Source organism: Halichoeres trimaculatus, unplaced genomic scaffold (genome assembly GCF_033239565.1).
Source record: "Halichoeres trimaculatus isolate MK-OKI-2021-1 unplaced genomic scaffold, fHalTri1.1 fHalTri1_scaffold_16, whole genome shotgun sequence".
In the NCBI taxonomy this organism is placed as follows: Eukaryota; Metazoa; Chordata; class Actinopteri; order Labriformes; family Labridae; genus Halichoeres; species Halichoeres trimaculatus.
Window position 1 is genome coordinate 4,862,894 of NW_027437194.1, and position 72,089 is coordinate 4,934,982.

Sequence of the window (72,089 nt, forward strand, 5' to 3'; positions counted from 1 at the left end):
CGCCCCTGATTAGACCACTTTAGTCCAGTTTTGATTAGCTTGGGCCCAGACAAGTTGCTGGTGTTGCCTTTTTGGATCATGCTTATACATGATTTCCTTTTTCTATGGACGGACAGCCTGTGCCAGCCCTGTGGTGACCAGTCCAAGGTGTACCCTGCCTCTCACCCAAAGACGCCGCTGGTTGAGGCTCCAGCCCCCGTGAACCTGAACACTGAAGCAGTATGAATGTCTAACTGATGCAAATTTCTGCCTTGTTAGGGTTTTGGGGTTATAGGTCAAAGTGGAGTGTGAGACAAATGGCCTCTCGAGGTCTTTTGGGGCATTTTATAAACCACTGGACTTTATCGGTTGGCTGTCTCTGAACTGAACGCTTCACTTCTCAAACTGATCAGTTAACTTTTTTAAAAGCGCATCAACATTTCAGCAGAGTGTGCCTGTCACTCTAAAACTCAACCGCTGCCTGTTTCATTGCCGCCTTGATGAGTGTTTTGACTGCAGATGGATCGAGCTCAGTTTTAATTATTGCCATCTGAATAAAACCATGAGTCTGACAACATGAAAAGTCAGCGTGTGTACCAGATGCAGACGCTCTGCCTCGAGATTCATGAAAAGGAACTGGACAAGGATTCAGGGAAACCGATGCCAAGCCAAGACAGCTGTTCTGGATGAAATACACAGGGCTTAATGGCGTGCCGAGGCAGAAAGGAGTTATAGAGCTTGTCAGAAAGCAGAAAGAGTTGCCGAACAAAAGTCTGAGGCTAGACACAATCTGATGCAAATGGAAAATGCAAATCTACCAGATCACTGAAGGCTGATAGAAGCAGTATTGTTGCGTAATATCTGAGGCCATAAAAGCTGTAAAATAATGAAAAAGGGAAGAAGAGACAGAAAGATCCTTCTGCGTGAGTCCTGTGTGGAATTCCTGATTTAACTGTCCTTTAGATTACATAATTGGAGTGCTTTTACAGCACTTTTTAACCACTCTAATAAGCTATTCACTTACACTAAATCCTAAAAATGGATGTCCTTTAAAGGGCAACAGGTCACCTTATTAGCTGCGTGGGGATTGTACGGCTGAATTAGAATGAGGGAAACCATGACTAGCCTGTCACAAAGGCCACCAGAGTACGAAGAGAGGCGGAGGAGGAGGAGTGTGAGGGGCACATCAAGGCAGGGAGATGTAGACGAGAGGAAGAGACAATGAGATGAAAGGTAGAAGGCGTGTGGCGGTAATATGTGTGGGAAAAAGGGAACAGGTGAGAGGTGGTGGAGACGCGAGAGACGGTGTGGGATGGAGAGAGGAAAAAGAGAGATGCCATCCTGAAGTAAGAGATTGGTGCTGTGCTCCCCTGTTGTATGCACCAGATGGTGTTCATTGATTATTCATTGCGTGCGATGGATGTCACTGTCACCGCACATAGCTCTGCTCCATTCGGCTCCCTGCCTGGGTGCACCTGGGGGCAGAGGAGGCTGTTCAGGGCTGATGTTGTGGTGGTTTAAAAACTGCACGGCATCTTTAAATGCAGCACATAAATCCATGGCTGCAACTAACGATCATTTTAGTAATCGATTACTCTGACAATTATATTTACCGATGACATTAATGTAACGTCACTTAAAGAATCAACAGTTTGGGCAAAATAGTAGAAAATATATTTATAAATAAAAATGTGTCCTCAGTCTTTTCACCTGCAGGTCCAACAGTTCACCCCCTCTGCCCTTCCACTATTTGTAGCAGCTAATGCTAATGCTAACGGTTTAATAAAAAGTCAAAATGAGTCCTTAAGACATACTATGCATTTCACAACATACACTTACTGGCCACTTTGTTAAGTAGACCTTGCTAGTACCGGGTTGGACCCGTAGTCCAGAGTCTGCGCAGTAGAGACTGTGAGGGATTATGGGAGAATCTGAGTCGAGCCGGTTGACAAAAATAATTTTTTTTTTTTTTTCTTTCAAGAGTCCAATCACTTCTTGACTCTACCTCCGGACATATTTTACAGTCCCCGAAAAGAATACACAAGAACGGCAGGTGTCAATCATTGTCAAACATGACGTAAAACCTCGTTTTTAACCTCTTATAGCTAATGAAAATGTAACTCTTCAGAAAAAAGAGGACTTTAGTACAGGGCAGCTAAATGATATCTTCAAATCACCACAACAATCGCATGTGAGAAACATTTCTACCAGGTGAATTTATTTTTTAAAGTTTGACCACAGCCCATTTGGAATGACTGGGGAGCTGGATTTTTTGGACCTCACTTCGAGCTGAGCAAGATGACGTCCATTTTTTTTCACAGTCTTTGGTTGGCCCCCCTTCTGCCTTCAGAACTGCCTTAATCCTTGGTGGCATAGATTCAACAAGTTACTGGAAACATTCCTCAGAGAGTTTGGTCCATATTGACATGATAGCATCACACAGTTGCTGCAGATTTGTCGTCTGAACATCCATGATTAGAATCTCCCGTTCCACCACATCCTAAAGGTGCTCTATTGGATTGAGATCTGGGGACTGTGGAGGACATTTGAGTACAGGGAACTCATTCTCATGTTGAAGAAATCAGTCTGAGATGATTCCAGCTTTATGACATGGAGCGTTATCCTGCTGGAAGTCGCCATCAGAAGATGGGTACACTGTGCTCATAAAGGGATGGACATGGTCAGCAACAATACTCAGGTAGGCTGTGGACTTTAAACCATGCTCAGTTGGTACTAAGGGGCCCAAAGTGAGCCAAGAAAAAATCCCCCACACCATCACACCACCAGCAGCAGCAGCCTGAACCGTTGATACAAGGCAGGATGGATCCATGCTTTCATGTTGTTGACGCCAAATTCTGACCCTACCATCTGAATGTGGAGCAGAAATCCAGACTCATCAGACCAGGCAACGTTTTTCCAATCTTCTTTTGTCCAGTTTTGGTATTGCTGTGTGAATTGTAGCCTCAGTTTCCTGTTCTTAGCTGACAGGAGGGTCACCCGGTGTGGTCTTCTGCTGCTGTAGCCCATCTGCCTCAAGGTTGGACGTGTTGTGGGTTCAGAGATGCTCTTCTGCAGACCTCGGTTGTAACCAGTGGTTATTTGAGTTACTGTTGCCTTTCTATCAGCTCCAACCAGTCTGTCCATTCTCCTCTGACCTCTGGCATCAACAAGGCATTTTGGCCCACAGAACTGCTGCTCACTGGATATTTTCTCTTTTTGGGACCATTCTCTGTAAACCCTAGAGATGGTTGTGGGTTAAAATCCCAGTAGATCAGCAGTTTCTGAAACACTCAGACCACCATGTTCAAAGTCCCTTAAATCACTTTTCTTCCTCATTCTGATGCTCTCTTTGAACTGCAGCAGATCCTCTTGCAATGCGTTGGGATCCTCATACATACATGTGCATCTGCACAGATGTCCATACAAGGATCAGTGGGACTTAAAGGATTAGTCTACAGGTCAATGCTCACAGTCGTTCAAGCATCAATACATAACCTGCACTGTTCTGTTTATCATTAAGTTGATGCACTTAGTGTTTTATACCATGATGACGACACACGCATCAATGCATGTCATGATATGAAACAGAATCTGTGACATTTGGGGAATTTAAAGATGCCATACTTCGAAACTCACAGTCGCAGACAGCAAAGAGTTCAATCACCAACACTCTGCCTCCCACAGATCTTGGCCGAGCTTCACTCCGTCTCCCCGTGATGGAATTTACGATTGCTCTGTCACTCCCAATTTGCATTCTTGATGACTGAGGCGGCGACGGTGAGAAATGAAAACGAGGTGAGGGAGTCTGCGACGGAGACAAGCGCCGCGGTTGCGGTGCTCGGAATGATGAGGAACAGCAGCGTGAGGTGTGTGTGTGTGTCAGTGTGTGTGTGGGATGTAACCTTTGGAGTGCAGGTCAGAGACTGTACATGTGATTGAGGTGGAGAGGTTGAGTGCATAATTATGTGTTGATGGTGCAAAAACAGAGGCAGGATGCCTGTCAGTATTGATCTGGTGGTGGTTAGTGCAGCTCTGGAGGCTTGATTTGAGGTATGAGGTGATACAGAGTAATCAGGGGGAGCTGACAGGACTCCTGCTGCTGAGTTAAATGGAGAGGCGCGAGGCTTAATGGCTTTTTAAAGGGACGGTACTTGACAATACCTTAGCTGTCTATAGAAATACAGGCTTACATAGTAACCATTATATCAACATCTGGTAAAAAGGTATTATTTCAATCAACTGGCGGGAAAATCTTCTCAGGCTTGGATGGTCAAACTTGCAAAAAGGAGTAGTCTGCTTTCTTCCGGGTTTACAAATCAAAGTTAGGAAACATGATTAACAGCTTTGAGATTGATCAGCATCCAATCAGCCATGCACTGCAAAAATGTGAAATCTTATCAAGTGTTTTTGTCTTATTTTAAGTAAAAATTGTCTTATGGTACATTATTTGAGCCACATTCAATTGGTCAAAAACTGGGGAAAAATGCTCAAGAATTTGCTTGAAACTAGAGTAATGTCCTAAGACAAGTAACTTTTCTCTTGTTCCATTGGTAGAGTTTTCTTTAACTTGTTACAAGCAATTCAGACCTCATTTTGTCTTGAAATAACTTGAAACAAGACTTTCTTCTGGACTAGTCCAGTGACTATGGCTCATGTTAAGTCTAAAAAGACATTTTCTACAGAAAGTAAGACAAACACACTGGATAAGATTTCAGGTTTTCGAAGGAAATGGCTGTGATGGTGTCCTACAGTCAGTACGTTTACATGCAGCTTCAGAAATCGGATTGTAAGCTTATTCAGCATGAGATCTGGCTCTTGAAGTGCATGTAAACCGCTTATTTGGGCCAAAATCAGACTTGACAATGAGTTCACTGTACTCAAATGTTCTCCACAGTCCCCAGATCTCAATCCAATAGAGCACCTTTGGGATGTGGTGGAACGGGAGATTCTCATCATGGATGTTCAGACGACAAATCTGCAGCAACTGTGTGATGCTATCATGTCAATATGGACCAAACTCTCTGAGGAAGGTTTCCAGGACCTTGTTGAATCTATGCCATGAAAGATTAAGAAAGTTCTGAAGTACTGATGTCTGGTACTAGCAACGCATACCAGACATTGCACACCTAGATATTGCTATTGCTTTCATTCTGTGGTTGGATTCGGCAGGTCTCAGCGCCAACATCTAATTCAGTTCATAAGCATATAAATATGTAATTGATCACTGGAGCTGGATATCTCTGGGCGTAAATATACAGGAATAAGTAAAAATTGCACACCATCTGATGTTGATTTACTGTTTTGTTAACTGTTATTGACTCAAGTAGGCCATCTGGTGTCTCGAAGTGGTTACAGCATTATTCTAAGTTGTTTGGAACCTTGCCATAGTTATGTTGCTAGCCATGAGCCTGCAGTAACTTTTCTTTCATTTTCCTGTGAGTATTTTAGCATTTGGAGTTTTCAGTATTTTTTTTTAGAGTAGTTGTGATGTGTTTCTGTAATGAAACACATCACAAAAATCTTGCCAGTTGCTGCTGTTTCGTCTGCGTGCTAGTCTGTGCACTTATGATGCTTTTGAGTATCACAACACAATGTTCCAAAACACCCATTTTAGCAGCTGTATTAAAGTGGCAGTCATGTTAACTTTGAGCACCCACTAGTGCTAACATAAATCGGCGCCTGTGGCTGCACTCTGGCACAACAAACACCATGGCTCATACTTACAGAGAGCTACAGCTGCATCCATCTCGGCCACCATCGTTAGAATGTTGCAGATTCGCTTTCAAAAGACGACACAGAGTCCAAGTGGAGTGAGACGTTCTCAGCCAGAAGTCTGATTCTTTTTTCTGCATGTATACACAGACAGGACCCCCTGCTGTGGCTTTACGATTGAGCAAAGACCTTAGTCTGATTACTGTGTGCATGTAAACATTCTGAGTGTGACTATCAAACTGTTATGGTAGCTGTAAATTAGATGGAAACTAATGTGTGTAATCTAATGTTTTGTGATGGTTTTAAATATGGACTGGTGCACCAGTTGATTTTTACTACTGCGCTGTTTGCTCATTGGCTTACAGTCCAAATCAGGAAGAGATGAAAGAGGAACTGGCCAGGCTTCCTTCAGAACAGCAGACGGCAGGTTCGCATCATTTTAACCTCCCACATCAAAGGAAAGGGGCTGCCGTGTGAATACAGTGAATTAGTCTCTCCACAGGTGAGGCATCTGTGTGGCTCAGTTTGAAGAGCTTTATTAGAAGCAGGTGGTGTGGATGTATGCGTGCCTCTGTGATAGGCTCAGAGCGAGGAAGGGGGATTGTTCTTTGTTAACGCCGCTCTTTGATTTTATTCAGCCACATCATTCTGATTTTCCGTCCCTTGGTTTTATTCCAGGTGAGCAGCTGAGGCTGAATTATTCATGATGCTGTCGCAGCCTTCCGTCAAATCATCTGAAAGGAGGGATTAGGAATCAGAACCCGTGAGTCACAACACACAAGGGCGACACTCATCAATTACATCTCACTTCAGGTTACTGAAGATACTGATCTCAGACTCTGAGGCTGCACACTGTGCACTGATTTTGATTCAAAGATTAGCAGAGATTTGTGATTGTGTGATTGGAGGAGCTCTGGTGCAGACCATGAATTTTCATAACTATTGTGTTACACTCTCCTTGGTGTAGTGCACCACAATCAGCTCATTAGTCTCAATGCTGTACAACTTTTTTATTCCATGAACCTTTGGTTGGGATTTCTAAAATAAACATTAAGGGGGGAATGCTGAGGTTTGTCCCCCCCTTTTCTAAATCCCTGTATTAGCTTTACATAATTTACATGGTGGATTGTAAAAGAAGTGTTTTAGATTATTTCAGTCCCTGTCTGGAACGCGAGAGGCCCCTTCACTGTCATCTTTTAAAAAGTCTCTTAAAACCACTTTTCATTCTTTGCCTTTAACCTTGACAAGACTTAGTTTCCTTACCTGATCTTATTCCCTTTTATTTTCTTTAATTTGCTTTCAATTGTTTTCCTATGGTTTTTTTTTTATGTGTCTATTTTTCTTATCTGTTTTTATCTTTTTATTTTCATCTACCTGTACAGCACTTTGTTTACAGCTGTGGTTGTTTTTAAAAGGGCTTTATAAATACAGTTGATATGGTATGGCATCTTGCTCGGCCCCAAGTGTGGTCCCCACAAAAATACAAAAACTGCTCCCCCTGGTGGCTGGCTGCAGTATAGGTCAAAAAAATCCATCTCTCCAGTCATTCCAGATGGGCCATGGTCAAACTTTAGAAAATTAATACACCTCGTAGAAATGTTTCTCACGTCTGATTGTTGTGGTGATTTGGAGATATTATTTGGCTGCTTTGTATTCAGGTCCTTTTTTTTCTTAAGTTTTGTTTCCATTAGTTGTAAGATGTAAAAAAACTAGGCTTTACATCACATTTATAGATGTGATATCAAAAGGGATATATATATATATGTGTATATATATATATATATATATATATATATATATATATATATATATATATATATATATATATATATATATATATATATATATATATATATATATATATATATATATATATATGTATGTATATATATATATATATATATATATATATATATATATATATATATATATATGTATATATATATATATATATATATATATATATATATATATATATATATATATATATATATATATATATATATATATATATATATATACCTGGCTAAACTCAGATCCTTTTTGAGTCCCTCATAACCTCTGACAGGGCTCAGGGTTGAAAACCGTACAATTGTAAAATGTGGAACCACACTGTCCCTATTATATACAGTCTATGGTATGTACATCCAGCATTTGTACTTTATATTCATGTTAAAGATATGAGAAAGCACAATACTCCCCAGTATAAACCTTCTAGGACCATCTTTATGTGAGTGGTCCTCCAGGTTTTTGAAATAGTTGAACATTTTGAAGCCATCTGAAACCCACTGGGGATGACCCTAGGAACCTGACGGACGCACCCTAGAAGTTTCGGAGCCCTCGGGCTTCGTTTTGTGGAGTTACGGCCCCTTTAATGAGAGGCTAAATAAAGGCTTAATTTCTCCGGTAAAACAGCCCGCACAAAAGTGCGATTTTTACAAAAATTTGACCCCAAACCCGGTTCTGAGAAAACTCACTGGGGACGACCCTAGGGACCTGACGGATGCACCCTAGAAGTTTCGGTGCCCTTTTCTTAGAGTTACGGCCCCTTTAATGAGAGGCTAAATACAGGCCTAATTTCCCTGGGAAAACAGCCCCCCCCCCCCCCAGTTATAACTAAGGATGCATCGATCTGAGGCTTAACTATGATTTAGTCTACAAGGTATAAAACTTGACAATCAAAAAGTCATTTCTGTAAATTCTGAAGCATTTTTTTTGACCAATCAGTGGATCGGTGCTTCTGTAGTTACAACCAATCAAACCAAGATGAACCGACCAATCAAATCACAGAACAATCCATAAAGGGCAACAGTCAGCTTCTGAAAAGTTTAAAATTTGAGGCTGTTTTTCAAACAGAAATATTGAAGTGTTGTATCATAAATGTTCAGCCTCTATCAGAAACCATGTTAGCCTCTCCTTCCTGCTGCTGTTTCTAAAGAAGTAACTGAAAAACAAACTGTCTCCTAACAGAACTCACTTCTACACTTTGCCGTACTTGTTTGCCAAAAAAACATGAATGACACTAACTTTCCTAAAAGAAAAAAAAAGCCTTTTGTTAAACTGATGGAACATTTTCAGCCTGGAAAAAAAAATCAATAACAGACTCACACAAAGAAGCAAAAACAACACTTTCTCCCCTTGCGGAGACCATATATTATTGAAAATGACTGTGCAAACATGTGACTCTCTAACAGGCTGGAGCTTGTTGCTTTTCCCTTCCTGTGATGACGGCCAGCGTCCCTGATGAGAAAACTGGCACATCTCAAACATGAACAAGAGTGTGAAATCTCCCGTGTGCACAGATGGCACGCATTTTGTCACCACAGCTTGTTAGCAATACACACCCCCACACAGGCACACACACATGTGCAAGGACACATGAACACACACATGTACGGGTAAAAGCTCGACCCTTGGCAAAAAAACACACCACCCGTATTGTCCGGGTAAAATGCTGCACGCAGCATAACTGACATCGCTATATGTGGCCACTTAAGTGTGAAAGCAAGTGTACTGCATGCTTGGTGGAGCATAGTTACGCTTAGTCACACACCATTCACATATAAACACAAATTATGCTCCCTTAAACACACAAAAACCACATCGCCCAGAGGGTCTTCACTGAAGGTGAAGGAATGGTTGGAAATATGAAATGTTGTGCTCATTAGTCCTTTGCCCATGAACTCACAGGCAGTCAGGGGTTATAAGGTTCAAAGCCGAGTTATTTCCTACATCTTAAAGAATTAGACTGAGGAAAAGCAATGTGTTATAAAGCAGGCTGCCTGGGGATAGTAGCAAGTCATTTTAAAAGGTCACATCTTGTAGACTTTACTGGAGATCCTTTTTTGATTAAAAACTCCCACAAAACTACATTATTTAACAATTTTACCTTAAATTGACTACCATCAAATCATGTGTAAGAGTTTTTACAGCTTAACGGACCATTTTTCTGGCAGAAAGCCCTCATGACAAACGCCTCCTCCTTACAGTTTTAGTTTTATATGTTATCTGAGGTTAATCGAGGAAGATAGAGGAGAAAAAGAAGAAAACTGATGGAGTGGAAATGAATCTTTGATTGGTTTTAAGTAAGCTGAAACCTCTGGTCTCCTAATACGAATCCTGTGTTAAAAAGTTCACAGAGCATCCACTTGAGGCTGGTTGAAGGAGCTCCAGAAACCACACACACACAAAGTGTCAACAATCAGCAGGAGCAGGAAACAAATGGTGGGGGACCCAGTTGCAACAAATAAAAGGATTTATTAACCAATACTCAAAAGAAATTAAATAAAAACAAAACAATGAATTGACAAAGAACACAAGAAACACAAACTATAGAATCGGAATCTGGGCATGTTTGATACCGCTATTTTCCAGATTGTTACCAGTACGAGTAGTCCCTCTTAAATACTCATGGAAACTGAGTATCGGTACCACTAGCGCATTTTAATACATTCATTCATTCATTTCCTGGTGTCTGGAGACTATCCCAGCTGTCATTGGACAAGAGGTGGGGTACACCCTGGACTGGTCGCCAGTCAATCACAGGGCTGACACAGAGACCGACAACCATTTACACACACACTCACACCTATGGGCAATTTAGAGTGGTCAATTAACCTGATGAGCATGTTTTTGGACTGTGGGAGGAGGCCAGGGCACCTGGAGAGAACCCAAGCATGTATGGGGAGAACATGCAAACTCCACACAGAAAGGCCCTGGGCCCTGGGAAGTCGAACCAGTGACCTTCTTGCTGTGAGGCTGCAGCACTAACTGGTGTGCCACCATGCAGCCCCATTTGATACATTGAATTTTAACTAACAGTAACAGATTGTTTTAACAAAAAAATCACAGTCAGTCTGCCATTACATCCAAAATAAAACACAAACAACTCTCCCTGAATTTACGTGTTTTTTTTATACTAACAAAAGCTCAAAATAAAATTAACTTTCAGAGTTTTTGTATTTTTGTTTTTAAAAAACCAGAAGTGCAATATTAATCAGTGTAAGTTTTAATCCATGCACATTTTAAAAAACGGCTGTAGTGCCAAACTGCAGCAATGTAGCGCCAACTAATGGTAAGGAGGACTTATTCAACGTAAGATTTTTTGTCTTGAGCATCAGCAGCCTTCATATGTACCAATACCTTGAAATAAGGCTGGTATCAGCCTGATACCAGACACCAATACTGGTACTTGCCCATCCCTACTGGAAACACAAGGGAAAACACAAAACAAGAAGAACTACGATTAAAACACGAGACACAGAGAAACACAAGACAAGAATCACAAAGAATAATAAGCAAGAAACTCAAAAAACACAAGAACACAAGTGAAACACAAGAAAATCCAAAGTCCAGAAATAAAGAAAAACAAAAACACAAAACCAAATCAATATATTAACAGCATTAATAAACAAGTTTACAGTCTTTTCCAAAGACTTTTGTTACTTTTGAGGTAATCAGAGTTTTACCTATTTAAAAGCATGGCTGACTTAATTTACAGGGAGCATCCTGTAGCTGCCTGCAAAAAAAGCTAAAACCCCCCTCTTTGCCTCATACAAACTAAAAAGCTTTTCAAATCCAGCACCTATAATGACGGGCTTCAAAACTCTGCATCCGAAACAAATTGGTGATGTCACTGAAGCTACATCCATACATTATACCATCTATGGTTTTACAGCAAGTATTGGTGATGTTATGTTATGAATCTCAATAAATGCCAATAAACAACCCTTTGCTGACAATGTTTCATCATTAAAAGGTTGAAAAATTATGATCTTTTTGTTTCTACTTCCATGTAAAAAATATATATAAATAAGCCTCAAACACTGTTAATTTTGTCAATAAAAGGGAAATATGGCTATTAACAATATGGGCTGATATTCCCAGAGGTTGCAGTAGAGTAAAGATTCGAGATCCATGTGCCCATCCATCCTGTCAGAATAAAATACGCATCAATCTGAATAAGTGTCCCTCTTGAGTCTGATCCAGGCAGCATAAATGAATCCTCCAATAATTTGCTTTGCCAAACCATCTTGTTGTTTTATTTGTATCAAGCGAGATAATTGAGCACTGTTTTCTTTATGAGGTACGCATACTCTGTGTTTGTTTGCATCCATGAACCCTTATGAGAGCCGTGCATTACAAAGAATGCTAATTAAAGAGACATTTTGCTACAGAGCAGGTGTTTGAAATGCTGACAAGGACACATTTGTAAACAAAAGCAGAGCAGTGAGAATCACAAAAGTGGGACATCTAGTTTTAACTTTGCCTTTTTATTGGTCTATAATTAAAATGAACGGCCTTTACTGCTGTTGTTTTTCTCTCTCAGTCACATTCTTTATGGTTCTATTGATTTATTATTGGCTGTTATTCCAGCCCACACCGGGCTTGTAATAGTTTTAACACAGAGATCGCTCCTGGCTACTATGAAAACGTGAAACCCAGGTTTTATTTACGTTGTGTTCCCCTGCCTGTGTGATTAATCTGAATGGAAAAAACGCAATTGAATGGGAAAAAGACGGGTGTGCTTGAGAGATGTCAGTATGAGTCTTCTTGCATTAGATATGAAAGGGCTCACAGTAATTGCTTGAGTGTGGGACAGGTCCTAGGCCATGGAAATGTTATTACTGCTGTGTTCTCCTGACATTTAGGGATTAATCAGGGTTTTTATATCTCAAATAAAACTTTAACCATTCAGTGCATTGTGGAGCTCAAAGCGGGAAACCAAACCGAGTGTGACTGGAACAAATTGTATTTCATATTAGAATAATGAGGACAAAAACCTTGGGATTGTTTTAACTTTGCGGCAGTGTCATTGAAACTTTGTAATTTATGGATTGGTCTGACCTTTTCATGTCATGTACTTGGCGCCATCATCAAAATGAAGGTCGCTGAATAGACAGACACCTGGTCCAGAGTCTGAATTTTGATGAATTCAATCCAAACTGGAACTGATGCGATAAAAAGCAGGGAGTATTAGCATGCATGTGTGTCCCAATGTTCATGCATAAACCAAGAGACTCTGCAAGTCTGGTAGAGCTCATCATGGCCACTGTGCTTAGTGACAGTCAAAGCTATCGTTGACTTAATCCTCCAAGTTCAAAAGAAGCGAACAAGTTTTACATCAAGAAATGATCCCTCCTTTGAGCATCTAAGCTTGGTTCTACTTCAACAGATGAACAAATGAACAGCTTCTTTATGATCCCACTTTTCTTTTTCAAACGAGTCTTGACACACAACAACAAGGCAGTAGCTTTATTAAAAGCTGTAACATAGATGGTAAAAATTTTATAGGTATATTTAGCTTAACGACTGCTGATTCATAAAGAAAAGTAGAGCTATGGGTAGTTGAAGCGAATGCTGCAAATTTTCATCACTATCACTATTTTAGCACAGATCGTTTTAACTAGTCGACAGATTCAGGGATTTCAACAAAATATGAATAAGTATTGAACCTCGAATTTAACAGAAACAATCTGGTTTTCGCCCTGGCCGCGGAACTTTGGACCATCTCTATACCCTTGCAAGGATGCTAGAGCGGGCATGGGAGTTTCCCAACCAGTCAGCATGTGCTTTGTGGACCTGGAAAGGCTTTAGACCATGGCCCTCAAGGTATCTTGTAGGGGATAATCAGGGAATATGGAGTCGATGGCCCGTTGTTACAGGCTGTTCTGTCTTTGTATTTCCGGAGTGAGAGCTTGGTCGGTATGTTAAACAGTAAGTCAAACTCGTTCCCAGTTAGGGTTGGACTCCACCCTTGGTCACCACTTCTGCTCATTACTTTTATGGACAGGATTTCTAGGTGCAGTCAAGTGGCTGAGGGAGTCATGTTTGGTGGTGTCAGGATCACATTTCTGCTTTTTGCAGATGATGTAGTCTTATTAGCCTCATCAAACACTGACCTTCACCTCACACTAGGGTGGTTCAGAGCTGAGTGGGATGAAGATCAGAACCTCTTAAGTCTGAGGACATGGTACTCAGTTGGAAAAGGGTGGACCGCCCACTCCGGGTTAGGAGTGAGTCTTTGCCCCAAGTGGGGGAGTTCAAGTATTTCAAGGTCTTGTTCACAACTGAGGGGAAAATGGAGTGAGAGTTTGACAGAAGTCAGGGTGGATACCAGTCCATTGTGTTGAAAAGACAGTTGAGCCGGAAGGCCAGGGTCTTAATTTACCAGTCAATTTATGTTCCGACCTTCACCTGTGGCCACGAGCTGTGGGTAGAGACCGAAAGAACAAGATCGCGCATACAAGCGACTGAAATTAGCTTTCTCTACAGGGTGTCTGGGCTTCCATTGTAATCTATCAGGCAAATTCCACTACCTGCGCCAGGGTGCGCTGGCGCCGAGACATACACTTCAGGTCTATTTTCTGCGCGGCCGCTTCCAAACCTCGTATATTCACGGTCGATACGAAAGCACTATACGGTCACTGTCACTGTTTGAAGTATCAGGAAGATTCCAAATAAAACACAATGCACGAACTCTCAAACCTAACTTTCCCCCATATGATATAACATATGCCACATCTGAAGGCATGTGCATCAGGTAAACAGTCGGTCGGAGGGTCCTAGATGCAACACGAAGGCATGGATGAAGAGAAGTTGATCTTGGAAGTGGATAAGTTCAACATTCTGTATGATCCCAAACATCCTTTTTATAAGGATACAGGCAAAAAGGACAAGGTGTGGACTGACATATCAAAAGTTATGGGAGTGGATGGTGATCGTGTGATATCGCTATTCATACGAGAGCCTGTGACTCTCCGAGGACCAGCCCTCCCCCTCCAGATTGAGTGGAGCAGCGCTGCGCAGCGTGCTGCTTCGTGTGAGGTTTGACAATCGGAGCAAGACCACGGCGCTCCGCTGCACTGCAGGGTGCATGCGGTGGAATTTAGGGGTTAGAGATGGGGTTCGGAGCTTGGACTTCCGGGAGCCGATGCTCTTCCACATCGAGAGGAGCCAGATGTGGTGGTTTGGGCATCTGGTGAAGATGCTTCCTGGAAGCCTCCCTGGTAGACCCAGGACACTGTGGAGAGAGTATATCTCTTAACTGACCTGGGAATGTCTTGGTATCCCCTCAGAGGAGCTGGTGGAAGTGGCCAGGGACAGGAGCCACTGGTTTTCACTGATGGTACTGCATCATATTTCCTTTGATGCACATCATACACCTGGATGGATATGATAATACGTAAACTGATTGTTAAACAGGCGATGAACAGGCCGCTGATGGTGAAGCATGAATGAAACAGCTGGTGCTGATCAGTCAGTGCAGGTAGAGCTTCAGCGCTGTGGATGTTTCGCACACTGTCAGTCAAATATGCAGTCAGCTGTGTTTGAGATCACTCTTCCTCTTGCCATTTCTTTTTTGTTTCTTCTCTCGTGCTATTCGGAGACATTTCCCCTGGCAATATTGCATAATTTCAAATAGACTTGTAGCACGTCTTAAGTGAAAACGCGGTTCAACAAATGAGTCAAATTAAGCGGAATAGCAACTAGCTGTCTGTGTCAGATGCAATCAGGGTTTGACAGTGAGCTTTGCGGGGTTACATAACTTAACCTTGAAATGAACAAAGAGGCCGTAGAGACGCCGCCTCAGAGTCACTTGTGAAGGTGTGTTATGTAACATGGCAAAAGGAGACTTTCCAAATCGTTGCAACTTGCCTCCAGATTCCAAGCAATATGAAGTTTTCAGTGCAACATTAATGCACACTTCTTGTCGGCACACACAATTTTTTCTTTCAGTGATAAGTGGTTTTGTCCTTTGGGATATGTTGCACCTTACAGCTGGCCTGAGCAAGGTTAAAACTCTCTCTGCGTCTGTCCTTTAATCCCAGAAGTGCTGCTGCAGTAGCCGTGGCATTTGGAGGGCAAGGTATACACAAGGCAAATTAGCCCGTAGCACCTATTTAAGTCTGCAGTAAACAAAACAGCAGTGCAGAAATGAAAAGACAGTGCCTGACAGGCAAAAATGATGAAATAAAATGCAACTGTCAGGTTTGCGTGTGTTGGGAATTGGGGAAGTAGAACGGGAGGGAGTGCTGCGATGTCTCTTGATGAGCCAATCACCGCTTAAAGATGTAAATATATTCATCTCCTGACTGACAGCTCATCCTGTCATACGCTGCGAGACCTTCCGACAAACATGTTTCTCACTTCTTGTCCTTTTTTTCCCATCTCCTAAAAACTCAAACTGTTTCTCAGGAGCAAAAAGGCATGTGTTGGCCAACACCAGGAGTGAAAATAGAAGCAATCATTTATTCATTGATTGAAACATCAGAGGACTAAGAGGCAGCGAGGGAGTAGGAGCAACAGAGAGCGGGAAAGAAAGACTGGCTGGAGGATAAAGGAGAGAAAAAACAGAGGGTGGTGGTGGTTTGGGTAAGTGGATTGGACGAAGAACAAAGAAGGAGAGAAAATGTTGAGCGAACAAAAGGGGATCGTTTTTTCTTGATGAGAAGACATCAAAACAAAAATATATGAAATGTCAAGTGAATGGACAGGTTATTCCACTCAGAACTATTTTTACAGGGTGAAAGATGAAAAATGGTGACTTAAAATAAAAAGAGGCAATCTACAGATGCTGCCAGAGTTATTGTCAAGGTACAATTGAGAAACCGTCCCAGCTTTCATGTTTTTTTGTGTTGTTGCGATGCGTCTGTGGCACAACTAGCCATCAAGCTAACAAGCATTTTCAACTCAACATTACAAAAGGAAACCAAAGTGTATTTGCTTCTTTCCCTGACAATGGCGGACATTTGTGTTATCACTAATACCTCACAGATAATATGGGACCATAAAAGAATGAAGCTTACAAGGTTGTCTAACAAATCTATTTTATGATTCTACCCAACCAAGACCATCTCTGGCAGTATAACTCCTGGGAGTTGTTGTCCAACTAGCAGTGCATTTTGAAAAAAGCAAGTCTGCATTTGCTGTGGAAATAAAACAGTGGCCAAAATTGTTAGAACACCTGACGGATCTGAAAGACTTGACCTTTTTGTTGCCTCCAAGACATGCTCATGAAACAAACAAGATGGTGTCAGGTTTACTGTATTTTTCTACTTTTAGCTCTAATCTTTTGTAGGTCCCTCTTGGTGTCACTTTATTTCAGTCATTTTCCATCTCGACCAAATTTATTCGATGGGTTTTAGGTCTGGTCTTGAGGCGGCCAGTCCAACATTTTCACTGTTGCATTTTATAAGAAAAAAAACCTTAATCTCCTTATAATCGCCTATATTCTACAGAATATAAATCAAAAACAATGACTTTGTGGTTATTCCCTTTGTATTCTGGGTATGTTAAAGGCCAATTTAACAAAACAGCCAAAACCTCTTCGATATGCCAAGCGTTCCAATAATTTTGGCCGCCACTTTTTTTCCCAAAAATAATTAAATGTTGGTTCAGGACTTGTAAAAATAAGTCAATAGTGAAACTAAAAGCTGTAGTGCACCCTGAATAACAATACCAAATTATCCATTAATGTTCTTTAAAGCTTAAAAGTTCCAGAGAGGTCAAACTGTTCCAGCTCATGAGGTTGTTTACGTTAGCTAATGGCTGGCTAACTGTATAGAAATACAGTGACATTTCTTTGCCTGCAAATTTATCTTTTCACCCCTGAGGTAAAACATCTGGGCAAAAATAAAAAAGGAAACAAATAATATATATGACTTAGTACAATGTTGGATGAGTTCTTCTTATTAGCTAAAGCTAACATTTTTCTTTTCTTACAAAAAATATAAAGCTGAGTCCGTGGTTTGTGCAGTAATAAACCTCAAAGTTATAGCCATTTGCTGAAGGAAGAAACAAGCTTATTTGTTTCAAGCTAACATGGGTTCAAGACTCTTTGCTGCCATGTGCTAGCAGAAAAAAAAAGAGCTTTAGCATCAAAACTTTGGGTTTTAAACAAAAAATAAAAAATAAAACTGTTACGCAAACTAATCTGCTATGGGACATCGTTTGAGCGTTTTCTGAAATTCTTAAGTTTTAGGAAGATTGAAAAGTTTCAGCTTAAAATGTTATGTTAGCAAACTTTAAGCTACTGCTCAACAGATGAAACAAGACAGTGGTGGCTCAAGTCTTGAGTGAGGTAACACTTCTTTTTGAATTGTGAATGTAACTTTTGTTTTATGAGGTAAAATACTTCGGCATCCAAAAGAAACAGAGCATAGCTTTAAGACTCAAACAAACAAAAAAGCTAATCGTAAATTTCTTAAAAACCAATTTTGAACTTAAACTTAAATGTCGCCCAAATAGCCAACGAGTGTTTCACTGATTGTCAATTAAGAGGAGAAATTAGTGATAAGTAAAACTGTTAAAGCATATAATTTGTTCAAATATGTCCTCCATAAAGTAACCATAACCAAGTAAGCAACCACAAAGTTAGCCTAGCCATCTGATTAACAAACTAGCTATTAAGCTAACAAAGATCTTTCACAGATGCCCTGAGCTACCATGACAATAAGAAATGAATTATGTTCTCTGAATATGTCAAGTTCCAGTGTGGTCAAGCTGTTTCATCTGCTAATTAGTTAGCTAGTTAGCTACTTGTCAGCAGATCTTAGCAACACAAGCCATGAGTGCTGCTGCGCTCCTTTGCCTGCAAACTGATCTTTTCAGCAATGAAGTGAACACTCTTGACATACAAATATGCAAATTTTGCTCTTAACCTTCAAGAGAACTCACAGCTAAGTCTTCAAGCTAGACTCAAGGAACAAACTAGCAAACAAGGTTCTTATTAGCGACTGTTTGCTAACAGACCAAGCGAAGCTGAAGCTGTAAAACCTCTAAATGTAGCAGACCAACACACAAGCAGTCATGTCAAATCTCGTCAGTTAAACTTTGTATTTGCGAGGGAACTTTATTATTAAAATGGTGAAAGCCATGCTTTAAGACATCTTTTAAAACCATGATATTCCATGCGAATGCGAAACACACTCTCCCCTCTCTGCTGAGCTGAAAGCAAAGTTTACTCTGTAATCTTCCTAAGGATCACCCAAAAGGACAGATATAAGAGCATTATTTCTGATGTGAATGTGATCTCCGTATGGACATACTTAGCGCTAAGTGTGCTGTCACATGGCTTTGTAAGGCAACAACCCCAAGCATCAGATTTCTCTGTTTTATTGACACGAATCATTAACTATCTCATCTCAGATACAACACATGGCCAGCAAAGCGCAAAAAGAGTGAAAAGCTTTTGTCCTCGATAAGGGTATACATTTAAACAGCATTATCCTTCTCTAGCAGTGGGGGAGAAACATGACATGAGACAGGATTATCCTCTTACAGAAAACTCCCTACTACAGGCGCATGATGTGAATTGAAGATACAAGGACCAGGATCCAGGGATACAATACTTGATACATTCTGTTATTTTTTTTTTCTCTTCTGAGAGATGTGAGCTAGATAGATTCCTCCCACACAGTCCAAATAAATAAATACAGAGAGGCAAAACCGGTGCCAACAGTTACAGTGATACAAGAACATTTGAAAAATCAAACCAAAGCAACGAAAGAGAAACAAACAAAACAGGGACTTAATAGTACGAAGCAGGGAAAAAAGTAAACATCTTTGCAAATGCTGGAATCCCAAAGGTATTCTACCTTGTTTCCCCTCCCTCCCTAATTTTTTTTTTTTTTTAGTATCATACAGCAAAAGACATTCAAAAGAGCAGACCGGAGTGATAGAAAACACTCATGCAAAGAAAGCCTTTTTCACACATAGTCACTAACACAGGAAAATCATCTCAAACAACAGCGCTGTCAACAGTCAGTGCCTTCAGGTCTTTTATAGCGAATGTTATTGTTTGCTGTTTCTCTACAGACTTTTGATTTTGCTACTGTTCTCGATAAAAACGATATGACAGGCTTCAACCGTTAGGCCAACAAGGCTTCTGACCAGACTCACCTCCCATTTCTTTGTCTGTTCATGGAAATGAGGAGGGGGGTCCAACAGTTTATTAACCAACAGTCTTCATTTTTAGGACCCCCCCCTCTTGGCTAAAAGAAAAGTTCAGCTGGGAGGATTTCTGCAGAAGCACCAGAGCCATGAAATGAGCTTAGGTTGATATTCCCATATATAAAAAGAAAAGGCGTGATGTTATTTTTTGGCATCTGTTCTTATTCTTTTAAACTTTTGTATATATTCATCTACTTGTACAATCATTTTCGATGCGGTAAACAATTAAAGAGTTTCATTCCAAAATGAAAAAACCTCTAAGAAAAAGATGGCGTCTATCAAAATAAAGTCCACTATGAGTAAATATTAAAGATAGAAGTTGTATTAAGACCTTTTATGTACAAAACAGCTCTCATCTGTGATGTGTGATATGAACTTATAAAGCTTTGTTTTTCTATAACAAATATATCACATTTTGGAATGAAACTCTTTAATTTGACACTTTTTTTCAGTCTCATGAGTATGCACATTCAATCCAGTTTGCATTCTCTGATGAAGCTCAGTCTTTCAGGAAAAATGTCTTGATATAAATAGAATGGTCTCACCATAGAGTCTTTTTCTTTCGCAGATATATTTTCGTATATATGGAGATCTCTACACAGACAATATGTATTTTTTGTATGTAATCCTCTTTCTGTGGTTACAGTTCTTCTGAGCGAATAACGTGGAACAACGTGACGTTGTAGAGCACCTGGTGGCCATTGTTCCAAGCATAGAGGGCACGGTCACGCGGGTTGTAGTCCAGCATGGAAATATGCGAGTACTTATTCTGGAAGGCAATGTCAATGTACTCGTAAGTAGAAGAGTTGGTGGAGTAGGCGTAGTAAACCTTAGTACCTCCTGAGTAGCCGTTAGTGACGTACAGCGTGCCACAGATCATAAAAGACTCGCCTGCACTCCTTTTGGGGTGGTTGGTGGTCCAGCTCTTGACGATCTGCAGCGTGTTTGGGTTCAGCTTACTGATCACGATATTCCCGGCGTTCTGGTTGGTGGCGTAAACGGCCCACAGGCCTCCTTCGTCCACCATCAGGTCAATGTCAGAGTGACCGCCCCAAGCGTAGTGATATGCATTGTTAAAGCCGGCGTAGTCAAGCTGCCGGGACTTGCTGATGGTGGAGGATCGGAAGTCGAACTTGATGATGACGTGGCTCTGGAATTTGTTGAAGTAGATTGAGCCGTTGTAAACAACCTGCCCTGTTCCCGACCACGGGTGGGGGAGACGGTGGGACGTGAAGTTGTCTGACGTCATGAAGTCCTGCATCGACTTGTACTCCCGGACGAAGCGGTTGTTGTGGTAACCATCCATATACCAGACCTAAACAACAGGAGGAGAGTGAAGAGTTAGAAACAAACTCAGCAGAGCTAGAGGTAAAAGTGTGCTGGTACTAAAACTAGTGCTGAAGATTTCAATGATACGGCTTTGAATGAGAAAAAAAAAGTGAACAGATGTGTCTCTACTTCACCTATATTGGGAGCCAACAACAGTGGAGTGGATTACTGGGAGGAGGGAGTGGGGAAATTGGATTTGGAGTCAGGCCATCCACTTTGAAGACAAGGAAATTCTTTTTTCTGTAGCATCTTAAAGAGGGGGTCTTACGCACTCCCATACTTTGAACATGGGTATAAAGTAACATATTGCACGTTTGCAGATTTCTAAATGGCTACATATCCATATGTTGTAGAAATCCCTAAATCTGTCGGTGAACTGCTCAAAGCAGTGCATTATAAAAAATATTGGAAAAAAAAAAACATGAGAGCTACACAAGACATTTACGAGCCAAAAAGAGGTAATCACATAATGATCTCCAAACTGGTCTGACATGTTTGAGGAGTGGGCCTCAAACACCAAGGTCTGCAGGCCTCCAGTGAGATAGCCAATCAGAGAAAAGGGGGGTTGTGGGGCAGGAAGCCCTAAAGAGACAGCAGTTCCAAAGAAGTGTATCAGACAAAGGCTGAATAATTGTCTCTAAATCATTATGTGAGAAAAATTGGGATTTTGTGGGGCTTTAAATCATGTAAAGCAACTCAATCAATCAGTCAATCAGTTGTTATTTAGACACTTTACAGAAACTTTAACAGGTCTAGACCCATTGATGTTAAAAAAGTTTTATCAACAGAAGTCTTATCTCGTCTTGAACCACCATGAGAACAGGACTTCGCAGCATTTAGCAAGTTACAATGGCAAGGAAAAACTTCCCTTCAACGGGCAGAAACCTCGGACAGAACCAGACTCATGTTAGACAGACATCTGCAACTATGGGGTACCAGAGGAGCAGTATGGGTCCTGAAAGGGTTAAGGTTTTTAATGGGACACAAATAAAGTGATGGGTCAAACAAACCAATCTGTCTGCCCAAATTATCCAGTAAGTTTCCATGCACTCAGCAGCGACTAAGGTAAAAGCTTGATCGTACAGTCACTAGGGGATCTGGTCTTGTCTTGGTATACACAGAAAAGAGAATTAGACTTCCGGCCGGGGATGCTTCACTCGGGGTGCAGATGGCCTAGCAGCCTATGTTGAGCCCCATGAAGTTCCCCCCCAAGCGGGTGGCCCAGGTTTCAAGTCTGCAGCCTGTTTCCTTCTCTATCCACTGTCCTATCCTTTCCGATTAAAGGCATGAAAAGCCCCCCAAAATTACTTTTTTAAAAAAAGAGAGAAAATGTTTCACTCCACTTCGATAGGCGGCACCTTTTCTGATTAGCTGCTGTAGCTCTTTATGTTTCTACATACAATGAGTGTTAATTACATTACATGGAGTTTGTTTGTTGTGTTGGGGCGCTGAGCCAATGAACGCTGAGGCGTATCAAGACCTGCAAAGTCCAACATAATCCAACCCAAGCGGCAATCTCCTGTCTAAAAGTATGAGACAATGTGGAAGTGCTAGAATCTGCTGTTTCTAGAGTGTCCGCTTGAGGCTGGCTCCAGAAGTACCAGAAGCCACACACACACCAAGCCAAAAAAAACCCAATTAGAGGATATTAAGCTTAAAGCTTGCATCACCTCTAATATGGCCACTACAGCTGAAACAGACGTTGAGGAGACTACGTCCATTAATTATATAGTCTAGGATCTATCCTCAGTCCAATAATAATCACATTATCTAGGTGTGTCAATTGAGCTATGCTTAGTCTGATTTCAGTCCGACTAAGCTGTTTACATGTAAATTAATAGTCCAATCTTGTGCTGACTAAACTCATAGTCCAGACTCATAGGTCGACTGATTTTCAAACCATCAACTTACAGATTCTTTGAGCCGACCCATAATAAAATTGGTCAGTCGTTTATAGGTTTCATTTTTGAAGTCTGTCTTAGGATTGGATCAATTCTCATGATGGGATGATTCTTAAATTTAATCTTCGTGTTGTATCTATTTATATGAAGCCACAACATCTTCACTTGAAACCTGTATCGTCTCTATTCTTGTACTCAGAGTTTGTTGAGTACACACTCTCCAGCACAGATCACACCAAGACAAAATCAAATCACGCCTATTAGCATCCCAATTATGTTCGCGCTGAGACATCCTCCAGGAGACCAGATCCAACAGCTTCTGAGTACAAACACTCAGGATGACAGCCGTGGGGTGGCATGAGCTGGGCCCCACAGGGATAATGCCCATCATCTCACATAAAAAGCCCATCTCAGCTGCTCCAACCCAGCTTCCTGCTGGCCCCGGCAAGAAAGCGAGGGATCTTATTTCCGGAGCTGCTGGTGGCTCAAACGCTTCTCTGTCTCTCTGGGACTGACACACCTGAAGCCCTTCCCTTACTTGCTTCCTCTTGCTGCTGTGATTGACTGAAAAAGTGATTCATAAAAAGGAAGTAGGTCTCCAGGGGGCCAGGAGAAAAAAATAAGCAGAGTGAGGAAACCACAAGATAAAAAGAAATAGAGCAGACCTGTCCGCCCTCGTCAATTACAATCACTCTTCCTTTTCGGCCCTTTGATAACACGCTACATCTTTTATGTGCCCTCTTCAAAATGCATTAGTTCCTACAAAAACTATCCCTCACAGTATGCTAAATATACTCGCAGTCAGCAGTTCGATTCACCTTGCTGCTTAGAATATCTTAAAATACATGTTTGACAGCTGTGTTGTCATGAAAATCACCTTCAAGGAAGCATACGGAAAATTTCACATTTCCCTCCATGTGCTCACAAGAGTCCCGTCTTTGATTAATGGTCCCCATAAAACCTGCTCAGGATGTGGATTTCCCTTCTTAGCCAACGAATAAAGTCTCTTTATTTCCACCTCCCTGTCTTCCTTGTATTGATTTAACCCCGGCCTTTCATTTTAATGTGTCCTAGTGATGAGGCAGACCCATCCATTGAGCCAGCAGAAGCCGCACTTAGATGTAATCAACTGATAAAAAGAACATTGAGCAATTAGCCCCGAGTGTTAAATCTTAATTTGTGAGTCCATCTTCGCTCGAAATCACAGTTAGCTCTTCATTAAAAGTCAGGGCGACAATTTGTTGCAGATTTTCAGACATTTGTTTTTCGGTTTAAAGAGAAAAGACGGGCATGGGGTATTGACTTCCTCTCCCAAAGGGTGCCAGTTAAACTCTGGTGGTCTGCAGGGGCATCGGTTTAGCTTAGTGAATGAATCCACATAGTACTATCATTTTAATCCTCCAATAAACTCCAAAACACCTTTAACCTATCTGCTATGACAGGGGAATTTTTACTAATCAAACATCTCAGATCATAAAATGCTAACATTAAAGAGGGGCATTGTGCTTTTTTAAGCCTGTCATATTTTCACTCTGATACCCAGAACAGACCATCAGAGCTGTTTACAGACAGATTTAAGGATCTATCACTGTGACTTTACATCCATGATTAAAATATGGTGACGCATTATACCCCCTCTTTAATGTTAGCTGTTAGTTTGATCCTTTGACATCATTAACCTCTATGATTAAAGGTGCTGTGAGGAGTTTCTAATCTTGCAAAAGTCTCCCTTCTAGATATATGAGATTATCAACGCCAATATAGTTTATTATGAAATGCTACTTCGTAGCTTCCCGAGTTTAGTAGTGAGAAAAGTGATCTGTGTTTTTCTCTGCTGAAAACGATTTCTGTGATTAATTTTGTATTGATGGTGGAAACAGGAGCCTTACTGTCAGACAGAAAAAGGACAGAAGAGCAGAAGAAAGATAAACAAGAGAGAGACAGAGCACGAGCTAAAGGCTAAAAGGGCTAAACTGTGCTAATGTTGATTCCAACCCACAGTCAGCAGTTATTCTGCAGTGGTCTGTTCAAACTTGAGAGTCTATCAATAAAATGAAGAGTGAGGTTACGTTAGCTCTGATTGGTAGATGACTGGCAGGACATGACATGTTAGCCTACAGATACATCTTAGCATTGGGCTGCTAGTAGTGCTACATAAAGCCAGCTACTACAACTTTTGCTTGTTGTCATGCTTTAAACAACAGCGCTACGTAACTGGTGAGGCAGTAATTAAATTAAAAACAGATCCTCCTCATAGCATCTTTAATGATTTCCTTATGGATTCTTAACATTATGCTGGAGTGACCAGGGCCCGTATGCATTAAAAGCCATTAGTGGGGAAAACGGATAGTTTGTACTAACGGTGAAAAAAAGTTGATTAGTGGCATGAATGAGCCAGGTTAACGGGCAAAAGGAGCGTTAGCTTTAATGGAGTTATACCCCACCATTACAGGCGCTAACGGCAGGATAAGAGCACCTTTTCGGTTGTTTATAGGCAGACATTGCGGGATGCGTAACCATTTGAGACAAAATGTAGACAGACAGTGGACAATCCTTTGGAAAGGTGGCAATGTGTAGCCATACAGCAACTTTAGATTTAGGAGGCGCAGCATTTTTCAGTACAGATAACAGATAAGATAAAGGAAACAATTGAAGTCTCAGACCAGTGAGGCTCACTGCTGTCAGTTTAACAGGTTTCACTGGCCCTTTGCTTTCAAGACGTGTGTGGTGAAACTGCTTTAAAGTGATACTCCGGGATGGAACAAGTTGGGTCCTATCACAAGGTTTAGGGCAGAAATTACCCCTACAGCAGTGTTTTTGTGAAAAAATGTGATATCGGTCTGCATTCATGCTTTATTTAGAAAATTTTCAGTGCATTACTTTCACACAAAAACACCCTCATTGTGTCGTAAAATGACGCTACCTCCGCTGCAGAGCCACAGCTGGCTACGTGAAGCTCGCCGCTTAGTGTATTATATCTAGCGCTGCGCGCGCCAGATATAAACAAACGCAGGTAGTCTGCCAGGACGAAGAGACACGATGAGAACTAGAGCCTTATCTAGCTGTGTTTTTGTGTGAAAGTAACGCGCTGAAAATTCTCTAAATAAAGCGTGAATGCAGACCGATATCACATTTTTTCGGTGGGAGTCCGTTTATTTGTGTTTTTGGTCAAGTAAAATATGGCCCCGTCTGAGTGCAGAGGAAACCTGCAGAGGAGCAGGGAGGGGGTGTTTGGTGCGAGCGCCCTGGGCTTCTGCTGCATAGAAACACTGCTGTAGGGGTAATTTCTGCCCTAAAGCTTGTGATAGGACCCAACTTGTTCCATCCCAGAGTATCACTTTAAGTTTCCTAAAGCATCCCAGACGGACGGTTCTTTCAAACATGTTGCACTGCTCTTATTGACAGCAAAACACACTTTTCGTGGCACCTCCAGGCTTCCTTCACAAGCAGGTGAAGCCACGTGCCAGCACTTGCACATTGGCAACAAGTAAAACTCTGAATCGATACATAAATCCAAGTCCTCCTCTCTGTTCTCTGAATCCCAGTGCAGCTTTAGTCTGAGTCAGCTGTGCTCGAGCCTGAGTCAAGTCACCAGTCCTGAAAATGAGCTCTCAGTTCAACTCGACTCCATAGCTTCAGGTGATAATTCTCGGTGGAGTTATCACTCATATCACCAACGATTATGTTACAAATACTTTATTAACCCACTGCTGATATTAAAATGCTAATTACAGCAGCCTCTGGTTGTCATTTGATATTTTCAGCATGTCGCTGACGCAGAGCCTCATGCTGATGAAAATTTGACACCTTACTTTGAGAATGTCAAGGTCATCAAACATTTTTTGATTCTGTGATTGTGAGTGAATGATTCCCATTCAACCTGTTTGACCGTGTACGTACCCTTGTGTCTCCTTCAGGTGCCAGCGGGTCTGTCATCCAGGAGCCGAACCTGGACCCTGACGTCTTTATGGTGATGGGGTCGCTGATGCCCGTCAGTTTGCCGCATGCTGCAAGGAGAGAAGCGAGGGATGATGGGAGCGTCTAGAGCAACATTTATCCAGGGTATTTAGAATAATTCAAAAATCTATTACCAGGGATTCACTTTCATTTACTTCACATCCAAATGAGTTTGCCTGCAGGATAGTGGAGCTGCTGTCCAGGCTGCCTCTGCTTTTCTCTTTGTGTAATTCAACAAAGAGGTGCTTAATATTCAGTTCACACATGCTAACGCCTGTTTTCCCCTCTTGGTGTGGATGTATGAGAAAGTGTGAGAAACAGGGGAGAGGGAAAAAAGGCAGAGGCTCTGTGTGTTCTGCTCCTGTGCGCAGTTTGTAAGCTGCTGTACTGTTAATTAGTGTTGATTGAGGTGTTAATGTGGATTTGACAAACCTAACGCCAGGCTCTGCGGCCGGGCTAATGTTCCTTTTCTAATGAGCACAGATGAAAACTCCAGACAGGATTTGCAGGGAATAGCAACACAGCTGCAGCACATGCATTCATTTTCTGGGGTTACTTCTGCAGGATGGAGGTCAATTACATGATTTTGATGACTTCATTCCATCCCATGGATGTAATGAGTCCTTCTATTATGCTCATTTAAAAAGTGCTACTGTGGCGATGGCTCATTTCTGCTTTTCATTAGCATCTCTCCCTGCCAGGCGTTGCATCCATTAACCTCTGACTGTAACACTCATCATCACTCTTTCTTCTCAACATCCATCATGTTTCCTGCTCTTTTATTGTCGTGAGATGCCATTTTCGCTTTCTTTTATCTTTCTCTGCTTTTCTCATCAGTTTTCTCAAACCGAAAGAGTCGTGTGTTTACGTTTCGGTGTGTTTGTGTGGTCTTCACACCTCTGCAGCGGCTGAGAGACGGTCACATGAGCGCCGTGCTGTCGCTCCAGAGGGGGTTGAATCCCTTACGTAACTCAAAGTGGGATTACAGACACACAGTAATACACTGGACATTGATTTATTTATTTTCTTCTCTAATCGTGCGTCTATCTTTAGATGACACTACTTTTCCCGGCGGCTGGAGAGCCAGCTGATGGATCTGGAGATTCAGACAAGGTCTAATCCCCCATTGGCCTGAATGTGCCCCGGCTAAAGCAGAGAGAATGGAAAAGTCAATGGTAGCTGATGCTACAATATGAGGATTTAAATACAGAATACAAAACCATTTTCCTGAGTAGTGAGGATTGTTGGTTTTGAAGGATTTGGATCTTGTGACGTAGCTTCAACTCGAGTTAAAGTGGTTTTATTACGATGGTGTTTACTGAAGCAGGAATGCTGTAAAAGTTTAGTTGTGGCAAAAAAACAACGAGCCTGTCACACCGGCAGCTTGTGGAGAGATAAGTGCAGTAGGAGTTTTATCAGAGCTAAATATTTCTATATATGTAAGAAAGCAAAGTCCTCTTATGTGCAAATTTCGCAAAGTAGCACAGAATAATGAAGGTTACGCATCTAAGAGTCTGGAACAAAAAGAAAAGCATCCAGAGGGCTCTAGAGCCCTGTTTGTTTACAATTAATCCACTACATGGGCGAACAGAGGGCCCCTTGTTTACACTTCATCTACTAGAAGTATTTAGAGGGCATTTGTTTTTTGTTTCATTCACTGGAAGGGCATCTAGAGGACCTCTGGTTTACAATTTATCTACTTAAAGGGCATCCAAGGCACACTTTGTTTACTTTTTATCCTCTGGAAGGGCATCCAGATGGCCCTTTGTTTGCCCCATTTTATCTGTTACAAAAGCGTACAGATGGTGCTATGTTGTCATATTATCTAATGGAAGGGCATCCGGTGGGTTGTGTTTACGGCTCTTTGTTTACACTTTATCTTTTGTAAGGACATTAAGGGGGCTTCTTTTTTCATTTTTTCCACTGGAAGGGAATCCAGGGGGGCTTTTGTTTGCGTTTTATCTGTTACAAAGCGTACAGACATAACTATGTTGTCATTTTATCTACTGGAAGGACATCCAGTGGCCCTTGGTTTATATTTTATTCACTGGAAAGACATTAAGGTCACACTTTTACTTTATATCCCCTGAAAGGACATTCAGATCACACTTCATTTCCTTTTTATTCACTCTAAGGGCATCCAGAGTGCCCTTTGTTTACATTATATCCACTGGAAGGACATTCAGGTCACACTTCATTTCTTTTTATCCACTCTAAGGGCATCCAGAGGGCCTTTCGTTCACATTTTATTCATGTAAATGACATTCAGGTGATGCTCTGTTTACTTTTTATCCACTGGAAGGGCATCCAGAGAGCTCTTTGTTTACATTTTATCCATTACAAGACCTAACAGAGGGTCCTATGTTTACTTTTTGATCTACTGGAAGGGCACCCAGAGGGTTATGTTTACATTTCATCAACAGGAAAGGCATTTTAAGAGCTATTTTTTTAACATTGTTTCTACTGGAAGGGCATCCAGGGGACCTTTTGTTTACATTTTATTTACTTAAAGGGCATCTATGGCACACTTTGTTTACTTTTTATCCACTGGAAGGGCATCCAGAGGGCCCTTCATTTACACTTTATTCACTTGAATAACATTCAGGACACACCTTGTTTACTTTTCATCCACTGGAAGGGCATCCAGAGGGCCCTTTGTTTCTTTTTTGTCCATTACAAGACCTAACAGAGTCCTTTGTTTCCATTTTATGTATTTGAAGGGCATCCAGCAACTTATGTTTACATTTCATCCACTAAAAGGACTTACTAAAGGCTCTTTGTTTACTCTTTATCTATGGTCAGGGCATCTAGGGTGCTATTTGTTTACATTCTATCTACTGGAAGCTCCAGATGACTCCCTTGTTTACCTCTTATTCCCTTAAAGGGCATCCAGGGGGCCCTTTGTTAACTTTATATCCACTGAATAGGCACCTACTAGGGCATATTTTAATGTGATTTCTGCAACAGCAGCAGAGTGGTAATTTTCACAATGTTCAATAATATACAAAATCATCCAAGAGGGCACTTATACACAAATTTAAAATTTAAAAAAGAACTTTTTTAACTCTACCTCCATCACCTGCCCCACTTGGTAATCACTGAGTATGCAGCTGTATACAACTGGGTCAGTCTACACCATCATTACATTGAGCTTAATGACCATTGATCCTGTTGCCCACACATCTGTCAGTCTGTGGCACATCTGTCTATACTCTTTCTGCGGCTCAGTGGATGTGAAGTGGCCTCAGCTTTTGCAGAAGAGTTTGAGGTTTTCTTGCAGTCTGTAAAACGTGACCCAGTGTGGTTTACATTACTGTAATTTTGGCATTCTGCATTTGGCGCTCATGCTTTTGGAACTAGGTATGATGATATTGATACTGCAGCCGTAGACTCTTACACTCATTACGCCCATGCATGCCTGCGTCTGTTTAGCCTCATTATAAGCAAAAAATGAATTAATGTAACATTTGATGAAAAATATTTTTATATTACCTCTCTTTAGCATTTATACGTCTTGTTTTATCCAGACTATGACTGCTATTTCCTGTTACCCTGCGCAGGGAAAATAGGGGGTGAATAACATCAGGTTTTTATGTGCTGGTATGACTTCTCCAGCTCCATTCATCAGCACTTTGGCGTGTAGGGTCTGGATTTGCCTGGAGCCCTCTGTGCCTCCATGTTGCTGGGGCACGACATGGGGTGATTTATTTATTTGATTATTGCCCAGCAAGCTGGCATGTCCTCTTGATCGATGGCCATTGTGTCCCAGCAGCCGCCGGGGCTGTTAGTCTCTCCGGCACAAAACAGCTTGAAGGACAGCTCTGCAGGGACTCCACTTACTCTCTTTCACTTTCTCTGCTCGCCTTCACTTTATCACTCCTTCTCCTTCTCCCTCAGCGCCTCCTATCAATTCTCCCTGTCGCTCTTTCTATTACTCAATACTCAAGTTTCTGCTGCCCTCTCTGGTTTTTCTCTTGTTTCCCTGCTGCTGTTGATCTGAGGATGCAAATTCTGCTGACTGACCTTCCCAAGTTTAATCTCGATAAGGGGGAGTGCACAGGAGTGTCGTCTGTGCACGGCGCATGAGTGACTCTGCAATCGTGGAGATGAAAGGAGTAGCCACCCTCTGTCCTGCCTCAGCCGGCCCCACGCTGAGTGACCTCGCCTTTATCTTGTCTGATAGCACACACACACACACTCACACACACACACACATCTCCTGCTGTCGCCTTTCTTTCTCACGTTGCTGGAACTGAGCACAGAGTGAGGACGCATCGACACGACTCCTGCTCAAGTCCACCTGGTAGCGAGAGCAGCTAATAAACGTGTGTGCCTAGAGGAACAGAAAAACCTGCAGCAGATACAAAAAAATGAAGACTTCATGTGTCGTTTTCACTCAGCCATCACGTCTTCACCATCTTTCTAAAACCAACAGTAGCTTTTCTAACCAAAATGCTTTCCCAAACTTCTTTCTGTCATCTTGGACGGTGAATAATTCCAAACAGGAACACAATATACCCGTGATGTGCTGCATGGAAGTGTTTGTGCTCTTGTAATACATCTTAGTCACTGTCCTGTGGGTGTGCATCTATTAGCACTGTGGGTTGTGACAGAGGTGTGAAGAGACTGAGACAGGGGCTAAAAGCACAGATGAGACTGTGAGAGGAACTTGCAAGATGAGCAGGCAGTAAGTACCTCTCGTACTCTGAATGCTGTTCATTTGTATGTTTGTACAACTTGCACCACTTAAACAAGCTTTATGAATATAAAGATACCCAATCTGTTTCATCAGAAGATGCTAGATTACAGGTCAGAGCTCATTTATTGATGTAATCTAAAGATTTAAGTGTATTTAAGCTTCCGCTGTATCAGGAAGTCTCTGAGTTGCAAAATGAGCTGCAATGGCTCCAACAGTGTCCTTTTGGGCAAGTGTGCCAGACCAAAACGTGTCGTCTAAAAGTGCTCTTTGTATGCCACTGACAGGCTCAAGTGTCGAACAAATTCAGGTTAAGTATGTCTTTAAAAACCCGCTTTCCACTCCAGTGGCCCTGGTGCTGGTTCAGAGTTGATTCATTTTGAGAATCTTTCCAGAACCAGCTTCTCTTTCTTCATTGAAATACATGTTAAAAAAAAGGATCTTGTATTTTTGGTCTACTCTTTTAAATGTCAGCATCTGTTCAGACAGTGCTGAAGGAGGTCACCTTATTTTTACACCTGAATGCCACACTGCAAAAACTGAAATCTTATCAAGTGTTTTTGTCTTATTTTCAGTAGAAAATTCCTTTTTAGACTCAATATGAGCCAAATCCACATGACCAATCCTGAAAAATGTCTTATTTAAAGTTATTTAAGGACAAAAATGAGGTCTGAATTGCTCGTAACCGAAAAAAAAAATCTGCCAATGGAACAAGAGAAAAGTTACTTGTATTAAGACATTGTTCTAGTCTCAAGGAAATTTTCAAGCATTTTTTTCTTGTTCCATTGGCAGATTTTTTTTACTGGTTACAAGCGATTCAAACCTAATTTTTGTACTCTGATAACTTGAAACAAGACATTTTTCTGGATTCATAAGTTGAAAGTGGCTCATATTGATTATAATAAGACAATTTTTACTTAAAAAAAAGACAAAAACACTTGATAAGATTTCAGTTTTTTTGCAGTGCACTCGTCACATTTGATCTGTTCATTCACACTGCAAAAAACAGAAATCTTATCAAGTGTTTTTGTCTCATTTTAAGTAAACATTGTCTTGTTATACTCGATATGAGCCACATTCAACTTATCAGTTCAGAAAAATGTCATGTTTTAAGTAGTTTGAAGACAAAAATGAGGTCTAAATTGCTTGTAACAAGTAAACAAAAGACATTCAGACATTATTCTAGTTTCAAGCAATTTTCTAGCAATTTTTTCTTGTTCCATTGGCAGATTTTTTTTGCATTGAAATACATGTAAAAAAAACAACAAAAAAACGATCTTGTAGTTTAAGTCTAGTCTTTTAAATGTCAGCATCCGTTCAGACAGTGCGAAGGAGGCCACCTTATTTTTACACTGGAACGCCACTCGTCGCATTTGGTTTGTTCATACACAGAGGAATTCCTCAGCAGGAATAACTTCTTTTTGTGGATTTCCTGCTTTACAGTTCCCCCAAAACTGACCAGAATGAAGTACAGACGAATCAACAGTTACAGGAGAAACTTGAAGAATTTATCGCTGTAACAAAAGAAATTAATTTTGGAGAATCTCTGCTGTTTTTTAGCCACAACAAAGCTTTGGGTGGAGTAACTTTGAGATAATTTTGCAGCTTTGATGGTTGAGACACAATAAAACCTGATTAGGAACTGACTCCAAACGAGCACTGCTTGGTAGAAAATAAGTGAAAAAGAGCTTTTGCTTTGGGTAACGATTCTCATCATAACACCATAAACAGCTCTTGTGTCATTATCTCAAAAGCCATCAGACTTTCTTGACAAAACCGATTATTTGGTTTTTGATTTGTTGTGTTTCTTAGAGTTACAAAAGTGTTGCATTTAATTTAAAGTATGGGTTTTTCAACGGTGCCTTCTGTTCTAAAACTTATGTGGCCCTGTTTCTCATAATCCAGGTACCACTGGAAAAACTGAAATCTTATTGAGTGCTTTTGTCTTGTTTTCAGTAGAAAATGTCCTTTTAGGCTTGATTTGAGCCACACTCACCTGATCAGTCTAGAAAAATGTCTTATTTCAAATTATTTAAAGACAAAAAAAAGAAGTCTGAATTGCTTGTAATAGGTAAAAAAAATATCTGTCAATGGAACAAGAGAAAAGTTACTCGTATCAAGACGTGACTCTTGTTTCAAGCACATTTCTCAAGTTTCTTACAAGTCACAAGCAATTCAGACCTCATTTTTGTCCAAGACAAAACACTTTATAAGATTTCCATTTTTGCAGAAAGTGAACAGTGATAAATCAGTGGACGTAGCTTGTTCCTCAGCTTTAGCCAGAGGGTTTTCTGCTGCAGCCATTGCAGATTGTTTCAGGGATGTGAGCTGGAAGAGTCTCATGAAGCACTCCTTCAACTTTTTTAAAAACCTTCGAGTTTCCACCTCAAATCACTTAAAATTTGATGTTTGTTGACTTTAGACTGGTAGGGTTTTTTTTTTAACTGAAGCATGGTCAGAAAAATCCACAGATAGACACAAACAGCCTTCTCCAGGGAGCTGATGAAATATCTGTTTGAACTTTCTCTAGAAGGGTGGCTTACACTGCAGTAACTGAAATCCAAGCAAGTTTTTAGTAATTATTTTTGGGGCCGATATTTGGCATCTTGGGGCATATCGGCATCTTTTTTAATCCGACGGCCGATATGAAACCCATTCTGAAACCCACAAAACTGTGTCGTTTTGTCTCTGATGCTTCTCTGCAAAGAATTTCTCCCTGTCAACACTATGGAAGCCCTGGATGGTCATTTAAAACCCGTCATGTAAAACTAAACAGAAAATTAATTCAACTGCATCACATGCCTGTAAAAGGCAGCACAAACTCAATTCTGTCCAGTTTTATTGCAGTTACGTAGAAATTTTGGAAAACTTTATTAACAGTTGAAAACTTTTTTAAGATTTCAGTTAACTTTATAAAACATGCTGCTAAGCCTGGGAGCTGTTTTAATACACATATGCTTGAAGGCATTTGACTGCAGTTCAGTGTTGGAGTTTGTAGTTTGATGTACTTTGACTGCAAATGAATATCAGCTTCAAATATCGGTTATCGGCCTCCTTGCCCACTAATAATCAGTATCCGTATCGGCCCCAAAAAATCCATATCGGTCTATCTCTAATTTTTGGTATTAAAAAAAAAGTCTTATTAGATTTAATATGAGCCACATTTATCTGACATGTCCAGTAAATGGCTCATTTCAAGATGTTACCAGACAAAATAGACGCCTGAGTTGCTTGTTAAGGATACAGAAAATTCAGCCAATTGGATGAGAAATTTAATTTAGTATAATGTGGTACACAGGAACTCAACAAGTAATTTATTTTTACCGCATAAGCATTTTTTTTAACTCTTTACAAGCTATTCAGGTATCCATTTGGTCTTTTAGTGTTTGAATATTAGACATTTTTTGGATTTGCTCAGTAATTTGGCGCATGTTCAGTTAAATTTATCGTTTTTTTACTAAAAATGAGACAATTGTTGCAGGGTAGTTTTTCAGCCCCTTTCAATTTATGAATCACAACCAAGGAGAAACTCTATTAGATTTTGTTTTCCTTCAAAAGGTGCGATTTCTTTTTTTTTTTTTTTTAACATCAATCTGTTTCATCATTTCAGTTTTTCCATTTTAAGCTTTTTTCTTTTTCAAAACACCAAAAAATTCCAATCACAATGACTTAAACTTGGCTCAAACTGGAGTCTTTAAAGCCATGTTAGGTTTTGTCATTAATTAAACTCTTAAATAATTGAAAGGTTGAATAAGGTGGGATTAATTTTTCATTAACTGACCAACAGTTGACAGATCAGTACTTTGTTTTACTCCAGAAAAAAACAGATCTGTCATCCTTTGAGTTACAAACTGTATCTTCTCTTCCAAGAGTACATTCAAAGCTCTTCACTGAACTTTTTAAGACATCAACCGCAAAGTTCATTGAAGAGCGATCATGTACCGTTAGAAAGACGAACAGAGCACGGAGGAGTGTGTTAGAGAACTGTTAAATGTATTTCAGCCCCTGTGATGTTCTGAGTTGTGTAAATGTGCCTGAGCATCTCTCTCTGGTCCGTCACAGTGGAAGTGTTGCATGCCTGTGTTTGCAGCAAAGTGTGTGTTAACTTTCTGTGCCTACCTAATTTTTGCATGCATGCTCGGAGTCTCTCCTCAAGATTTGACACTCTGTTGTGGAGCTCCTCGTAGTCATAGGCCCCCATCTCCTCCTGAAGTTCGCTTAGAACTGACGTCAGCTCCTGGACCTCCTCCTTAAACTGCAATACCAATTTGGCATCGGCTTTGTACTCCTCCAACACTGGTATCAACGGCCTAATCTCGTCCATTTTCGTTTTTATGGCCTGAAAGGATTAGAATGAGCTCGGTTGAGTGTCATGCGCGACAAAATGAGACTGTCCATAAAAGAGAAAGAAAAGGAAAGAAATAAAAACACCTGTCTGAGCCTGGCTACTCTGACTCTATCCTGCCTCTCCACTGACATGAAGACCCCCTGCTTGTGTCCATGTTCAGTGTTTTGGTGTGTGAGCAGCTGTGGTGCAGACAAACCCAGAGAGTATTCGCCACCCGCTGGACGAGCAGAGCAGGTGGCTCCGTCCCGGGAGTGAGCAGCCATTAAAAAGCAAGCCCTCGGTACACCGACAACAATTGGGAAAGCTCTTTATTGGTCATCATCGTTTAAAATGCAACATCGTATTAAGGGTTACATGCTTTTACATGTCACATACAACAAAGTGTCTCGAATTTTACGTCTATAGTTTTACGTAGAGATTTGTTGAGTAACCAAATATGCATTGACAAAAGCCAAAAGAAAATAAAATTAATAACAGCAATTAAAATAATAATAATAATAATAATAATAATAATAATAATAATAATAATAATAATAATAGATGTATTTACGATTTAAAAAAGCTTTTAGATGGAAAACTTTGACAGCAGTAACATGCAGGAAGAGATCAGTGGTGGGTTGGTTTGGGAGAAGGTTGGGGTTTCTTAGTCTTAATGGTGCTTAAAAGGTAAAATTAACTGTTTGACGCCCAAATGCTCTCAGTACTGTGGCCCAGTTCAGGGGAATCTGGAATTGACCTGCCTCTTCTTCCCTGTGGCTCTCTTTACATGTGTTAAAGTTAGCCCTGCAAGCAAGAAAACGACAAACTGTTGACAGGGGCTGGAGCTTGCTAACCTAGCTAACAGAGACACAAACAAACAAACAACTGCACAAACACTTAGTAATTGGCACTCAGGACAGGTTACAGACAGTTGCAAGCATGCACTGGATGTGGCGTAGGATGCATGGGGTTTTGGAGCATGCAGGGGTGACGGGATCACGGTACAAACATGAAGCTGCGAGTAAGTCTACGAGTCAGTAGGTTGGAAAATAGGATCCATTATTTGGTTTAACATGACCAAGTATGAAAGATTGTTTATAAGAAGTTGACAAAGCTACAACATTTAGTTTCCGGACTTTTGTTTGTACACCTTAAGTTTGACATTTTGGCCATTTTTGCTTTTAGTCCTATTCTTGTTTTTCTATATTAGCAAAGAAAGTTGAAGACAGACAGGAAATGCAGGGTGTAGAGTGAGTGAGGAAAGACATGCAGCAAAGAGTGGAGGCCTGAAGAGGACTGTTTATGGGACGCACACTTCAACTGCTAAGCTAGCATCAGAGCAGCATCCCAGGCTGTCACTGTCTTTGTAGAATAAAGAGTAAGACTATCCATGTTTGGTGGATTATTTTTTGTAATAACCAAGCTTAGACCACTGGATCTGTGTTTTTTTTTTTTCACTTTTAAAGCCAAACTTGTAAAGAACATGCATTGGTGGGATGAGCAGCAGAGCTGAGTTTGTGAGATGTGCCCATGAAAAAGTTGAATCTCAGCTGCCAATGCCAAACAGATGAAATAATCCACCAAACACAAATTTCCATACTTTTTGTGATAAACTCAAGTTTTTGAATCCAGAAGTGTCCCAAAACAGGGTGGACTAGCAACTGGCAACTTGTCAATTTAAGGTAACCTAATGCAGAAAATGCTTTGTTACACTTCAGCCTTAAAGAGGACCATTGATTTATTCCTATTCAAACCGTAGTATCAGGACTTTTTTGTGACAATCTTAAATTTATTTTTTTTTCAAAATTTACCTTTTTTTTCTCATCTGAATCCTTTGTTTTAGTCTTTGTTTAAAAGCTAGGTCGTAAAAAAAACTGAGATGTCTGATCCCCTGAATAAATCTTAAAAAGTCACTCGAACCGAATTTTAACGATCTGTAAAAATACGGAAATTTCCTTCCAGCTACATAATTCTTTAGTTTTGCTAACTCTGTTCATTTTGGTAAGAGACTGAAATAAAACACTTAGTTTGGCTTTGCAAAAGCGATGTCATTACCAAAAAATGAATATGATGAAAATTAGAATAACTCATATGTTCAGATATTTAAAGCTCCTGTAAGGATGATTCTGTTTGAAGCAAATTTGGCGCCCCCTCTGGTCAAAGGGAGGAGCGTTACCTTTTTGCTGATTTTGTTCCAGATGTGTAAATCTTCTGTTCGCTTTTAACAGTCAAACATACTCACTGCGAAACCTGGTTATGGGAAATTAGACTTTGATTCTGAAGTGACTGACACCTACCCTACCACAGAATTTACAGGTATTAAAGAAAATAATGTTGAATTTTTTAGTTTTGCTGCTGATGGTCTGGTTTGCCTTTGCGGGTCTTTCAAAGTCCTCTGTGTTCATTTTCAGTTTGTTTTATAGCCAACTAAAATCTCCCACTGGAGCTTTAAAGGACTTCCTTCTCTACCTGATTTATTTACAACTGTAAAATTCAGATTAGATGAAAGACGTGTGTTCTGAGGTATTTACTGCACACGTTAAGACTCTAAATCAAGGGTCTGCAACCTGCGGCTCTTTGACTCCCCTGCAGTGGCTCCTTGTAGCTTCATAAAAATATTGTTGAAATCAAGAATTTTTGTTTTTCTGACAGAGGGTACTGATAATAAAAGACATTGGCACTAAATTTAATCATGCATAACATTTTGTTCAACTAAGTATACATCGCATCTTGCAATAAAGCATTCTTTTTTTTTTAATTCTTTGCAATTTTTTTTTTACTTTTTACAATTTTTTGGAATTTAAATTTTTTCATTATATTTTTTCAAATCTACAATTTTTTTCAAATCTCCACTTTTTTGGACAGTTTTTCTTTTTTGTAATTAGATTTTTTAATCTAATTTATTTTATTTATTTTTTTGCACATTTATGATATTCTGGCATTTTTTTGAAATTTTTTTTTTTTTTTTTGCAAATTTTTGCACATTTTTTAAATTTTACTTTTTGAAACACTTCGCAACTTTATGAACTTAATGACATTACAATTTTTTTTGTTTTATTCTTTTTTAAATGAGCAAATTATTAAAACTAAAATACATCACATCTATAATCTTTTAAACACAAAAAAACTTCTGTTTTGGAAAATTATTCCCTAGATTTTTATTATGATTATTGTGAAGATACAGTCGATTTTGTGGCTTCTGAATGGCTTTTATCCATCCATCAATCTTTATTTTTGAAAATAAAGGTGGCAGACCCCTACTCTAAAGCTTGTTTTAATGAATTATTTAAATTCAGGATGACTGCATCTACCTCTCTCAGTTTATTGAAGTATCCATCACGGTTAAATAAGACAGAGGGATTAAATACGACTACTGGATCATGGGTTTTTGGAAATGGGGTGAGGGGATTTGGGCAGAAACTGTCCACAGTGGGAGCACACAAACACACAATGGGTCAGGCTGTGTCTAATGGGCTTCAGAGCAGCTATGACCGAATGGGCTGTTGGTTTAATGGCTGGTCGTCTGTCTCCGTACCTTGTATTGCTTGGCGATGTTCTGCTTGTGGTTCTCCTCCACCTGCCTGAACTTGGTCTCCAGACCACGGAGCTGCACCTCCATCTTCTCCACGTACTGCAAGTCCCTCTGGGTTCGCTGGTCCAGCACCTGGATGGACTGGGTCATGTTCTGGACCTGAGGCGCCAGATGGACAAATTGGACTTGAGCGTTGGAATCAATGTGTAACTCTGATGCTTAAATGAGAAAACAGATTTTTCAGTGTGCCGCTTTGGCTCGGCGCTCTCATGTTTGTGAGTCACAAACTCTGACATGAGGCCAACTCGTCAGAGGCCTCACACACATGGTGGAGGTGTAAAAAAGCATACTGTTAAGACATTTGGTTTTTCCCAGAACTGTTGCAGTCAGGAAACTCCTCAAACTTGGCACTTTTTGTGTGTTTCTCTGTGATTTATTTCACAGCGTTTGTGAATCAGCAGCTTGTTTTACATTATCTGAGGATTATCTCCATCTTTGTTTCCAGAATGATCTCTCCAACTGTAAACGTAGCTTCCTCAGCTTCCAGCCAGTCATTATTGAGCTATGTTGCATCATCAGATCTGTTGCTTTGGATGTGTGTGGTACAATAGGAGCTCACAGAAAGTGAGCGTAGATCTGCCTCCCATGATGCCTGTAGGGTTTCCAGGGAGCTCATTAGAGCATGATTCCTATGCTGGTCCGCCAGGCAGATAGGGGATTGAAAACCCTCATATAAGTGCAGACCCACACATGTGCATGAGTGTGCACGCCGTTGTTTGTGTGTTGAGTAAGTGTGCAGCTTTGACTGTCAGGGCGAGGCGGTGTTAAGCAGTAATTACCTTCTCTAACAGCTGCCTCAGTTGTTTGGTGCGAGCATCCCGTGAACACATGGACTGCTGGGGCGCCACCACCGTGCAGACACACCTTCCCTCGCTATCCTGGGCTGAACTGTACACCTGCCACGACTCCTCTGGGTTTGCTGGCAACACCTGAAGAGAAAGAAGATAAAGGAGAGGATGAGTAGAAGGGAAAAAAAGGGTAAAAAAGGCAGAGAGGTGACGCCGTTTTCCCTCCATGTGTATGCGGAAGCTATCCCACCCACACAAAGGGAGGATCAGCCAATCCAGCCTACAGCTGAGGCTACTCCCATTATTCAATGAGCTGCATGTGTGAAAGCTCAGAGTACAACTGGGGCGTGCATGACGTCAGGAAAAAAAAAAAAGGGAAAATGATTTTTTTTTCCAAGAATAATGGTGACAACTCCAACCTGCTGAGCGCCTGGAAAGGAAAAGACATCCTGGACTGCATCAGCGCCAAATATAAATGCTGATATATTCTGTTAGTGAGGGGTGACTTCACCAAAAAAAAAGAGCAATCGCAGCGGCTGTCAGTCAGCAGGACTGCTTTCTAACACAGGATGTGCTGACAGGACAAAGAGAAAATCACTATCAAGCACCTGCTGGGACGGCTCAGATTTCCTCTGTGCTCGTCAATCAGCTCTATCACACAGGATGCAGATAAAAATGTAAGAATTAAACCTTCGAGGATTCCTCAAAAATTCATCTAATTGATTTTATTTTTAGCACTTTTATTCTTTGACATCCACTTGACAGATCACTCATGTCATCCTGGCACCGGAGCAGCTCAGGATGTGCCAGCAGCCTGACAGAGAAACAAAGAAACGCTTCATCTTGACTCAGTATCTTGGCTTTGAGCGCCTCTCTGTTAGAAGAGGAATGAGGACTCCTGCTGTTCCAGGAGGAGAAAAAAAAATAGATTATACTGAAATCTGAGATGTCAATCCTACTTTTCCAGCACAAGAAAACAACTGATAACTTTCCACTTTGTGCAGGAGGCTGAAATGACAGAAAGCGCAGAAGCTGGAGCAGCATCAGACGCAGGATTTCTCTTCTTTTGCACCTTTTTTCCTCGCGTCAATTACGCACCAAAAGGCGCACACACGTCGTCCTGTATTTTACTGGTTTATTATTCTGAAAATTAGGGAAACAGGTGCAGGAAACGCGCGCACTTACTCCTGTACTCCGGTCTGGGTACCCTCCCTGCGCCGCCGTCAGCTTGGTAGTATTGAGCCCCACCAAAGAGGGGAGGGTCTGCGACATCCAGTTGGTAATCATCGCCATGGTGCTGAGCACGACGCCGATCTTCAGCAAAGGCACCGACATCTTTGCTCTGCTTGGGACTGCTCGGACTTTTCTTTTCTTTTTGTTTCAAGCCTTCTTCATTCTACAGACTCCGGTGAGAAACAAGGGAGGCGAGGCATGGTGCAGCCCAGAGCAGCTTGCTGTTTCACCGGGGACTCCGGATCGGCTGGTCGTTTTTTGGACATCTCCAAGAGAGCAGTGGCGACGGACGCTGCGAGGAGAGAGGCGACCGAAAACAGGGTCGTGGTGGAGATGAAAATGCAACACTTCCTCCAGTTTGGAAAGAAAGGAGTGAAAATGTGAAGATTCAGCTGGAAGCGTCCTCTGGATAAGTTCCTCTGTCTGCGTTGTCCCGCACACTGCTGCCTCTTCGCTTCACAGTTACTATTTCGTTCACGCCCGTCGGTCCGCCTCCTGCCTCTGTGCGCTCTGTGATTAAGTGCCACTGACTCCACACACAGGCTGCTGCTCCAAGTGGATGAGAGGAGGAAGGAGGAGGTACTACGGATCTATCTATATCGCCAGACGCAATGATGTCAGCCAGGTTGGGGTCCGCTCGTGGTGATATCTAGGATTGCGCCTGATTCGTTCACATCGCCGCCCGTTGCCTGCCGCTTGTCCCCTGAGAGAATGACAATGAGCAGTGCGGCTGACCCAGGTCGCCTGACACTGATGCTGAGGGATTATTTAGAGCTGGCAGTGAATTATTCCTCCCCTCTGTCCCCATGAAAGCACAAGAAGCATGCGTGGGCTTCTTCTGTTACCCCCTGGCTTTCATTTCAACCAGAAAAGAGCTGAAAGACACGACCACAGAGCTCACAAGTCAGAGTAAACTAACATCTCTTCACAGTGTCGCAGTTCAATGACAGCGAGGACTTGGAAAATGTTTTATTGATGGGTTTCCGGTTGCCTCGAGCTCTGGGATGAGCACGAGCTGCTAATTCGTGTGGCTCTGGCGCCATCTTGTAGCGAATTGTGGCGTTGCTAACATCAAAAAGTAAGAAGATACACACAAATTAAAGGAAAAAAAAGCAATAAAATGCCACAATATGTTCTAAAAATGAGCAAAATCCTTTAAATGCAAACAAAATACTCTTAATGAACCTGTATCAAACATGGAGCCTCAGGTGTTACAGTGTTTATCCCACAGATATCAGGTTTTTATAGAGACCATGTACAGTAGTAGATAAAAAATAGTTAAAATTTGAAGCATTGTAGCCTACAACAGCTAGCTTGAAGCTAATCTACATCAACAACCCCATGGCAGACCTTTAGGATCCTATACTGTAATAACTTGTGTTTACGCTACATATATTTTTATATCATTCATTGTATATACACTCTGGTGCTCAATATTTTAATACAACTTGTTTTTATACAAGATACATATTCTATTAGATATATTAAGTGATAAAATGTGTACTTAATCTACAAATATACTGTTTATGTTCAGTTAAAATTACTTTCATGAGTTCATCCAGCTGTGCATTTGAGTAGTGTCAAAGTGTCAACAATCATCTTTTATTTTATTCATTTGTTTCCCAGCCTCTTTGATTTCTTTATAAATATATATATATATATATATATATATATATATATATATATATATATATATATATATATATATATATATAATTTTTTTTACATCCTTGATTGAATTGTATATGTGAAGGGTATTGAGTTTTATTAGTTCATGAAATATGCTATGTGAACAAAGTTGCCTTGGGTTGCATATCATATATTATCTTATTTTTAAATATACTGTAAAATTCTCTATATTTTATATATTAAATTACTGTAATATTTATTAAAAATGAAAAAAAAAAACAAAAAAAAAAAAACAGGGCTCCCAAGATATTTTATACTTTGCCTTACTTTATTTATACTAAGATATTTTCTATAGTTTCTGCACATATGTTTTCATTTCTATTGTGTATTCTTGTTTTATTGTCAGTTTGTTTTTTTTTGTTGAAATTTTTTATTTTCTTATTTTTTATTTTTTGTGCATGTTTTCCTCTTTTCAAGGGTTTGTCTTTATTTACCATGTTTTAGTAGACTAATAACTATCTATGTTGCTATAACACAAAAATTACTCCATCTTCTCATTAATTTTTTAAGTTTCAAAGGAAACTAGATATTATCAGAAATGTTTAAACACAAACAACACAAACAGTATCCTACTCTGGGAGTGCAAGGAAATATTACCTGGTATTTTAAGTTTTTCCATATTTTTGATAATAATCAAAAGCTTTGTATTCTTTGCATTCAAGCAGTGTGTACACAATTATAAGAATGAATTGTTTTATTTTTCCTGTTTTTCTTTTGCTTGATGGAAATTTGCTCTTCAGTTTGTGGATTGCTTTCTGCTTTCTGGTCATAGGTTTATTTAACATTTTGTGTGAGAAGGTGCAGATGTAATAAGACTTTTTCCTCTTTCTGCTCTTTTTATATTGTACATATATTTTATGTCAACATAAATGAAATAAAGACCAACTAAACTAAACTAAACTGAGATAAGATGCAACTATCACCTTCTGGTTAACTCAGGCATCCTAAACATATCTAAATGTTGTTTTTAGCTCATCAGTGAGAAGCACATTTTAGTCTGTGGTTTTTCCAGGTTGTAAAACTGTATCGTGTGGAAAAGTCTGAGTTGAGTGAAGACATAAATCTGTTTAATGTTTGGAATAAGATCTCCCAGACATGACTGGTAATGCACCTGTCTGCAGTGATCAGCAGGCTTATTGGCTAATGCTGCAGCCTATGGGCTAAACTGCAGCACTGCATGATACATGAGGTCCCCAGAATAGCAGAGAGAGTCTGTGTGTCCACAGCTATTTCTGTCAGCACCATAATGCATTTCTCTGGTAGAGTGAAAGATAGAAGAGAGTGAAGTTTGCACTCACTCCACATCCATATTTCACCCCCCTCTCACCCTCCCTCCCTCTGTCTCTCTGGTGTCTCTCTTATCTCTCCTGCTTGTTTATGACCTTTGAGGTGAGAGCTCAGAGGGCTGATGGCTCCACAGATTGCTGTGAAGTATCGACCAGGGGTTGGGTTGTGTGTGCGTGGGGGAGTTAGCCCACCGCTGTGCACAGAGTCCAGTCTGGTCTGGTCTAGTCTCAAGGTAACACAACAGTCTCTAATGATACACCTCCAATGAAAAGTTTGTTTCCCAAAACTCACAGGTCTGGCTCTAATTCATTTCCAATAGAGGTGAAACAAAATGACCCAGAGTCGTATTTGTGGCAGCTGAAATATTGAGTCAACAGTATCTAACAAACCAAGAGGAATGCCATTGATGCACGAACACAAGTGATGCAATTTTAAAAAAGCAAGCAGAGACTGTTTGTGTGCAGCATTAAAGAGGGGTTTGCAACTTTTCAAAGTTACAAATTCACTCAAGTTTTTTGCAGGGCTACAAAATAAACTGCAGTTAAAAAACTATAAAAGTAGTTAAAGTACTCCAAAGTTTCCCAAAAGTCTGGATGAAAAAAAAAGAAGAAAAAAAAACTTAAAGAGGAGGTATTGTGAATTTTGATTTTTCAAACATGGATACAAAGTAACAATACTGGATGCCCATAGTAATCATGGGTAAATTTCCAAGCCCCTTTATATTTAAAAGTTCCCTGAATCTATTTTAAACTGTTCAAAACAACCAGTTCTTTATAAAAAAAAAATTAAAGAAAGTAAAAAAAGGACGAGTTCATAAGGATGGGTATCGAGTTTGGTACCGACTGAATTCTGTCAAAAGTACCGGGTACTGATTCACATAGAATCAAAAGGTACCATGTTTAGGTACCTAAATGCATCTTTGTGACTGTGAGGGAGTGGAAGAGTAGGCGATTTTCCATGCTGGACATGAACACAGCATTATAAGGTTATATATTGAGTAATAAATATGTTAAATTGAAAAAATATAAATATTTTATCAAACAATTTGATACTTTTTTACCACATGAACACAAAAAGTACCAAAAAATTGCTACAGTTAAGTACCGGTACTGATTCCCAGGTACCAGGTATCAAATGTGAAAGGTACCCATCCCTACGAGTTCATGACAAGTTGGAGTGGCGGGCCTCAAACACCAAGGTCTCTCCATTGGTCTACCCCTAATATGCCTCCTGAGGGCTGGCCAATCAAAGGTTGGGGGGTTGATGGAGGAAGGGGTCTTAAAGAGACAGTAGCTTAAATGACAGGTTTTAGAAAAGAGGCTAAAATAAAGGTTTCCTAAAACACCAGTGTAAAAAAAAAGGTATTATTTTGAGCTGTAAATCATGTAAACATACAACAAGGGTGCCAAAGAAACTGTATGATGCATAGAAAAAAAGGCTACATACCCCCTCTTTAAAATCATAATTATATAAAAGAAACAAAATGGCATTAAACCCTTACATCAACAAGCAACATCCAGCAAATGGTGTGTACATAATTACACGGGTAGTCATCAAAACAATCCATCAATTATCAAGATACTTGGAGGTGATTTTCATTTCACTGAGTCAGATGAATCAATAACTGGCTGTGGCTTAATCTACGACACTCATTACAGATGGGTTGACGAACACTTCTGTGTGACTCAAGACTAAATTCATTATGACAGTCGACATGCCGCCTTGGATAAATGAGCTTGTGTAAGAGAGGTTTGATCCAATTACACGGTAACTGTTTGAAGAATGGGTGTAGTGTCGTGTTGTTTTGAAGGTGCACTTTCAAAAAATCAAGGACTAAAAACTGCAAATACAGAAAAGTGTGAATGTGACTGGAGGGAATCATTAGTGGCATACTTTACAAAATCACTCAAAAGATTGAATCATCAAAAGAAGACCTGAAATGACCCATAATCGTTTAAATGTGGGGCGTTAAACTTTATAAAAGCAGTACTTCAGACTGGGTTATTGTGCTGTGTTGCATTAGCGCTAACAGGTGTTTAGATTGTACTCATGCAGTGTCAGAGAAGCACACTGACACACTCAATATCCAATGTAATAAATGGTCACAAAGTGGTGAAAAATCCCATTTCCAGCCTGCAAGTGAACTACTAAATGCACCGTGTCTCCGCCTACTCCTCTTCTGCTCGCCTTCTTTCTCTCTCTGCTTCCTCACTTAACCAGCCATACTGAATAATAAATAGCTCCAACCCCAGCTGCCAATCACACCACGCATATTGCAATTCAGCTCAACTCCGTCTCAGTTCCTCACATAACACCGGACTGATTTTCTTAAATAAAAAACCTTAAAATGTTACCCTGCTGGAGACCTTTCTGTTTAAATCTCCACAAACCTGAAACTCACAGTCGTATGTCTGCGTGTACACCTCAACATGTGTGGGTGTTTCATGACGCCTGTTTTTAAGAAGGTATGCAGGTTGCATGGTGTCAAAAAGGGGACGATATGGCAGCGCCATCTGTTCAGTCAGGTGTCAGTGAGATGCATTAGGAGGTGGGCCTGGAGCCGAGAGGCAGCCAATAGGTAAGGAACAGATGCCGCTGCTCTGGCTGCTTACTATTCTTCTCTGTGTGAACACCAGGCAGCAGCCAAATCCTTCGGTGGAGGGGATAGAGGTGAATAAATGCGGAGGGATTGAAGGAGGAGAGTGAACTACTAATCAGGTGTCTCCCAGCTCCCGCGGCCAGATGTTGAGGAAAAAAGACACAGCTGGCCTGCTCGGTGTCAAACTGGGCGAGACTTCTGAAGCAAGCTGGTAAATGTGGTCGTTAAGGGAGTGAGTATTGTTCAGGATCTGAGGTCGAGGCCGGAGTTATTGAAGGCATATTTTCATTCATGAGTAGGGGTGAAGGTCAGCAAAGGCCTGACCGAACCATATTATTGCAATACTTGAGCCACCAGCACTGCATCACACCACGTTACGCCAAACCATGGATTGAGAAATGACATGATGCTGTATGATAGACAATCACAATGCTTTTATCCTCCTACTAAACCATAGCAGTGTGATCACAATACTTGAAAAATAATACTACATGATGTAATATTATCACAATAACTAAGCCTTGATACCACAACACATCATACAATACCATAACCGGTGAAAAAAAAAAAAAAAAGTCAATATGACTCAAGATTATAATTTTACCACAAGTGAGGATGCAATATGATATATCATTTTACTTTACCCAAATTGTGATACGGTTTTATCTCAATACAATATCTTCATATGACATCTTACTATCACAACATGTAGAAATACAAACCTATCTCATACTGTAACATTTGTACTAGGTGAACATGCAACTTTTCACAATAACGTGTATAATTCTTTTGTTATTTGCAATACACTACGCAATAGTGTAGCATGTATTGTGATTTTTAGCACATTATTTCAACTGTAATTATGTCCTAAAAGGTAAAATTGTGTCTTTTTATCTAGGAGACAGAGTATTGGGTAAAAAAGAAATTCTCATAAAACTTAAGTTTCGGTTTCGTTAATGTTCACCAACTCAATGGAAAACCAAGCAAAAAGCAAACATGGCAGAAGTAACAAAAGCACACACACTTGGGGTTCATTATGGTACAGTATTGACTTCCAATATACTGCAACACAGTGCTGTATTGAGTTTTTCCCACAACCTTTAGTAAGATCCCTATGTCTGTACACCACCTGTGGTGTGCCAGAGTTCATTACCCCACTCGTCTAATTCTTTTTAAATAAGCAACATGTGATCCAGAGAGGCACGATAGCCCAGTATTATAACATTTTATTTTCAATTTTACAAAATTCATTGAGATTCTTTTACTTTTTTAACCTCTAACCTTCCAAAAAGTCACATATGTGTTGTGAAATAGCCTTTAAACACGACTACAGAACAACACCTGTTGTCCTCGTGTTGCACAAATGTTTTGTGATGTTCAGAGAACTGCAGTAACTGCCAATGTCCCAATATCTTGGTACAATGTGTTAAAAGACACAAATAACACCTCCAGTACTTCTACTCTGATACATCGACCTACAGGCTTTAAGCTCCTGCCATGTTCTGTTCTACTTTACGGTATTCAACCAATCGTGTCACTGCAACACAGTGATGTCATGACCTGCATTGTTTCTGTGTGAAGCTGAGACAGTCTGAATCTGTAGCACCACATAACAGTAGCAAATACTAAGATTTTATTTTCCCATTTGTTTTGAAATATTATAGATCTAATAAAAAATAATAAGTATATGTATCAGATCCTAATCAGGATGTGATATACGATTTCAATTGAGTCTGTAACCACGTGAATGGCCTCAATACCTGATCACATGATTGGATAGGGACATCCCTAAACTGAAATTTGCCAATGATATAAGAGAATATTTTTTATCACATTTCTTGTCAAGTTTTTTTTTTCCCCCGATTCTTGCAGGTATGAGTTTTAGTTCCTCTTTTTGTCTCTTTTCATATTCTGAGATTGTTTGTGTCGTATTTCTTTCTGACTGAAGTCACTCGTTTTTATCAATGTACTCAGTCACAACATGTTTTGAAGTTGTTCCTTTTGAATTCACATTGTCTTAATTGTATTTTAACTTTTAAACCTCTTACATGCAGAGAAGCGATGGGTTGGTGCCACACAGCCAACACAAACATTTGCTTGATAAAGGGCTATGATCAAAACGTTGCGTCAAAGTTTTTTTCTCTCTGAAAGCTGGCCAGTGTGCAGGATTTTTTGTCTTCTTCTGTCAATTTTCTTGAAATAATAATAATGTTTTAATACAAGAAGCTGAAGACGAAAATTCTTCTTACCCTGAAGTTTCGATTTCGTTAAAGCTTAACAACTTAATGGAAAACCAAGCAAAAAGCAAACATGGCTAAAGTAACAAAAGCACACACACTTGGGGTTCATTGTGATATCATATTGACTTCCATGTAACTTTGAAATCAGACAACTTTCTGCACTTTTTTTCTTCCTGGTATGAGCATGGCTCTTATTTAGTCTAATTAGACAGTTTATGCAAAAATACAAGATAAACACTTGCTTAAATTTCGGTTTTTACGATGATAGAGGCAACAGTGACACAATTGACCTTGAATGGTTCCTCAAACTTCATTCATAAATTTGTACTTCAATATGCTGGAATAACATGTACACAAACATTTTTATATTTTGGATGTGTGTGTCAGAAACTGCCAGCTTTTTAAAAAGGAAGCTGAGATTATAGCAAGTATTACGGTAATATGCATATGCTGTGATCTGTTGTCTTTCCTCAATGGCAAATTAGGTCAACCTCAAAAAATACAAGAAAAAAAAGAAGTTTTAAGTAAATTTCAAGTTCAGACACTTCTGAACTAAAAGGTTCGATATTTATTTAAGCATTGCTTCAGTGAAACTGATACTTGGCATATATTTTGGATGTAAAACTGCCCGGCTCAAACATTGTGTTTCTGTGATATGAAGTCGTTTTTCTGTCCCACCTCTGCTCATGAGTTATTTGGCAGTGATAAGGCTCTATATTTCTAGATACACCTCTCACTTTTTATATCTATGTTCAAACAGAGATGTGCGGAGGCCTGGTGGTGCTCTTGGTTTCTATAGCCAGGGGGGTATAAATAGAGCCTGTCAGTGTCTCTTGTGTTTCTGTTCTCCTGGAAGAGAGCAGACTAATATCGACTTACCTTCAAACAGATGCCACACATCTCTCAGTCTATCAGACGCAGACTGTCACTGAAACGTGGGCCCTGACCCGCGCCGCCCAGAGTCCGACTGTCATGAAACCCAAAGTGAAACACGCTCTCTTCGCCCCCTCTTCCTCCTGACTGATGGCTTCCATCAATCAGTGCAAACAGCCCCATTGTTCGATTGTGTCAGCATCTTTGTGCACTCTGCAGCTGCACTGTGAGAGCGTAGTTCAGATTATTGGCTGCACATTCTGATGCTTCAGTAAAAAGGAGGATCCAGCTTTGATTTAATTACAAATTAGGCTGCACACGTGCACGTCAAAGGCAAGCTGTTGCACCATGAATAAACAATGTTCTGCCACAGCATCCTGACATCCCTCGTAATTTTGCAGGAAATCAATCGCAGCATATTTCCACCAAGGCAATATTACGTCAATATTTTTCTAACACATGGGTTATCAAGGCCAGTCAGGTCTGCTGCAACCTACTTTCCAACACATATTATTGAGTTTGTCACTTGCAGAGGAGTATATTACAGAAACGCAAGAAACAGAGATTAATTTATCGACGGTACCTCTGTGGAATATTGGATTTTTGTTTTTTTCTTTGAGCCTCCAATTACCGACCACAATTGGATTCACACTAGAGTGAAGAACATGAAATATGACTCAAGCAAGGGCAATTAAATCATCAGATTCTTCAACATGGTGTTGGCAGGGCCTGGCAATAAAACAGCCCCCCTCCTTCACACACTTTCCCTCTCACACACTCTCAACCTGGAGGATTTATAACAGCAACAGTTTAATGCAACTATTATATGTATTGCTGCAAATTGCCTTTCAGAGAGCAGGAAGTAATTTCTCGTCCCTGCAAGAAATAACTGTTGTTTACTACTGCTGGGTTGAGTTGCTTTGCATAGCTGGACTGGATGTACTTTCCCCCCCTCCCTCATACAAACACACACACACAGGCAAGTCTGTCACACACACTCTGGTCACTGAGCATGCCCATAACACCTTCTTTGAGACAATGCATTTGGTTGTGATGCTTTGATTCAAGAGGAAAGGCAGATTCTCACACTTGCCCTTTTTAAAGACTAATCTACAGACTCCTCTGTGTTGGATTAACCGTGCAGTAGATTAATGTGGCTATTTGCTAATGAGGAAATTGACAGATCGAGCAATGCATCCTGTCTGTAAGTGGTGGAGAAGCAGAAAGGGGCTCCCTGCCCGTTAAGCACAATGTATTCACATCATGTAATCCCACCCGTTAATCTGTCTAAACCGGGTAGAGGGCTAATTCAGAGGGGCATTTTATGCGAGGTAACCCGGTAATCTCTCGGAAGGCAATTAACCACAGGGTTACATCTTTTTATTTTTTCACCCAGAAGTGGAAAATGGCGTTAAATGAGTAACCTACTTGAGTGAGTTCTGTGCCCATGAAGATGAGGAGAATCAGAGTCAGGAGCTTGCTCGCAGGCTGCATCTCTTGCCTCCGGTGTTGGTGGACCAGCGGTCTCACATGCAGATCGAGTCCCTTTGCGTCCCCCCGCGTGCAGCAGTCCTTTCCTCCTGGATCTCTCTCGCGCGCGCGTTTCTTTCTCTCTGTATCGCTATTATTCTTCAGTAACCCAGCATCTGAAAGCGACCGATCTGCTTCACGGACTCGTCTCTGTGCATATTCATTTCATATCGGGAGCCTCTATCTTCCCTCGGTGCCTCTCCCCTCCGTCTCTTCTGCGTGGCCGCACTTATTTCTCGCTGCGTCGGACTGGGATAAACATTGGGCTAAAGACGCGCAAACACTGTGGTATACACCGCTATAAACCCTCACTCCCGGTATTGCCAAAAGTTTACCTCCCCGCCTCAAGCTGCCGTATAAGCTCTCTATGAAAAAATGAGAGTGACGGCGCTGTACATGGTGCTGAAACGGAAGTTGCATCGCTGGGAGAGGGAGATTTAAATTGGCAACAACACAAGAGGGAAAGAGGCTTTCCATCATGATTTACAGTTAGCTATTCCATTATAGAAAATCCTGCCCGATCATCATTTATTCCTCATTCAGCTGGATGGGAGCTTTATTGAATGAGCAGCTCATCAACATTACAGCTGAATGATTACATCAGCGTTATATTGATCCTTATTTTCCACTCACACTTTGAGCCTCTCTTCCTTTCAGGCTGAGGAAATCAAATGGTCTTACTGTTGGCTCTGCATGCCTTGGGGGCATAAAAATTATGAAAGCACAAGCTTGGCGTGGAGCACATTTTTGTAGGCTTTGCAGAAGAGGTTCAAAGATCTATGCAATCCTGAAAAAAATCCCTGTGTCTAAAAATGTGAAGAAATATGCACCTACACATTAATTTTTTAACCCTCTAAAAACTTTTAAAGTTAGAGGTTGGGCTGTGTGAGGATATAAAGTTTGAATTCACTTGGCTTTAGTGTAAGAAGTGTTGTGCTCCTCTACTCGTGTAAATATGGTAAGAAAGTTCAATTAAAGTCAGGCCATGATTATATTTTTAAATAAATAGTTAAAACTCCTTTAGTTGATATTCAATTATAGGCCTTTCGTTCTTTGATGTATCACAAATGTGTATTAGATTTTAACAGTAGAAGTAGAAAACTGATAAGGCGTCTGTTATATATAAAAAAAGAATAAAGTTATGAATGTTTGTGATCTTTTTTTAGATATTAAACTGCAAAAAAAAAATACATTTTATCAAGTGTTTTTGTCTTGTTTTATGTAAAATTGTCTTATTACACTTGAAATGAGCAACATTCAACTACTCACTCTGGGAAAATGTCTAGTTTCAAGTTATTTGAAGACAAAAATAAGGTCTGAATTGCTTGTAGCAAGCAATTCAGACCTCATTTTTGTCTTTAAATAACTTGAAATAAGGCATTTTTCTGGACTAGTCAGGGGAATGTGCCTCAAATAAAGTCTAAAAAGACATTTTCTACTAAAAATAATACAAAAACACTTGCTAAGATTTCAGTTTTACAGCGTACACAGCTAACCAAGTAGTTTTTAAAGCTCCTGTGAGAAACTTTCTGTTCTTGGCTATTTTAGTCTCCCCTTGTGGACAAAGTGCTTAAATGTTTTAACGACAGCGCATACTCAAAGTAGAAACATTAAAAAGTCTCAAATTAGCCTTTTGTCTGTGCTCTGCATTCATTTTATCTATCTCTCTGCACGTTTCCTTAAAGCTTAGACCAGGGGTGGGCAACCTAGGGCACGGGTGCCAGAGCTGGCACATGAGGCTGTTTATGTTGGCACGCAAAGAATAATCAAGAAGATAATGAAACTATTGTGTTATAAAAATTAACAAGACATTTAGCACACTACAAATGTTGTTTTGTAAAAATTTAACAAATAACTTTGAATAATAGATTCAACGGATTGAAGTTACAAGTATGCAAATCTGTCTTGCAAGTGCATCTCTTGGGACGTCAGTCTGCTAGCCCACGATCGCGGCAAAACACTGTTAGCAAAGTATGCGTAACAAAGCAACACATTCAAAACTTTCTGTACTGTTAAAAAACCAGGCAACAGAAGGAAGTAATAGCTAATCTCACTGCATAGCCAAGCACAGAAAACCATGCAAGGAGGCTTTCTTATCGACTGTCAATGTTTCTACGGAAGAAGTAAGTCTTGGCACCTTGGCAAGAGTGTATTTTAAAGTGGCACGAGTCATGGAAAAGGTTGCCTACCCCTGGCTTAGACCAATCAGAGCAGTACCACCAGGAACTGTGGGGGCAGTGTTCCTTATATGCAGCTTTAGCAAGACATGAAGCAGAAAGGGGCAGAACTTTTACGATTATTTAACTGCCTCCTGGATGACTGTCTCATACAACGCTGCCTTCATTTTTGTCTTTTATGCCAGCGCTACATTAGCAATACCCCCTCCATAGCCGCTATGTTTGTTTTTGAGTTTGTTGTCGTCACAAACTCTTGACTCTGGGCTGCCCCCTTCTGGTGACTCTCAGCAACTCGGCTCTAAGAAACAGCTCCGGTTCTCCTTTTTTGTTCAATTTGATTAATTATAATTAAGGAGTTCGTGTCAGAATAAAGGGACAAGCTTTCACTCTGTTTGGCCACTGGCACTCCACTGACTGACCACTGAGTGTGTCACAGTGTGTCCTGTGGGAACCATAAGACGCTTGGAAAGGTTCATAATGATATTTTAAAAAATATGATTCAAAATGGCAACAATGACCCAAAATGTGATCGAAAAATGTAACCAAACACAAAATGTAACAACGTGTTGATAATGTAAGAAAAGCTCCGAGCCTGAAATATAATAAAAAAGAAGGCCTAAAAAAGGTAAAAGGAAAAAAAAAAAAAAAGAAACAAAAGAAAAAAAAACATTATTACACATTGGGCTCTATCAAGATGGGCCTTTAGCTTCTTAGCGTACAGCTACAGGAAGTTACCCGTCCCTGAAATCAGCCATGCCCTTATATGGACAAAACTCATAAGTTAAATAATTTTGAAGGTGACAAGATAATAATTTAAAAGAAGTGTCCCTGGCACAGTGTGTGCTGACAGAGGAATGAGCTTTTCAGACCCAAACCATTTTTTTTTCGAACCAGGCTGTAAATTGTTGAGTTTTGTTGTAAAACCCAGTTATTTGGCTGGGTGTGTTTGTAATTTCTGGTGTTTCTGCAGCCAGACTCTGAAAGAAGTGCAGTTTTTAACACTTCTGTACAGGCTTTATATTTTTAGAGTGGAGGTTGTTGCTTGATTTCGACACAGAAATATTCACTCTGGATGTTGAGAGCAGTGTTTGCTTATGCCTATGTTAAATGAATGAATATAGCAGATCCATATATACTGATATAACAAAAGTTATCTGTTTCTGAACATATGACAACCAGGTGTGAAAATAAGCCAAGGACATATTGCTTGTTATAGATATAGCATTGTCACATTTTCAGCATGCCTCTGCTCCTTAAGCTATGCACAGCTACTTTGATACTGTGATTCTGTGTGGGCAGTCCAGCACTTATGCCATTGTGAATGTCAACAATAGGCACTTCATCGGGTGGTCGTGTGTTTTTATGCTGCTCTCACTCTGCCTGCCTGCTACAGCCTGAACCTCATTATGCTCCAACTGATCTGTAGCTTATGGACACCTGGAATGAATTCTCTGTTTGAGACACTTAGAGGCATAAATCATTTTAGTAAAAGCATCAGGGCAAGTTCAAAGCTCTGCTCTCTAATGGGGACTCGTAATTGTCTGTTGAAGTACTTTGGCAGGTCTATGGCATAACAGGATCAGACCGAGGGGAGATTCAAGCTTTAAAGGCAGGATAATGATTTTTAGGATTGATAGTTATGGTCTAAGGCTTCAGTGATTGTAGTCTCCATGGTGCTCTGTAACTTAAATGTGCTCAGATCATAGACTGTTCAAGATTTGGCCTCACTGCATTTTGAGAAATAGTCTGATGTCTGGATGGAAAGAGACAAAAACGGTTCCCAAACTCTGTAAACACCTGAGAACATAGATAACTTAACTCAGTTTGTCATCCTCAAAATTTTCTTTACTTCAAACATGATTTAAAACCATTGTATTTAATTCAAAACCTTTTAAAATGAGGGACCAAAGTTACCCTAACAAGACTTTTTATAAGTGGTGGATGGAAAGACACACAAACAATTTCTTTGTGAATGCTTTATCTGAAAAAGAACTTTACTTCCCTCAAGTTTTTGGAAGAAATGTCTTGATACTGTTTTTTTTTTCTTTTTCTTTTTTTAGGCTTTTGTAACCCAGGTCACAAACCTTAGAGGTGGGGTCTGCAGGAATTTTGTTACTTTGTGTTTCTACATGGGAGAGACCCAAGAGCTGTGTACCTGACTTGGCATGCTAGCACAAGCTAATCACTCTTTTTTAGTATTTTTTTTTTTTTGCTGTTGGAGTGCTAGGATCAGAAAACAAAAAGAAATTTGAAAATTATTTCAAGCTGTAGAACCCCAGCAAGGTTTTACTTGGTTCAACATACTTTCAATGAAAACAGGCAAGACACTTTCTGTCTTTCTGATATCAACCCCCAAAAATTTCATTTAAAATTTAGTAAGGACATCATTCAAACTGGGCTCCTCTTCCTTGGTTCAGTGCCAGCGGCAGCACACACCCACAGCCTCCAACCATGACTACGTGAACACACTCACCAGCCCAGCAACCACCTGTAGCAGCGCTTTTCTACTTGGGAGAGGCTGGAGAGCTGTGCACCTGACTTGTCATGCTAGCACAAGCTAATCACGGGTTTTTGACACATACCTGGTTAGCAGAAAGCTAACTCACATCGCTCATCGTTGCGTGCTGCTCTCCAAGTTCTCAAAAGACAGTAAAAGTTGAGCCATGCCTCATCCTCGTTCAGGAAAAAGCTCTAACTATTTGACGTTTCGTTTCACTTTGGTATCTTTTCTTTTTCTGTGCTACATCCACTTTCAGAGCTGCTTAGAACAGCTCCTTCCACTTGCTGTGCAACTCGAAAAGTCACTTGCACTCTGGGTGTGCTGTGATTGGCTGAGGTAACCATGTCTACTCTCCACCCCAAAACGTCCCGATATAACAGAAACATCAACAAATAGGCTGAGGAGAGGGTTCGAGGCAGACACTGACACTGACACACATGTATAGAGGCCCATACTTATTATATTGTGCCTTCCTGTAAAAGTTGACATTTGAATTTTCTAAGGAAAATCCTGCAGACTCTACCTTTAAAGAGTTTTCTGTCATTTGAATGTTATGGTGAATGTGTGCTAAAAAAACAGGTTAAGTATTATTTAATATTATTAAATATCGTAATTATTTTGTACTCCTATGTTTGTGTAGATCTCACATTGTTTGGTAAGTCTTACGTTACTATAGACCGCCAATCAGTAGCCTGGGTTTGGCATCTTGACCAGGAAGTGTTTTCTATAAGACTATGCTACAGATATCATACTGTATGATCAAAAAAAACGAATATGAAAAGTTGAGAATCTGAATTTACATGATTAATTGAAAAGCTGAACTTATGTTTTCAAGCTGATTTAGTGCCAATACCTCACCTACTATACCTCCATAATTTTTTTTTTTTTTTGTTAGCTGGAAAATATAGCGTCAAAGTCCCACTTTCAACATATTCAACATTTTCCAAGATTAAACATTTTCGGTTTATCAAGTCACAATTTCTGTGTTAACCCTATGAAGTAGATTTTGAGTATGACCAAACTACCACCACTTTAACTTCTCTTGCTTCTGTGGGGAATTGATCAAGATTCGGACAAAAATGGTGAATTAATGTTGACAGTTCAGTCATTTTAGGAGAAAATATAAGAAGGAGAGGAAAAACATTGTATCAAAGTATCAGGATTTTTTTTTATTTTTTTTCTATTTTTTAAAATATTTTATAAAATATTTTCTTATTATTTTTATTTAATTTAATTTCTTTCTTTCTTTATTTGTTTGTTTGTTTTTTATTTATTTTCAAATTTAAGTCCTTAATTTTAGTCTTTGTTTATAACCTGGTTTGGAAAAATGTTGATATGTCAGATCCCCCGAATAAATCTTAAAAACTGACTCACATTTTTGGGAAATAATGGCTACTGATATAGTCTATATCATCATTATTTAACCTTTTTCCATGGTCTGGTGTAAAAAAAAAAGCAAACAAGAAATCGCAAAATTGGAAATATCAAAGAAACGCACCTCAAAAATCGTGAAAGAATTGAATATGAAGAAAATCATATCGTCACAGTGATAACAAGTAGAAGTGAAAAAGAAAATACTTTTCTGCTGCTTGGCTTTCAGTGCTTCCTGGACGTATAATCTGTGTCTCAACCACAAAGACGTTCATGTTGCAGCCACTTATTTGAAGCACACATGTTTGAAATTTCAAACAATTCACAGAACTCCTTAGAAAATTCATCAGGGACCATTTCACAAGCTGCTGAAGGTTTCAGCTTCAGCGCGCTCACTGAGGATGTGATTATGGGGAAGGGGAATGGATCCTGGTGGGTAGTGGAAGTGGGTGACTATACACATAAAGAGGAACATTTGTTTGGCAGCAGGAGCTCGTCCCTGCGTGGTGGTTCACAGCCCACACACTGGACAGCAGGAGACACATCTCACTGGCACGTTGGCCAGTATTTAAAGTTTGTTTGAAGGCATGAAGCCACAGTAGATTCCACTGAGCACGGCGGACAGTTTAATCAGACCTGATGAAATGCTCTGTTAATAAGTGTCGCGAAGAAGACAGAAGAGGCTCTGCGCCTTCGACTGTCCAAGAAGACACCAAGCTCCAGTTAGATGAATTAATACACGGTTGTTTCTGGCACATCTTTAACTTGCAAAAATAAAAGCCCCATTACAGTGGCAGCTTTGATTATTCTTGGCCATCTGAGTAAGTGTGAAGTAAAGACAGGATAATGTGTCTCCTCACTTTGTAGGGGAATGTGATAAGGGCAGTGGTGAAGGAGTGCTAAATGGAAAAACAATAAGTGATTGAAAAACCTGAGCAGAGGAAATAAGACATGATGGAGCACCACTGTGATCCAGAATAACTTGAAGGAAAAGATGTTCAAACAGCTGAAACTGAGCAGGGACGTTGATTTAATACGGCTGCTCGTACAAATATTCCTCTTTAAGATTTATCTTCTGCCTGTTGAGCTCCAAATGCAAATCCTCGGCTGGGCTTGTTTGCATGTAAATATATGTAAAACGTCTTTTATTGCAGGTGCATTGAGGGGGAAGTCAATCTCAGTTAAATGCATAAATCACGTAATATCCTTCATTTCCTTTTCCTATTTTCCTCAGCGCGGCAAATATACATTAAAAGCTGTGACTTGGCGGATTTATCCACACAGAAAAATGGATGTACCTTTCAGATTCTTTCACCATGTGGGAAAAAAGGCCAGCTATTTAACCAGTTGAGCTCCTTTTTTTTTTCCTTTTTGTTCCTGTTGAAAAATGTGTGAAAGAGAGTGGGAGCGAAAGACGGAGAGTAAAAGAGCTCCAGTTTAAATTTGGGTCCTAATAGAATCTGTGTCTTTCCTCTCAGGCGTGCTGCCATTACTTCCCCCTTTCATCACTTTTCCTCCCAGTGCTCTCTGCAGGGTTGGAGCTACAGAAGCTGCTAAAGCTCTTCCTCAGACCTCTGTATTCAATTACATCCAAGATTTGATTCAATAGTTGAACTAATTTAACAGTCGTGGTCTTTTCTCTCTTTAAAATATTCTATGTTTTATGCAAATGTTTCCTTTTTGGCATATTTCCTCTGCTGCTGTTGACATTGCTTAAAGAAATCTGAATCACCCTTTGTATGAATGCAGCAATCAAAGAAAAAACTTGTTGGGTGAACATGATAAAATCATAGAAAGAATTTCCACCTAATTAAAACACTTTCATATAGCAACACCCAAATTTGTTTAACCAACTAAAGGTAAATATGTTGTGTGAACATTAAATATTGGCATTACTACCACTTTTTTTTGCAATGTTTTGGTCCAACCTAATTTGTAAAGGTTGTTTCTCAAAGTGGGGTCCCAGAATGAACCATAGCTTGGTGGTCAGCAGAATAATTGAAAAATTGTCGTAAAAGTGTGCTAAAGCATAGAAAAAGCATGTCAACAAAATCAAGCGTAGCGTTAGTTCAGGCAGGGCACAACGTCAAGCTCTAACAGCTTAGCTGTCATCGGTGCAGATCAGCTGATGGCTCAGCTGACTCCTGTGTCCGCCGCCTATTGGATAATTGTGTTCAGAGCGGTCTATTTAAACAGCTCTAGCCCAACCTCCTTCCTGCTTCCTCTGTTGGCATTTTGCATCCCACCTCCACCTGTCAATGTAAGCAGTTCATTTGCGCTGCTCTGCCTGGGGTTTTTATTTTTGCTGCTGCGCTCCCTGCTTATGCCATTAACAATGGCTTGTGATGGGCAGGAAGGTGTGCTCTTCCTGCCTCAGGCTTTCCACGCAGGCACGTGGAAGAGCAGGTAGTCCCAGAACAGAACCATACTGCCAAAAACTTGTTAATCCCAAATGCAAGTCAAGTGTCAAGTAAAGATTAGAGGTTGAGTCAAGTCAAAGTCACAAGCTTGGAATTTTCAAGTCACAAGGACTGTTTACCAAATGAAATGCTATTTTAACGATGTAACAATTTATTAAATTGAACAAATACAATGAAAGCATTTGGTATTCTTTTATTTTTTAATATAAAACCAGCACGACAATACTTTGTTTTTGTGGTCTAAGACACATCAAGACACGCTGCTACAACTTTAATGGCTTGACAGTAAAATGTACTATTGCATAAAATGGGTGCTAAGGTAAAGCTAGCCAAAGCATCATATCACAACAGGTATCCTTAGGTCTCTTCAACAGTCTGGCGCTCACAAAAACGTAATCCACAACCTTGTTGTTTGTTCTCAAACCTGATTTGACGCTAATAAATGCTTTCAATGGGGCAGATTCCTCAGCAGATTCTGAGGGAAAAATTGTTGTCCTCAAATGACAGAATTACCGTCCAATAGTTGAATACTTTGAATGGGGGGACATTTCATTCAGTACACTCTATCTTAAAAAAAACACATGTATTTTTGAGTTATTAAAGTTAAGTCCAAGTCGAGTCCCAAGTCATTGATGTCAAGGTCCAAGTCGAGTTGCAAGTCTTTGATGATGTCCTCAAGTCGAGTCCAAAGTCATCAAACTATCATACCATATGCATTGTTTCCTCCCCACCCACGGTTCAAATTTCGTACCTTCTTGAATATGTTGAAACAACCTTCACAAATTAAGTTGGACCCAAACATTGCAAATAAGTAGGAGTAATGCCAACACTTTATGTTCACACAACTTATTTCCAATTAGTTGGTTCAAAAAATTTGGGTCTTGCTTAAAGACCAATGAGCTCTCACAACAAAAAATACTTCATTAGCTTGTACCAACACTGCAAACAAAATTTTACAAAGTAATGTCCAGATACATCTCTGGAAGAACAAATGGGATGTACCCTAACCAATCTGGGTTATTCCAGAAGATGTGGGCATCATCTTGGATCTCTGAGTCTCTCTTGCTCTCTTATGATTAAGGCCTATTGCACATTACTGCCACCTCCTGCTCTGGAGAGGTATTGCAGATGAGATTTCTACCCAAATGCACTATGTTGCGATTACTTAAAGTAATTTTCCTGAGTTTACGATTTTGCACATCATGCTAAATACATGATGTAATTATGAATGGGCGAGTACCAATACCAGGTACCAGTATCGGTGAGTACTCAAGAGAGAGTACTTGTACTGGTATCAGTCTGAAAAAATTGGTTTTGAACATCTCTCATGTTTAACCACTAAGAATGAAATAACCTAATTGAAGTGACATGTTTTACTTATGCTGATTAAACAAAAACCTATGTTGCTTTTTTGAGTTTGCTTTACAAACATGTCCGCCTCGCCTTGTCTTGCCTCCACACGTCATTAGTTGCTGAAAACCTCTTTGTGATGAGCGGAGGCCTTGATGGGATCCGCTTTTTAAAAAAAGAGAGCTCAGTAAAAGCATTAAACCGTTCCTGTGAGTTGAACTTGAGTCACTACTGATGCTTTATAATCACTCTGAATTCAGGCTTCAGACCTTCAGAGCACAAAAAAAGGGGAAATGCTCGAGTTCTGCACAAAAGATGAAAAGAGCAAAGATGAAGAGAGGAAATGAAAGATGAAAAGACTGTCTAGACAAATGAAATGTAGTGTTCATCTTCAGATTTCCTCTGATCAGAACTCATACCTGTGTGGGAAAACGAATCAGCGGCACGCAGCTGCTGTTTAACACACAGCTGCTCTGTAGGACAAGGCCACAGGACAAAGAGTGAAAGGCTTAAAATCCACATTCCTGCATTTGAAGAAGTGACACATTTATTCATCCAAATGAAAAAGTATTCTACCTTTAGCTGTGAAACATGTTTTTCAGCCTGGAGTAATAAAAGCTGCTGTCGAATACAGAATGTTGAACCAGGTGATTTCTTTGTATGATTGAGGCCTGCACTAGCAGAGGGACGTTTCATTGTGTTTGCTGAATCACATCCACACAGCAGGGCTCATGCTTTTCCTTCTTAAGGCTTTTGCACTGTGCCGTTGTCCCTAGGTACACCTCTAGAGTAACTCTGGAGTGATTTCATCAATGTCAGGGTGAAGTCAACCACACTGTACGACCTCTCCCATCATCACGTCCAAAAATCATTAAAGCTTTATGGGTAGTTCAGAATCAGGGGGATGGATTACATCATTAACATCCAACCTCCGTGATCTAACCCTCTTCATCAAACAAAGAACTTTACATCCTCCAGGATGGAGTAATGTCCAAATAAATTTTACCCAGAACTTTTTCAGACAATGCAGCAGTTTTAGACATTTGGATGTCTGGAGTTTATCCTCTGAACGGCTGTTTTTCATCTGAGCTCCTCCAGCTAGTCATGGCAGATTGGATAGATTCCCTCCATGTTGCAATAAAAATGTTTTATTATTTTGATACTCTGTGTGGAGCATGGTGTCTGTTTGTATGCTAAACACCAAAAAGCTCCAACAAAGATACAAACAAAAGTGAAAGTCTCACTTCTAGATATATGCCTGATCATAATCCACTCTTTAAAAAGAGATTATCAGCCCCAAAAATGACAGGATCGGATTGATTTATGTTACGTAGAAGTCTATGACAACACCACGCCAGGCGACAAAGTTTAACAGTGAGAAAAGAGATCTGTTTTTTTTCTCTGTTGAAAATGATTTCTGTGATTAATGTTGTAGTGATGGTGGACACTGGAGCCTAACTGTCAGACAGAAAAAAGACAGAAGAGCAGAAGAAAGATAAACAGGAGAGTGATAGAGCACGAGCTAAAGGCTAAAAGGGCTAAACTGTTTGTGCTAATGTTCATTCCAACCCACAGTCAGCAGTTATTCTGCAGTGGTCTGTTCAAACTTGAGAGTCTATCAATAAAAGGAAGAGTGAGGTTATGGTTGTTAGTAACATTGTAACAAATTGACTTTTTAAAGTGTTTAAATGTAAAAAAAAAAAAAAAAAAAAAAGCCACATAACTATTCATGAATACATCATTACCTTGTCACTTTGTATCTTGTAGTAAGTTGTCTTGAACAAAGAAAAGTTGTTGAGTACTTTGGGGGCTACACTGCCATATCTAAAGAGGTGGTATTTTTTTAAGCCTTTAACTACACCTGTAGCTTTTTTTTTATTATTTAGAGTTATTTTTCAGGCTCTTTATGCCCTGAATTGGGGAGGACAGGACGTTGGATAGAATAGTAAACAGGTTGAGTGTAGTGGATGATATAAGGGATGCATGATATTTCGATATCAATATGGGTTTCAGCCGATGTTGGTCATTTTTTTGACATATCGGTATAGGCTGATATTCACTCATTAGTTGCTGGCTATTTTCAGCATCTTGAACGATCTTTCACGACCCAAATAATATTGTTTTCTCTGACTATGTAAACACCAAAACTATCTAAGAAGAGTGGACTCTCTTCTTTCATGGATCTCTTCCTGTTTTTGATTTAAAAAAAAAAACAACAACAGAAAAAACTTACTTTTTTGATCGCGTCCATCCTTTGATCCTCTCCATGGTGGTCTTTTCTCATGATCCCACCACTCTTTCTCTCTGAACTATCTCGACACATCTGTGTCAAGATTTATTTTATTTTATTTTATTTTATTTTATTACCAATATTGATATCAGTACATATTGGTTATCAGCCATAACAGCTATATTAACATCAGATTGCGGCATCGGACAATTTTTTTATGTTGGCACATCCCTAAATGATACGCAGGAAACAGGCCACAGCCTGGTGTTGTAACTGGCCCACCTGCTTGAGGATGAATCTGAATGGTTGGACCATCTGTACCCACCCAGTAGCTAGTAGGAGCAAGCCCCCTTCCCTCTGATTGGTCAGCCCTCCGAAGGCTTCTCAGAACAGAGGTAAGGGAAGAGCTCAGTGTTTGAAACGTTGTGCTAAAGGTAGGGTCTGCAGGAATGTTTGTTATTTGTTTGTTAATATAACATTCAAACTGGGCTCCTCCTCCTTGGCTCAGTGCCAGCAGCAGCCCACACTCACAGACTCCGACAGTAACTATGTGAACACACTCACTAGGCCCGAACTCAGGTGGGAGAGACTCGAGAGCCGTGAACCTAACTTAGCATGTAAGCACAAGCTAATCACGGGTATTTGACACATACCTGGTTAGCAGAAAGCTAACTTGCATCGCTTCCTGTCCTTAGTCCCTAAAACTGAGTGAAAGTCGAGCCAAGCTTCCTCGTCGTTTAGGAAAAAGCTTTATCTGTTTGGCGTTTTGTTTCACTTTGGGCATGTCTTTCTTGCGCTGTGCTACGTTTGCTATTGTAGCTGCTCAGGATAGCTTCTTCCACTCACTAATCAACATGCAAAGTTACTTGCGCACTGTGATTGGTTGAGGTAATCACGCCTACTCTCCGTCCAGAAATGTATCAATACAACCAAAACATCAACATCCAGGCTGAGGAGAGGGTTTAAGGCAGACACAGACACTGACACACTTGTATAGTGGCCCAGAAGTAACGAATGAGCAGGATTATTCCTGTAAGAGTTAACATTTATTTCTTTTTTTGAAAATCCTGCAGATGCTAGCTTTAAGAAGAGACCATTTTGAGCAATTCACTGATTCAGGGATTTCTTCAACATTTGTACAGACAGTGTTTTTAAGAGTAAAATATGTCTAGATCCAACATCCAGGAATGTAACTTAGACATAGGAAAGTATGATACTCCCTCTTTAAGATTCAGTGATATTACATATTAATCTTTTTTCTACCTCTGTGTGAAATCACTGATTCAAGAATCATTTTTTTTGTGTGTGTGCTAAATGTGTGTCACCTGTACTGACACAGAAACCTGACGGTAGGTTGCTCAGGGGTTGTGTGACATTTGTATGGACTCATTATTCCTTTCAGTCGTGTGGGCTGTTCTGTGTTTCTGAACCCACACAGTTAGCTTGGGTAAACAAGGGCAACACTAGGCCCCAGGGCGGAGGAGCCTCCAGGCCAGCCCTCGGGCCCTGCCTTTGATTCACTGACTAAGCACTGTGATTTGACTAATGCTGACATTTACAGCAACAGCAACAAATCCTAAATCGACAAACGCATGCTACCCACGTATACATCCTCAGCTATAAATGCACCGATTCCTGACGCACTCGCTCTGCAACGCGCTTACTCGAGATGCTCTTTTTATTTTGTACTTCCAGACTAATAAAGAGATGACACTTGCTGCAAAGCACCGCATTGTCAAACATCTTTACAGCTGAGTGGCTGTATGGATTTAATAAGATTTCAATGCGTCTTTATTTCTCCTGTAAACTCAGCCGGCTGCTTCAACCCTCTTTTCAGACAAACATTTCTTCGTGCCTTTATTATCCATCCCATTTATTCCTTCATTCACTGCATCCTCAGCATACGCACAGATATTGTTATCCCCGCTCAGACTGTGCAGCCAGTTCTCCATGTTTCCCTGCCCCTGAATAGGCTGCAGTGCTGTTTTTCGAGTGTGTTGTTGCTGGAGGGCTTATGTCAGCAAATGACTGCCGCGGCTCTGATTTGTGCCTGTGTGAGTGTGTGTTTGTGTGTGTGCATGTGCTTGAGTGACACGGCGCTGCTCACAGCACCCGAAGGGACCTCACTCTCATCGAGATCCATGCATCATAATATATCAGCAGTAGAGAATTGATGACCGGAGGTTATGTAGGTCAGCCAGGAATGATGCGGCAGACACACACGCTGAGGGATGGTGACGGACGATGGGAAACAGGAAGACGCCGAGGAGACAAGGCCATTGTGGTTTAGAAAAAAAAATGGAAAAATAGTCTGGAGGAATTCAGCAGGAGATGGACAGATGGATGAGGACAACAAGATGCAGCGTAGAGCTCTCAGCCGTACTTGATGTTAGTATTTCTGTCATACGGTACCATCCTTTGTTTGCACATCACACACCGCATCTCTGCATGGTTCTTGTATTCATGTCAGAGCCAATTACAGGACGATGCTGCCAGTTGCCAGATCAGTAGTTAAGAGGACAGAGCAGCTTCTCAGCAATGTGCTTTCCACCCTACTGGGTTGCCAGATTTGTGAGTGTCTTAATTACGCTGTATAAGCTTGAAGCCATGCCTCACCTTCTGCGTGTCCTCAAAGATACGCGTTGCTAGGCTCCAGATTTTTGCCTTAAAGGTCAACGCGGTGCGTTTTAGCATTCATTTAAATGCTCTTAACTGTACACAGGAAGAAAACAGCAGCTGTGAGTGCTCTGTTTTGTTGAAGCCTTTCCCACAGCTGAAATGTGGCTTCAAAACAAAGAAAAAAATGGCAAAGTAACTTATTCTCCTCAACACTTTTTGTCTCTGCTGAGCAGTTTCTGGAAATGTTGTTTTTTTTGTTATGAAAACAGATGTGATAAGTGGTGTTTTCAGTGTTAGTAGGCCTCACAGATTTACAGTCAGTGCCTAATTACCCAGAGCAATGCAGCAGACACACTCTTAAAGAGGGGGTACTGCTTTTACTTTAATCTTCACACCAGCCCTCTGACTTCACATCTACAGCTTTAAAAAGAAAAATTCCAATTTGTCTTACATTTCTCTTCAAGAAAACCCTTATTCCAGACTGAAACACTTCACTTAACTTCCGCCACTTTAAGCCCTTCTGCTCCACAAACCCCCTTCACTCTGATTGGCCAGCCCTTGCAGGGCTTCTCAGGGCAGAGCTTACACTGCAAAAAAAAAAAAAGATATCTCATCAAGTGTTTTTGTCTTATTTTCAGTAGAAAATGTATTTTAAGACTTTATATGAGCCACATTCACCTGACCAGTCCAGAAAAATGTCTTATTTCAAGTAATTTAAAGACAAAATGAGGTCTAAATTGCTTTTAATAAGTAAAACAAATCTGCCAATTCAATTCAATTCAATTGGAATTGAAGTTTTTTTAAATATTTATTTCCATGCCCATGTGAACATATGAGGAATGCCACCTGCTGCTTGCTTGGGTTGCTGTTTTGTTGTTGTTTAGTCTAGAGCAGCCAGCGTCCATACACCAGGAATAACACACACAGCGCCATCCACTGGCCAGGAGGTGAATCAGTTCAGAGGAATTGCCTGATCAGTTTTAAATTGGGTGGGGAAATATTGCAACGCATGGATTACCCACTTCTAGATCTAAGACAGACCTATAACAGTGACAGTCTGGCCATACCTTCAGTTAAAACTTTGAACTCAGATCCAACTCTTTCGTGAATTCATCAATAAATGCAAAGTTTTTTAAATAGATTTAAGAAATCTACCTTTAAGTCACCATGGACGCCTTTCAGGTTAGACATTTTCCCAAGGACCTCCTCGTTATTGTAACAATTAATACCATAGTACTAATACTATACTATGTACTATATAGTATTTTGCGACCATAGAATTAGGCTTAATTTATTCTTTTTAAGTAATTCATTTTGTAAACTTTAAGAAAATGTTACCTCTGAGGCAGTGGTGTGCAGGGGGGGTCAGCCCCCTCACGGCCCAATTGTTGAAAAATACATTCAGAAGTGCCTTCATGGATGGCAAAACTCAATAAACTGCTTTCTTGGGTGACAAAAACAGGTTAAATGTGCCCTTTCTTCTTTTCTTTGCCCCTGCCCTTTAACAAGTCTGTACACACCACTGCACCAAGGTGTTGTTTTGTTTTGGGTTTTTCTTTTATCATTGCGCACTATGAAGTGATAAAAATGTCACAAACATATGAGAACTGATCTCGTGGGACAAAACTAAATTGGGCAGAAGTATTGGAAAGAAATAGCTGATATTTTTTGGTGTAAGAGATCCCGGTTTGTTAATATACTTTTTCAATGATAAAGCTCACTTTTACTATCATTTTTAAATTATTCCGCAGACTCCCAAGCTATGGTTTGTGGACCCCTGAGGGTCCTGGAACCCCACTTTGAGAAACACTGCCTTGAAGATCCTATCAAAACATATTAACAGCCAGGTACAAAGGCCTGCCTCTTGGGTTATTGCTGGGGTGAGTTGAAGGTCAAGTTGAGTCAGCATTTCCAATATGGCGGCTGCCGCAAATGAGATCAGAACACCTCTCCAGAAAGTAAGTAAGTAAATTTTATTTAATATGACACCTTTCAAAGAACAAAATTAGAGAGCTCAGACCTCCTCCAAGCATATTGTGATTGTCACCAACACTTTAGTCCTACTTTAATGTTATACTCCCTTTCAGCAGACTGTCTGCTACTATTTGGTGTTAGTTGCAGGTTTGTACGATAATTTGTTTCCTGACAGTGTTGGAAATGATGATGACCCAGTACATATTTCATATTCCAGATCTTAGTATCAAGAATATTGTCAGGATCTGGATCATACTTTAACATCTGTCAGAAATTATGGGGACCTTGTCTTGTATTGTTTAGCAAAGCAATCGAACCATTTATCATGGAGTTATATATACATATGATGAAAACGGCCCTATCTCACAAAGCTAAAGAATCCTTTAAAAAAGTCCTAGATCAAGACTGTAAACCAGATCACCTCCAAAACTTAATCACTTCTTCCTCATCCAGTTTTGAACATTCCCTGAAAATTTCATCAAAATCTGTTTGTTACTTTTTTAGTTCTGTTGTCCACAGACAGACAAACTGACCTCCAAAGAAGAGAAAAATACATTGAAAATGTTGGCAAACAATAAGAAAGAAATAAAGAAAGTGACATGTTTTAACTGCAGCAGAGTAACTGAGTGTAGTCATTGTTTTAAAATGAAGTGATGCCTGCAAGCTAGTTCACACAGGCAACTGGAGCTGAACTGACTTCACTCTATTTCACACCTGACGTGTGTCATTCCTGCCATCGCTGGACAGGCGTATCCCTCCAATGTGACGGACAGTTTCAGCTCTCATCTAGTCTCAGCTACTCACCTGCAGGCTGTGTCGGTGTAAAAAATATCCCTCCTCAGTCATCATGAAGAATAAAACCATGACTGGTGATGAGGAAGGAGTCTTGAAACTGAGAATCACAATATGAAGCTAAAAGCTGTTTCTCTGTCCCAATGAGCCATCAAATCAGGTAATTCAGCTTTTAACAAAACACCTTGTTAACTGTGATCCCATTGAAGACAGTTCCTCAGATATTTTACACTAATTTATTATGTATGAGGTGTGAGTCTTTATGTCACTGCACATGATTTGGCCGATACCTCACAGCAAATTATATCTCACTGGGTGTTATTGTCTGGAAATTGGGTCTGCGAGTCTGACACAGTGCGACTGTTTCATACATAAATTGTTCAATTATTCATCGCGGGTGAAATTGGTTGAACAGCACACGAGAAATTGAACGCCCTGATGAGTCGACAAGAAAGTGACTTAGTATTCAAAGTGGGTCTGGGGTAAACTTTGCTTAAGCCGTTTGCTTTGATTTATGAGGATGAATCTGTGTGATTTGTTCTCAGGGAAGAAAAAAAAACTGCCCCCTAAATCCAAATGCAGCTCAGGTTTTGTGCGGTAGCAGTGTTGAGTTCAGTTAAACACCATTTCAAAGCCCATCAAAGGGAGAATTCAGATTATCGTGATGTATTTGCTACTTTCAGACATCACAGTGCCAGTGCTACAACTTCAAAGTGGTGACTGCAAGTTCCTTGGGTTGAACACTGGGCTGCCTGTGAAACTAAAAGAAAAAACCCTGCTGTGATAAAATCAGACAGACTTTAATATCCTTAGTCTGTAGTAAAAGGATGATCTTCCTAACATCCAAGAAAATGTCTGGCTTTAATCTGCAGACTCCTTACAGGCTGTTTTTGGCACCTGTGTAACCGTTCACGGCTGCATTTCCCTGCAGACTCCAGACTCTGTATCATTTAAAGTGAAGAGGAAGTGGTTTAGCCTTTTAATATTTCAACAGGAGAAGTATATGTCGAGGTGAAATATACCGTCGATTTTTCAGCAAGCAGGCTCTGCTAATGTGTGGCCTGAGAAGCTGGGATCAGCAGCAACAGATTCACACTTAAAGAGGAGGTATTGTGCTTTGTTTAAGCTTCATACTGTCCTGTTAGTACTTTATGAGATTTAAAGCTCAAAAACAATCCCTACTTTCCCTCACACTGATGTTTCAGCTTTTGTCTGAAAAACTTCATTTTAGCTACTGTTTCTTTAAGGCTACCTTCTCAAAAACCCCTTCACTCTGATTGGCCAGGCTGTGGAGGCCTTTTGTATACAGGCCTTGGTGTTTGAGGCCCTCCCTTCTACAACAAGTTAGGAAATCTTTTTAAATTGACCACACCATCTTAACAAGTCCCATGAAGAAAAGAATAATAACCCCTCTTTAAGTTCTGGCAGACAAAGTAAAAATCTTGGTATTTCTTGCATTTACAAAATGGTATGCCATGATCTTGGACTACATCAGTAGTGACGTGATACTTCGCAGAAATAGTATGATACTGTGTGATATGGACACATGTGGAGTTGGAGTTCATTCAACTTTAATGAATGAATAATCTGCCCTTGTGATCAGAATTTCACCAAAGTTGATGATTCTACTTATTTTAATCTCGACTCAAACTGTTGATGTTCGCACAACTGAGGCTGGACAAACAATGCCACCAACTGATGTCATTTATATGCAAAGTCTGTTTGTAGAGATCAGTGATGCATCATGGTAGTTTGAATGTTTATTACTCCACATCTGAAAAATAAAACTTCCAACTCATAAATCTAAGCACAAATCCATATAAAAGTTGGTATAGGCAATAACACTATTAGGCACTCATCTAAGGAGGCAGGTTTTTAATATAAAGAAGTTTTAAAAAATACCAAGAACAACCTACTCCTCTGGTTCCCAAAACCAACAACACAACTAATTGAGGGATTTATGACAATGGTTTATTAAATCACCCAAAACAACAAATCACCTAATGAACAAAAGACAAAACCTCAACTGAACAACACAAAACAAACAGGACAAGGAAAGTGATCACAAAAGAAAATCACAATTATCTGCTCCTCAACCTAGGTTTTTTAAAGATGTTGTGAGGAGGATCTGTTTTAATTGGACTGCCACCTTCTGGCCCAGAGTCTCACACACACTGTTGTAAAAATGTGACTTTTAACCAGACATGCATTTGTTTTGGAACACATTTTCCTTGTTCAAGTCAACTTTTTACCGGATACAACAAGACAAGGTAATTAATAATCAGTACAGTTACATTGCCCTGTTGTTTGAAGCATGACAACAAGTTTTTACCGCACGTCAGTAGCTGGCTTTATGTAGCACTACTAGCATCTACCAATCAGAGCTAACGTAACCTCACTCTTCATTTTATTGATAGACTCTCAAGTTTGAACAGACCCCTGCAGAATAACTGCTGACTGTGGGTTGGAGTCAACGTTAGCACAAAGGCTCCAGTGTCCATGATCACTACAAAGTTAATCACAGAAGGTTTTTTCAACAGAGAAAAACACAGATCTCTCTCCTCACTGTGGCTTCACAAGCCATAAATCAGTCTAGTCCTCCTGGACCCGATCAGGAAGCTACGAAGAAGCTACAAAGTAGCATTTTGAAATAATCCACATTGGCGCTGATAATCTATTTTTGAAGTGTGGATTACGATCAGGCATATTTCTAGATGGGAGACTCTTTAAGATCACTGAGAAACTCGTCACGGCCCCTTTGAAATAAAACTGAAAACAACTTTCAAAGCTAATGAATAACTATCGAACAAACACTGCTAACGCAGCTCCTACTGCTGCCAGTGAACAGATGCCTGCCAGCTTTCAAGAAGTGCGGTCTGACCGTAGACTGTAAAAAACATGGACGTCATTTTGCTCGGCTTGAAGTGAGGTCGCCACAAAAACTGCTCCCCCTGGTGGCTGGCTGCAGTAT

General features: G+C 40.2%; 1 protein-coding gene across 2 annotated transcripts; it reads right to left on the bottom strand.

Annotated features, from left to right (window-relative positions):
• Window positions 1-18,636: 18,636 nt before the first annotated feature.
• Window positions 18,637-52,107, bottom strand: olfm1b (olfactomedin 1b). 2 transcript variants are annotated; one of them, XM_074689926.1, is made up of 6 exons: window positions 41,420-42,236; window positions 40,226-40,375; window positions 39,390-39,545; window positions 35,647-35,866; window positions 26,775-26,881; window positions 18,637-20,959 (listed from the first exon to the last, which is right to left on the bottom strand). In XM_074689926.1, exons 1-6 carry the CDS (start codon window positions 41,567-41,569, stop codon window positions 20,285-20,287), a joined length of 1,458 nt encoding a protein of 485 aa, XP_074546027.1. In that variant the 5' UTR covers window positions 41,570-42,236; the 3' UTR covers window positions 18,637-20,284. The 2 variants fall into 2 exon arrangements, with proteins under 2 accessions (XP_074546027.1, XP_074546028.1); XM_074689927.1 differs by lacking the exon at window positions 41,420-42,236 and adding an exon at window positions 51,584-52,107 and having other exon boundaries at window positions 18,649-20,959.
• Between the last annotated feature and the right edge of the window lie 19,982 nt (window positions 52,108-72,089).

Coding starts and splice junctions, on each gene's coding strand:
- olfm1b (XM_074689926.1), bottom strand. CDS start 41,569: ATGTCGGTGCCTTTGCTGAAGATCGGCGTCGTGCTCAGCACCATGGCG. Junction 26,882..35,646: donor AGCATGCATGCAAAAATTAG/GTAGGCACAGAA, acceptor CTCTCCTTGCAG/CATGCGGCAAACTGACGGGC. Junction 20,960..26,774: donor CACCTGAAGGAGACACAAGG/GTACGTACACGG, acceptor CCTGTTGTTTAG/GTCTGGTATATGGATGGTTA.